Consider the following 72,089-nt stretch of genomic DNA (forward strand, 5'->3'; position numbering starts at 1 on the left):
CACTTTTTGATGCATTCATTGGTTGATTCTTGTATGTGCTCTGACGGGGGATCGAACCCACAATCTTGGTGTATCAGGACAATGCTCCAACAAACTGAGCTACCTGGCCAGAGCCTATCTATAAAGAATTTTAAATACTGGCAAGGATTCTGTATTCAGAGGCTGAATCATAAACTTAACATATTTCTTATTGAGTTTCTGTTATATACTCGTACTGGACACACTCTTGGCACTGGGAAAAGACTGCAAACAAGACAACCAAGGCCTCTGATCTCGTAGAGCTGAAATTCTGGAGACAAGGAGACATACATATATGTTTATCCACACATAATACACACATACACCCCCCCCCACCCACACACACACACACCAGAAAAACAAAAGTGAGAACATGCTTATGTGGTCCAGGAGACTGATGGCTTTTACACAGGGTGGCACTCTAAAGCTGCTCAGAGAGTGATTTTAAGCTAAAATCTGAATGACAAGGAGTCTGGAATATGAAGATAAGAAAGAAAAGAAATAGCCATTTGAAAGGCCCTAAAGGGAGGAATACAAAACTTGGCAACTTCAAGAAACAGGAGAAAAACATCTTCAATGTGGCCTGAGGGTAAATGGCAAGGAGAAAAGTAGAATGAAATTGGCAAGGTCAACAGGGGTGATTATGTTCAGCCTTGTAAACAAGGAGAAAGGGATTGGGTTTTACACTAGTGCAAAGGGAAGCCATTGGGCAATTTTAATGGGGGAGGGGATAATTTTATCTTTGGAGAAAGACTGAAGAAGACAAAAGTGGAAGCAAAGGTTGTTATAGAAATCTGGGTGGTCGCCAATGTGGCTTGGGATGGTGAGACCATAGTATACACTGAGTGGCCAGATTATCATGATCTCTGAACGCATAATAATCTGGCCACTTAGTGTACTTCTCTTGAGTATATCATTTATTTGATATCAAAGATACTATAAATCGTGCACCTGATCAGTTTTCCCCTTTGCACTGGCTGATAGAAAGCTCAGGGCACATAGGTGGTTGATCTCCAGCAAAAGTCTAGAATACTTTTGGTACACATCTGAGATAAAAACATACTGAGTGGCCAGATTACTATGTGTTCAGAGATCTGGCCACTCAGTGTAAAGAAAGTGGATTTTGCCCTGGCCAGCGTGGCTCAGTTGGTTGGGCATTGTCCCATGGGAGGCTGCTGATTCGATTCCTGGTCAAGGGCACATGCTTGGGTTGTGGGCTCAATCCTCAGTGAGGGGCATGCAGGAGGCAGCTGATCAATGTTGTACTCTCACATTGATCTCTCTCTCCTTCTCCCTTCTTCTCTCTCTAAAATCAATAAATTATTTTTAATGGATTTTTATGCATGTTTTGGAGGTAAAGTGAACAGGACTTAATGATGGGTGAAGGAAAGAGAAACCAAGAATAATTTCTTTGCTTTTGGTCTTGGAAGATGTATAGAGAGAGTTAGAGTGAGCATATATGCATTCCAATTCTGCATAACTATGGTCCTGGATTCTGTCATCAGTTCAGTTTCATCTCCTGGTACTAAAAGGCACAAGTGTAAGATGCAATTCTGTCCCTACCAGAAAGAAAAAAGAAGAGGGTAAATAGCACAAATGTGAGGAGTGAGCACCTCTGCCAGCCAGGGAACAGGTAAATGGAAAGTATTTATCCGGTGTGGGGACATGGCCATGGGAAAGAGAAACAGATAGTATTCCTTGAAGACAGTTGGGGGCAAAGTTGCAATTGGGTTCACCTGGCATTTGAAAAAATAATCAATTTTGTTCATGTTCACATTTTCCCTTTTTTATTTCTCAGGCTTCTTCTTCATCTCCTTTTAAATTTTTATTTTTTTTTTTACTTTTTATACTTGTTAATTTTTGCTCTTTCTCATCATTATCACATCATAATCATCATTATTAAGCCAGTACACCTTTATGGTTGGAGTTACTTCTCAAACCTCCCTGGGGGAGATATGATTAGCCCCTTGAAAGCAGCCTTAGGCTTGGAGAAATGAAGCAGCCTGCCCAAGATTACAGGGTAGAAAGTGGGGGAGCCAAGTGTGAAAACAGGCTTGCCTGACTCTGTAGTCTGTAGTCTGTGTCCTCAACCTATTCTCACGTGCTCTTGGCTCCTTTCTCCTTCCTTCACACTCACTGCCTTCCTCCTCCTCCTCCCGCTCCTCCTCCTCCTCCTCCTCTACCTCTTCCTTTTTCTCCTACTCCTCTACCTCTTCCTCCTCTTCCCCTCCCTCCCTCCTCCTCCTCCTCCTCCTTCTCATTCTCCTCCTCCTCCTCCTCCTCCTCCTCCTCCTCTTATTCTTAGTCTTAGTCTTAGTCTTAGTCTTATTCTTAGTCTTAGTCTTAGTCTTAGTCTTAGTCTTATTCTTCCTCTTCTCTCCTCCACCTCCTTCTCTTTCTCCTTCCTCTTGTCATCCCCTGGCATTCTCCTGGCCTATTTACCTCCCTTCCTTCTGTCTCTTCTCCTTCCTTCTCCTTTAGTCAGACTGCCTTGCTTGGCCCCTCGCCCCTCTCTTGCTATTACTAATCTGAAATTTGATACGGTTACAAATAGAAAATACACATCATGAACTATTAGAGCGGAAAAAACTCCAGTGGGAGAGTCAAAACTTAAAAGCAGGTCCATGCAGCTTCTACTCCACAAAATCCTATAACATGTAAATACAAACCAAGGCAGGAACCATCTTTTTTTCATTGTCACCCACGTGGGTCCTGCCTCAGCTCTCACACCCAGAGCTGTGCCATTCGTGGAGACGACTAGCCCTGCCTGACCTCCAGTCAGCCACCCTGCACTTCGGGAAACTTTGTCACACACCCAACGAGGGTTGTAAGCGCTGAAAGGGTCATGTTCGCTTCCCTACATTGCCCATGTATAACTCAAAATGAAACACTGAGTCAAAAAGTAAGAATAATCCATGTTCAAAAAAAATATGATTATCCTATTATATTTCTACGCTTCCATATGTACAGCTCAACTTCATTCTTTTAAAAAAAAATGGTTGTGCCTCTGGTTTGCTATTGCTGCAAGCACAGGCTGAATCTGGCTATTGGGTAATTCAGCTGCATCATAAAGACAGCTGGGGAATGGCTAAGGGCAAGTTGGGAAATGAGCAGCAGTGTATAAATCTAACAAGGGATGATATAGGTAAGTAATAAACATATATCACACACTCTGAGCTAGACAAGGGATAAGCCATTTACATTTAGCTCTTACGACAAAAATTTTAACTAATTACTAATATTATTCCTATTCCACTGATGAGTCTCGGGGACAGGAAAGGTGGTTCCAGGAGTTGGATCCGGTTCTGTTCTCTCCACAGCTTGAGTGAGCTTTTAAGGCACGTCCCCTCTTATAAACATGTTATAAATGCTACTTGTTTACAACGGTTTTATACATTTAGGTAACTAGGGTATTATTGTCTTAACCTGTTTCTCTTTTTCTTAACAAACTTTCAGAAAGTCATTATGACAGAACTCCATGTTTAGTCAGCACTTCTGATAAACACTAGTAATAAATATAGTTGCTAGGAAACTAGCTACTCTAGATCTCCTTATGCTCTTGGTTTTCCATGGTTTTTAGTCCTCAAGTAACATGACACAGTTTAAGAAATTTAACTCAGAGTGATTTAGCTTTCAGGTGGCCGTAGGCTTCAAATGTATGCTTTATGATTTGCAACCCGTAAGTCATTGTATATGAGAAAAAGCTCCAGTAATTTGCTAAGCTGCCAAACAGAAATCCTTCAAGGACAGTGCAATATATGATCCCTGAATTTAGATTTCCATGTGAATTTGTTGTAGCCGTTGCTCAGGTAGACCAGAAAGTCAATGGCTGGTGACAAGAGTTCCTGCTATTTACCCAAACAGCATTCCTATCAGACACAGAAATTCAACCAGAAGGAAAAGGGTTTAAACTGCAATGAATGGAGGGTGGGAGGGAAGTTTGGAGAGAAGAAAGACTAGAAATATTATCTTTCTTTATTCATTTAGGGGAGAGTAAGACCCATAGGAAAGACACCCAAGGGCATTCTGGGGCCTATTTTATGTCTGTCCTCATAATAAAATCAAAGCTCTTCAAATAGTAACTAGGCAAGCTCGTTCCTTTTCTCTGCTAGACCACCCAAGCTCCAGAGAATACACCTGTTACTACGGAAGCAGTTCTTTGGGAATGCCTTATCGTATCTTATTTAAAGCAGTGAGCAGTGCAGTCAATATTTATTTATTAGTCCTTTCTCATAGCTTGAGGAACTGATATGTGTCTTTGTCTCCCTGAAATGGGAAGACATTCTGAGCATGCGATGAGGATTTATTTTATTTTATAATTTTAAAATTGATTTGAGAGAGGAAGGGAGAGGTAGAGAGAGAGGGAGGGAGGAACATTGGTGTGAGAGAGAAACATCAAACATCGATCGGTTGCCTCCCATATGCACCCAAACCAGGGACCGAACCCGCAACCTGGGACTATGCCTTGACCAGGAATCAAACTGGTGACCTTTCGGTGCACAGGACGATGCTCAACTGAGCACACCAGCCAGGGCAAGTGAGGATTTCTAATCACTGATAGTGTTTGGGAAACATACAACACTTGTCTGAGGGAGGTATAAAGACACCCAGACACTGATAAATCTTAGGTCTTACTCTATTGTTTTACTCACGAATAATGGTAATATACTTTAAGAGGTGATGTGCCATAGACATTTCTTAACATAATGTGAACAGATCATTCATGGTCACACTTTCAAAATTCTGTTGTATTTTAGATTTAATGTTAAATTGTGATATTTGTGTACTATCCTTACGTAAACAGTTCATCTAATTCAATTCCCTTGGAATTTTAATTCTATGTTTACTATTCAAATGAGTGATCTAGCACTTGAATCATATGCTCAATATTCATATTAGTGATTTAAAGATATGGTTTCTTAAACATTCACAGTATTCAGTAAAGACAAGTAAAAACAAACCTAGTGGAAAGAACATGCTAGAAAAAAAATGAAAAATGGTTTAAAACACATGTGCATAGAGAACAGTCTGTCTGAACAAAACATAGTTGGTTTGTGTAGAAAAAGACCAAAAAGCCCTCTCTTTTAACTTTAAAAAAAAATGTCTTCAATCAGGTAATCCTTTTCTAGTCTCCACACATTTTTGAGGTTTGCCTTATCACTTTGCATATCACATTCTATTTATAGAAAGACACACTAGGGACCTTGACCAAGGACTTGCAGACTTTTGCTCACGCACAATCACTCACGGTTGGTGCCCCCCTGCCCCTGGGTAATCTCAGAACACTGGCGGGTGTGCAATACAGCCCACAGGAAAATCAACCATCTCAAACGTGCACTGGGAACATGTGGAGGGGGAAGCTCAGTTACACTGAACAGAATATGGCACCTTCTATACTCCTGTGATGGAGTATGTGTTCCTTGTGGCGGGACGGTGCCGAAAACAAAACAGCCTTTGAGACCTCTCACACTGGCTTGGGGGCTTTGGCAGTCAGAGCTAACGTCTAAAAGAGAAATCTCAGCAACCATGGATTTCTTTAATCACGGAATTAAAACTAGCAGAAATAGCAAAGCTCCAAATAACATAGTTTCGGCTCAAAAATTACAGACTTTATGGTGTCTATGTTATCATTCTTTTAAGGTGGAGGACCACTTTGATTCTCTGACAAGAGACATCTTTGAAAAGTCATGATTTTTTAAAAAAGTGACAATAACATGAAACCAAAGCACAATAGTCAGCAAGTATCTATCAAATGCTTTCCTTCTATGGCTGTAAGCTAGAAACACCGCACAGAAGAGGAAGGATTCATTTATTTTTCCATTTCCTAGAATTTCCAGTTACAATTGTGATTTGAGCTCAAGCATGAAACATCACTTTTTTTTTTCAGGTGAATTTTCTATTTTATAAAACACATTTAACACCTTCCACAAGCGGTTATAATTTGCCTTGTCCGTTTTATCTTTTCACACCTATGTTTATTCATTTGTATTCATTTTTTATTGTTCACACATTTTTTCATTGCTCATTGAACAAATTTCCCAATGTCTGACCTCACGTCCTCACATATAGCAGGGCTTCAAACATTTGTCGGTTGACTAATTGACTTCTGATACCACCCTACAAATCACCCAGAATGCCTAGGAAAGATATGTCATTGTCGCTCTTATCCAAGGAGAATTGCCAGGAGACAGGTAGCATCCTCCTGCTAGTTTTCCATGTCTCTCCATGGATTTGTTCATCTTGCCTCCATTTTCTAGATGGGAGCCTCAAGCTCATCACCAAATGGCTGAACCCGGAAATCCAAATGCCAAAAATCCCTGCAAGTGAAGCCATGAAAAGCTCTCATCCCTCTGGGTTGGGGGAGGAGGGGGGACAAGAAACCTAGGGCTTATCTCCTGAGTCTACCCAGACAGACAACTGTAACATAACTACCATTTACAGAAAAGAAAGAGAGGAATCTAGCACCATGGCAAGAACTCAAAGAAATACCTACAATTATCCTCATCGACAGCATACTCCTTAATTCTACATAACAGCCGTGCTGCAAAACTCCATGAACGGAATATAGCACCTTTTATAATCACATGACGAAGTCTGTGTTCCTGATGGAGGCATGGTTCCAAAAACAAAGCAGGCTTTGAAGACCTCTCAAAAGTTATTTCAGGCTGGCCTGGGAGCTGTTCCTTCTCCCATCACAAAATTAATGGCTAATAGACCCATTCATTGCTCATGTCCAAAACCTAGGAATTATCACTGACTGCTTTCCCGCAACATCTAACCCAGGGTTTCTCAGCCTTGGCCCTACTGGCGCTTGGGGCTGGATAAATCATGCTGTGGGCCCGTCCTCTTCGCTGTAGGATGGTTAGCAGCATCCCTGGCCTCCACAAGCTGGTAGCACATCCCAGTCATGACAACAAAAAAATGTCCCTGGACATTTTCAAATATCCCGAGGGGGGGAGAGAGGGAGGAAGGGGGGGTGACAATCACTCCTAGTTGAGAACAAATGACTCTAACAGCAAGTCCTGAAAGCTGAAATTCCAAAATCTATCCTAAATCGAAATGTCTCTTCCAAAACCCCCATCCACCTGCCCCAGACCGAAGTCCTAGCACTCACGTGGACCACTGCAATAGCTCCTCACTGTGCCCCTTCAGTCCACTTCCGGCTCTAGAGTCAACACCATCTTTGACAAGCCTCAGTCAGATTATATCATTTCTCTTCTTCAAACCTTCCAATCAATGGTTTTTCACTCCACTGGGCGCTGCTCACCGTTCAGCCCCCGGCGCTCTCCCCTGTTCACGGTTCTCTAGTTTCTCTGGCTTGGATGCTATTTTTCACACATGCCAGGTTTTCCCACTTCAGGATATTTATACACACTCTCCGTGGAATGCAGACTCTTTTGTAGTATTCAAGGTTTGTTCAAATATCATTTCTCAGCAGGTTCTTCCTGGACCATCCCTATGTAAATAACTCCCCTCTCCCCCAAATACTATATGCCATTCCACCTGCATTAATTTTTATTGTAGGTACATCCATCATCTCTATTTAAACTTACATTACTTTTCATTTTTTACTTGTTTTATCTAATATAATGTCAGCTCCATCACTGAGAGCCCTTGTCCATCATATTTACAGCTATAAGACCCCTGGCCCAGAGATAACTCACTTGGGATATAGTAGGTACTTAATAAATATTTGTTGAATGAATAAATGACTGAATAATGTGTTTTCTGTTTGAAGGTGAGCATATTGTTTTTATATATCTTTTTATTGATTTCAGAGAGGAAGAGAGAGGGAGAGATAGAAACATCAATGATGAGAATCATTGATTGGCTGCCTCCTGCACACCCCCTACTGGGGATCGAGCCCACAACCCGTGCATGTGCCCTGATCTGAGACATAAAAGCTATAGTTTCCACATTGTTAAAGCAAAGCGGGAAAGTGTGATGATTCCAAATGTTAAAAAAAAAAATTGTCAGAGAGTATGGAATCGTTTTGAGAGCAATTTGGAGTTTTAATGCATTAACAGAGGGACAGAGGGGGCCCTGTTTCTGCTTAATAGTATTGATTATGTATATTGTGAAGTCATAAGCAAGGTCCAGCCTTAGGAATCAAAGGGTTCTAGGTTTGAATCTAGATTCTGTCATCTGCTGGATGTGTGATCTTGGGCAAGTTACTTAATCTCTCTAAGCCTCAATTCCTATACCTTGTTAAACCCATCTCTAAATGAAGATAATAATCCAAATTGCTTCACTCAGTTGCTTTGAGAATTAATTTCTTTGGAAATCAAAGTTCTGTAGCTTTCAAAAAATTAATGCAAAATGCTCAGCACAATGGCCACATGGTAAGTGTTCAATAAGGTATTGTTTTCATTAATATTGTCCAAACCAACTATTATTATAGGAATTTATGTCAATATAGCTGTCTATATTCTGAGGAAAATCTTTTAAATGAGAACATGAAATTATATTTAATTTTCCTGTAAGTTGAACTCAAGCACCATTTTTCTGTCATGATGCTGAAATTTCCATATTTGAAACTTGTAAGGAACCATATTCTTAGCCATTTTCAATCTTTTCTGGGCTCTAGCTAAGGCATTTGGAAATGAAGTTTGACTTGATCATCTTAGATAATTGCTAGAAAATCACTATAGAGATAGATATTAGGTTCTCTTTTGCTACAAGCTTAACATTGAAATTGACCCACACTCTGCTCAAACTTCAATGCCTCCTTGGATAAAAAAGCGTATTGCCAAGCAAGCAAAGTCAAGGCTCAAATTTATATCACATGGTAAAGTCAAGAAATATATCTTTTGATATATATATTACTTTACTGTTGCCCTAATTTTTGTCATGTTATTTATATAATTTGAATTTTTATGTAATATAAAAGGACATAATATTTTGTTTATATAAAAGAGCACAGGATTTAAAAGGCTAAGAAAACTGATCTGAGCCTATGAATGTGGTACTAATTCAACATAACCTGTATCTGTTTATTATAAGCTCAGCTTCTTCTGATGTTGCTGTATGTAGTTATTTGCCTGTCATCTTTCAAAGTTGAAAGTACAAACATCAGAATGAGTATTCTATATCAGAAAAAACAGTCTCCCTACATTCCATATTTTTATATACTAAGATCAGATTTGACCTTAGTCCAATATAGTTCCCAACCATATCTAAAACACCTGGAAAATATTTAAAATATATATATATGTTTAATCCTTTAAGAATTTTTCTTAAATGATTCTCTGTGTTTCTCTCTCTCTCTCTCTCTCTCTCTCTCTCTCTCTCTTCTCTCTCTCTCTCTCTTGCCTAGGCCATCTCTATATAAAATATATTGCTGTTATATTTCTCAAATCATATTTTCCAAGTCAAATCCATTAGTTAATAGAGATTTCTACTCACCTCAGGGGACAATTCCATTAGGCTCTGTTTTTCTGGTTATGACCTAGAATGTACAAGTCTGAGTATAACGTAAAATGTAAATGTTTGTTAGTCATTCCTGTTTTGTAACCAGTTCTTGCTATACTAGAATTTTCCACGACTTCTTGAATTATTGATATGTGTAATCCATCACACAGAAAGCTGTAGAATTCTATGTGTTACATTTTGGAGCTCTTTTTACAATATAATGGATGTTTGTGTTTTGCCAATGGTGAGTCCTTCAACAAGGTAATTACTACAAATCTACTGCACTATTATTAGCATCAAGGGACATATTCATCCAACACATCAACACTTGTAGAAGTCATGCATTTGTTAGTGTAGCAAAACTAGGAACAACAGAATGGAAATTTCTATGTATAGGTGAGAGCCCAGGAAAACCTACTGGGAACACACAGACCACTTTGGATAACTATTCAAGGGCCTTTTTTAAAATTACATTTATAGGGGTGACACTGGTTAATAGGATTCAAGGGCATTTTTTATTTTAAAAAAGTTATTCAAAGCCAAACTACATATAGATTGTAGGAAAAGACTTTCAGATAATAATTCAAGAGCAGAATTTCAGATGCTATCTAAATTAAGCAAAGATTACATGTATATTTTAAATCATTTCATATGCATTTAGGAAAAACCCAAGATATTTATAATCCTTAAAAATTATTTTCTCATGTATTACTCACAAGGTCATCCTTTGATGAGCAGCAACAAAGCAAGATTACAGTGCTCTTTGAATTTTAGTTTGCAAAGGAAAATTGTCACTTTCAGAAAAGAGATTAGATCCCTCCAGCAGCTTCTACAGGGACATAATTAATGGTACAAAGACCCAGGCAAATTACTCCCCCAGGCCATTACTGAGTTTTATATGCGTCCACAAAGGTTTATCTTATTGGTAGTAGTTACTACATCATAGTTTAGCTAATCCCCAATTTGTCTTTAACTCTGTTCATCTGTTAATAAATCCTTGCCATCTCACCATCAACACACATGTGCGTGCACACACACACACACACACACACACACACACACACACACACACTAGTTAACTCCTGGGTACCTAGTTATAGAACACAACGATGGCTAACCAGGTTCCCCAATTATGGCTCAATTTCATATCTCCCCATCAAATTGTGTCCTTTTGTAGCCCTACTCTTTCATGATACTATGGATTAATCAATTAATTGAATCAACTAATTGATTACTTTGCCAAGCAACCATAACTTCTAGTATTCAACCTTATAAAATAAATATTACTATTCTCACTTTGTAATTTAGAAAATTGAGACTTCGAAAAGTGGCATTCAAACCTAGGTCTGCCAACTAAAAAATATCATATACTTTTAATTATACCATTCTTTCCACAGTATGTTTTAGGATAGTAACAGGTGTTTTGTTCAAATAAATCAGGGGAATTAATAGTCTTTTGCACTGTAGGAATTCCCAGAGCTAATGAGTTTTACAAATAATAGAGTAATATTTATGTTATTTATCAAATGTATTAATATGTAGTCACCCTTTCTCCCTACTCAGATCATCATATAGAACTAGCATTTTTTAATGCACTTTGGGAAAAATTGCACCATGTGTTTTCTCTAGTCATTAATTTGTTGCACTAAAGATCCTATACATTTTGCAAACTTGTATTCTTCTCCAACTCAGCAAAATGTTCTTCTGCTATTGATCATCTTTGTCTTATCCTCTTAGTATCTGCACGTTTTGAGAATTCTTATGATACATCTATCTTTTCTCTCATCTTTTTCATTACATTCATATTTTTGGCCTCGTTTATGGATTCCTTAAGTTCGTCACCTATCTTGTTAACTCAGTTTTGGGGAGTATCTAACTTGCTATTTACTACTCAATTTTTATTTTATTTTTATTGTGGTAAAATACACATAATATAAAATTCACCATTTTAAGTGTATAATTCTGTGGCATTAACTACATTCCGATTGTTGTGCAACCATCACCATCACCATTTATTTCCAAAACTTTTTCATCTTCCCAGACTGAAACTCTATACCTGTTAAACATTAATTCTCCATTCCCCTCTCTTACTAGCCCCTGGAAGCCACCATTTCACTTTATGTCTCTGAGCTTGAGTACTCTTAGACCTCATAAAACTAGAATCAGAGCATTTGTCCTTTGGTGACTGGTTATTTTACTTAGCATAATGTTTTCAAGGTTCATCCATCTTTTTTTTTTATTGAGGTATTATGTGTGTACATATCTTACCATTGCCCCCCTACCCCACTCCCATATATGCCCTCACCCCCCAGAGTTTTGCGTCCATTGGTTATGCTTATATGCATGCATACAAGTCCTTTGATTGATCTCTTATCTTTCCCACCTCTCCCTAACCTTCCTGCTGTAATTTGACAGACTGTTTGAGGCTTTACTGCCTCTGTATCTATCTTTTTGTTCAAGTTTATAATGTTCTTTATTATCCATAAATGAGTGAGATCATGTGGTATTTTTCTTTCATTGACTGGCTTATTTCACTTAACATAATGTTCTCCAATTCCATCCAGGTTGCTGCAAATGGTAAGAATTCCTTCTTTTTTATGGCAGCATAATATTCCATTGTGTAGATGTACCATAGTTTTCTGATCCAGTCATCTGCTGATGGGCACCTAGGCTGTTTCCAGATCTTAGCTATTGTAAATTGTGCTGCTATGAACATAGGGGTGCATATATCCTTTCTTATTGGTGTTCCCAGTTTCTTAGGATATATTCCTAGGAGTGGGATTACTGGGTCAAATGGGAGACACATGAAAACATGCTCAACGTCACTAATTATCCGAGAGATGCAAATCAAAACAACAATGCGGTACCATCTCACACCTGTCAGAATGACTATCATCAACAAATCAACAAACGACAAGTGTTGGCGAGGATGCGGAGAAAAAGGAACCCTTGTGCACTGCTGGTGGGAATGCAGACTGGTGCAGCCACTGTGGAGAACAGTATGGAGTTTCCTCAAAAAACTGAAAATGGAACTCCCATTTGACCCAAGGTTCATCCATCTTATAGTATGTGTCAGCATTTCTTCCCTTCTTAAGGCTGAGTAATATTCCATTGGATGTGTATACCATGTTTTGTTTATCATTGATCCATCAATGATACTTGGGTTGCTTTCCTTTTGGCTATTGTGAATAATGCTGCTGTGAACATGAATATGCAAATATCTGTTCAAGTCCCTTCTTTCAATTTGGGGGGTATATACCCACAAGTGGAATAGCTGAATCATGTGGTAATTCCAAGTTTAATTTTTTGAGAAACTTCCATGCTGTTTTTCACATCAGCTGCAACATTTTACATTCTCATCAATAGTGCACAAGAATTCCAATTTCTCCACATCCTCACCAACATTTGTTATTTTATTTTATTTCTGTTTGCTTGCTTGCAACAGCCCCCTTAACCAGTGGCTATTACAAATACTGATTGTGGGATTTGGGAAATTACTATGGTTCATGTTGTCACCATCTACCATTAAAATGGACATTTAAATACTGGTTATGTTAACCCATGAGGGAGCATATTGGTTCACCATATGTTCGTGGGTACCTAGGAGAGTATGTGATACATGCTGGGTGCTTAGTAAACATAGATTATATAGTAAGAGATCAGATTAGTTTCAAGGAGAAAGCCTGGAATGGAAAGATAAGTTTGTATTTTGTCCATTGGTTAAGTGGAGTCATTATAAATTTAGAAAAAGTAAATGAGGTGAAAAGTGGATATTTGTTTGGGGAAATAATTTTTCTGAAGATGAGTCCAAATAGGAAATGGTAGGACCAGTCATGAGTCCATGAGAGATTAGAGTAAAACCAACCCAAGAGGATTTGATAAAAGAAAAGAAGTAAAAGGTGACTCTAAGTTTAGCATCTGGGGCAATTGTCAAGCAACAGTGCCATTGACAGACACAGACAATAATGTGGCAAAGGCCTGGGGCAAAGGGGAGGGTGGGGAGAGGCTAGAAGGGGTAAATGCAGGGGGGGGGGGGGAACACATGTAATACTTTCAATAATAAAGAATTTTTAAAAAGATCCTTTAAAGTTAATTAGCTCCCTTGATCTATCTATTCTATTTCTGCTGATGTCCTTTCTCATGGTTATATTTTGGATGAGAATGTGCTCCTCTTTGTGCTCAAAAATGATCAGGCTCTTTTGACTCCATCCCTGATCCGTCTTATAAAATTATAGCTCCTATAGGAACCTTCTCAAGTTTGTTTTCCTGCCCATTGTTTCCTGAACCAGCATCTCCAATAAAACACCCTCTTTGGATCAGCCATGCCCACAATATAATTAAATGATTTCTTCAGTACTTATCCCTTTTTTCTTTATGTCCTAAGAATGTCTTCATAAATACTGTTTGTGAAGCTGTGAACTCCCACAGAAAATAAGACCACTCTCTTAGTATGCTCTTGAAAAGCCTCAAACCTGATATTGTAGACAAAACCATGTTTAACAGGCTGTGCCCCTTACTGATTAAATTACATGCCTCAGAATAGATTTGTGAACTCCCTGATTTATCTGAAAATCATCAATGGCACATGTAAACTATAGAATTCAGCACACAGTTTTGAGTGGAAGTATCTGCTTACAACTCAACATTTTCAGCAAAATAATATCAAAATTTGACTATGTGTAATTTTCTTATGTCCATTTTAATGGTACATAGAAACAACATGAACCACAGAAAACATCCAAATCCCATTTTAGGCAAGGAAAGAAAAAAGTTGGTCTTTCCTATCACCTTGGATCAGAGTTATAAACAAAATTATACATTCAAGTTTCATTTCATTTCATAGTCTCTGAGCTCTTCTCACCAGCTAACTATCAGTTAGCACATAGCATGAGCCAGACACTCTGTTAAGCTCTTTATACGTGTATGTACTCTTATATTGAATTATACTATCATATTTAACTTTTGGAAGTGTTTTTATTTATTTATTATTTTCAGTTTACAGATAAGAAAACTGAGGTTTAGTGAGGAAAATGACTTACTCAAAGTAAATCCCTAAGAAGTGGCAGAGTCACTTACTTTAAGCTCCAAAAATGTAACTAGATAGCAAAATGGAATGTGGCATAATCCTCTGAATATTTGGTTCCTGGAACATTGACCGCTGATGCTGAACATCTAATAGTTTTCTTAGTTCAGCTAGAAATGAGATGACAGACGAGGAAGGAAGGTGAGAAACATACAAATGCAAAAGTATAGAAAGAAGACAAGCCCTGGCCAGTGTCACTCAGTTGGCTGAGCTTCATCCCGGGCACCGAAAGGTCCCCAGTTTGATTCCCAGTCAGGACACATACCCAGGTTGTGGGTTAGATTCCCAGTCGGGTGTGTGTGTGGGGGGGTTGGGCAGCCGATCAATGTTTCTTTCACACATCAATGTTTCTCTCTCTCCTTCTCCTTTCCTCTCTCTCTAAAATCAATTAAAAACCAAAAAAAACAAGAAGACAAGCCTGGAATCAGAGGTCCAAGCCTTGTTCAGACCTGACTGCTTGGCCAGCACTGAGTCAGGAGGGATGGCAGAGCTGTCCACCCAGAAGACTGTGCCCTCTTGTCCACAGAGCACAGAACCTGTGCAATCGGCAGTTTCATATCAAATGTTTTATTTGATCCTCCAACCGCCTTCAGGGGTTGACATATCTGTGGATATTATTCTTACCTGATATAGTGCTGGCGGCCACTGAAAATGGATAGCTGGCTGAATCCCAATTAGACACGAGAACACTGATTTGGCCAAGACCTCACAGCTAGCAATAACCACACTCTATCTAAAACGCCAAATGGCTTCCTAGCGTCATGCCAGCTCACTTCTAGTGACAGTGACTCCCCGCTTCATAAGCAGAGACTTCCACTAAGTGGGTTGACCTTGTTTTATATTAAGCCCAGGATCCCCATTCGTCAGACAGTTGTGTAAATGGAGGCCCGGAAGGGTTAACTGTCCTTCCCAGTATCACATTCTGCCTAGAAGCAGAGCCACATCTGGTAGAATAAGAAAGAAAGCACAATGTCTTCAAAGTCTAACAGCCCTAGGTTTATACTCCAGTCTTTCCACAGAAACCTGGACCAGCTATTTAACCTAACCATCTGCTTTGTCATCTGTAAGTAATAATAGTACTTTCTTTATAGGTTTATTTTAAGAAGTAAAGGTAATTGCAAATATTACGGAGTATTGCTTGTGTGCCTTGCCACAAGCCGGTAAGGTGAAAAGAGCGCTGTTTTTCTACCAGAGAAGAGCGAGAGGCAGAGCTAGGTTAATTAGCTTGCCCAACATTCCACTATAGTCATAGTAAGTGAGGAGTGGAGATTCAACCCCAGACTATATGGCTCAAAAGATCATATTACTGTCACCTACTGTAAAGTACTTAGCAGAGGAACTGGACTTATTAAACACTCAACTCAGAGCTCCTTCTATTACACCGTGGTTTGCCCAAGGAATGGCATTCCATAATGTTGTGCAAAGTGTCTCAGCCGGATTGCTCAGTCCCTAGTTAACGACAACGTGCTGCAGAAAATCCGTTTTCCTCGGAGGCAACAGACAAGGATAGAAAGAGCCTTCATTCATTCTTTCTCTGTCCAAAACACTAAAATCTCAGGAACCTTAGAGTAGATGAGCTCTCCAGAGTATAAATAAAAAATTATTAGAAAGCAAATTGTATGTGATGGCAATAATCCAAGTACTAAACTATTTATAGCCTAAAAACAGAAAAGCACTTGTGGAAAGAGAACTTAAAGAGAAAAGTTCCAGAACAGTCCAGTAAATAGAATTGTGTGTGGTTTCTGACAATAATTTCTAAAATATCTTGAAGTAGCCTGGCTGGTGTTGCTCAGTGGTTGATCCCCAGTCAGGGTATACTTTACAATTTAAAGTATCAATTTACTTCTCTGCAATACCTAATGCTTATTTGAAAATTATTTATTTCTAGTTTGGCCCTAGCCAGTTTGGCTCAGTGAATAGAGCGTCAGCCTGCAAACTGAAGGGTCCTGGGTTCCATTCTGGTTAAGGGCACATACCTTGATTGTGGACTCGATCCCCTTGGTTGGGGCCTGTGTGGGAGGCAACCAATTGATGTGTCTCTCTCACATCAATGTTTCCCTCCCCCTCCCTTTCACTCTCTCTAAAAATCAATGGAAAAATATCCTCAGGTGAGAATTAACAACATCATCAAATAAATAAATAAATAAATACATACATACATACATACATATAATAAATAAATAAAATTTGTAGTCGCCCAGCTGGTGTGGCTCAGTGGTTGATCCCCAGTCAGGGCATACTTTATAATTTAAAGTATACATTTACTTTTCTGCAATATCCAATACTTATTTGAAAATTATTTATTTCTAGTTTGGATGATAATAGAAACAAAACCATAGATGGGTTTTATTAGAAAACTAGAAAAGAGTATCCCAAATGGAGACTCCAAGAAAATTCGTATATAATTAAGTGGCTCCTGTGATAAATGGCTGATCAAGCTACCCTTCATCTTTCAAGATTAATTTTGTTTTCAAATTTTATGAGCACATGAAATTGTCCCCACCTCGCTGGAAGAATCATAGTCTAAGTTATGGGTTAGCTTGTTAAAACAGGAGTATATTCAGGTTAGAGTAATTGTTTGTGTATAACTCAATGCAATTGATAAATCTAAAAACAGAGCATGACACTATTTTTAGCTTTATTGTTCAGGGCAAAAATCACACAAAAGGCTTATAGATAGTCGTAAAACAAAACGACTAATTACTAACTAATTTATATCTTGTTTTCCTTCAGGAACAAATAGTAGGCACCTTTTCATTTCTTCTACATTATCTGTTCAACCTAATTTCTACCCTCGCTGAAATCTTATTTCTTTTCTTTGATAGCATAATTGTTTCCATGGCAACAATCAAAGATGTGAGAATATTTTCTGCTGCAGGTGAAAATAATCATAACATATTGATAAGCCATCTTAAGATACCATTTTCATGTAAATGACCTTATAATAGAAGGGAGAGAGAAGAGATATAGAAGCAAAGTGGCATTCAAAAAGCAGAAGTGCTTGGAATTAAATATTTTTCAGAGTTTTCAGTGATAAAGGGTCAAACTGAGAGTGAATGTCAGATAACCATACCTCTCGATTAGATATTGTAAATAACAAACAATTTCTTTAAAACTTACTGAGAAACAAAGGAAAAAGCTTCTTATTTCAGGAGGACAATCAACTGATTCAGTTTCTCTGTCCCTTTGGGGATGGATCAAACATATGGAGGTAAAAAATAAGAAATGATTCTGAAGCTTGTTATAGTACAAAAATGTGAGAATCTATAAACAGAGCCTTCTAGACAATGTTCACAAATTTAAATTTAAAGAATAAAATTTGGCCCTAGCTGGTTTGGCTCAGTGGATAGAGCATCGGCCTGAGGGCTGAAGGGTCCCTCCTTCCATTCCAGTCAGGGGCACATGACCAGGTTGTGGGCTCGATCCCCAGTGGAGGGCGTGCAGGAGGCAGCCAATCAATGATTCTCTCTCCTCAATGATGTTTCTCTCTCTCTCTCCCACCCCTTTCCTCTCTGAAATCAATAAAAATAATATATTTTTTAAAAAGAATGAAGTTTGGACACTGAAATGAAAGGGGTTATCACCTTAACACACACCAACTCTGTTTACCATCAACTCTTAAGTAACCATTGTCTCCTGAGGGACCAGCAACAGTTGGTACCAGCAAGCAAAATATGCTGGGGGGGGGGTGGAGGGGGGGGGATGAGTAAATGAGTAGTGAAACTAAAGGAAACTTTTATTGGGCAATTTATATAGAAGTGAACACAAGGCAAGTAAGATCCATCAGATATTTTTATAGCTAAAGTCTAGCAGACCTTTAAAGAATGTAATATATACTATTTCAGACCACAGGAAATATGAAAAATTTCCCCATTTTATATAAAGCAACCAAAAATTAAATATCAAATATTGATTGAAGTAGATCAATCTCATTCAGGAATGTCAATGCAAAAATTCTAACTAAAATATTAACAAATAGAATCCAACTACCTATCAACAAAAGTCCTGAACGAAGTAGGGCTTATTCTAGATGTGCAAAGAGAGGTTTGAATTGGAAAATTTATCATCATAATTTAGTGTTTCAGCAAGTTGAGGGAAAACAACTCATATGACCATATTAATAGATGTTGAAATGACATTTGACAATATTACCAGCCAATCTCAATAAAAATCTTTAAGTGCGATAGGAAAAGGTAACCATTTAAATATTTACTAAAACTAAAAGTCAGAAGTATTCTCAATGTCAAAATAAAAAGAAACCAATAAAACTCAGGAATTAAGCAGAGATCTTGGTATCGCTATATTCAATATTAGTTTGGAAAGTCTAGTGAAAACAATGAGATAAGAAAATTAAGTATTTGGTATAAGTATTAAAAATGAAGAGATAAAACTAACTATTTTATTGATTATATGATTTTGTACCTATAAGTCCTAGAGAACTTAAAAGAGAAAAACTATGAGTATTGATAAAAGAATTTATGGAATGGCTGGATACCAGGAAAGCAGACTAAAATCAATGGACTTTCTCTAATCTAGTAACATATACTTTTAGAAAAAAAAAAAGAGTAAACATTCCTTTTTAACCTAACAATATAAACTGAGTTGAATAAGATAGGCATAGAATCTATGCAATTTATCAATCTTTTTAAATTTTAATTATTTTATTTATTTATTTATTTATTTATTTATTTATTTATTTATTTATTTATTGTTTTATGGATTTCAGAGAGGAAGGGAGAGAGAGATAGAAACATCAATAGTGAGATAGAATCCTTGATCGGCTGCCTCCTGCTTGCCCCCTACTGGGGATCAAGCCCGCAACCCAGGTATGTGCCCTGACCAGGAATAGAACTCTTGACCTCCTGGTTCATAGGTCAATGCTCAACCACTGAGCCATGCCAGCTGGGCAATTTATGAATCTTAATCTTATTAATCTTTGACCAGGGTATAATTTAATTTGGGGGAGAAAAAATATTCACAAAATTACTCCCCAAACTGAATATTTATCCTTAAAAAAATTAATATAATAATCCTATCTCATGTCATATACAAAAGACAGGTAAAGTATTTTATATAAATATTATTTCAATGTTTTATTAGGACTTCTAGGGAAGACTGGACAGAAGCTAATAAAGAACTACTTTGTGGTAGATGATACTATAAATAAAGGCAGTAAGCAAATAATAGATTTAAAAAACATGTTTGTATTACAACTGACAGGTAAGGGTTTAAAAGCTATAATTATCTGAAGGAAGCTTTAAAAATTGACAAGAAACAGACAACAGCCTAAGAGAAAAATGAGCAACAGATATAAATAGGCAATTCACAGATGAACAGCTGCAAAAGGCCAACAAATATATATTTTTAAATTCACTAATGGGGAAATGGAAACTGTTAACAATAAACCATCTTAAACCTATCAGACTGGCAATAATTTTAAACAGTGGTCATACTGTCAGTGGGGATATGTGGAAAAGTCTTTTCTGCACTGCTGATGGAAATGTAAATGGATACAGCTCCTTGAGAAAGCAATCTGGCAACATTTATTAAGATTAAAAATACATAAACCTTTTGACCAAGCAATCTCTCCCCTGAGTATATGGCCCACAGCAATATAACCATCAGTAAATAAAAATATGTGAGCCCAGATGTTTACTGCACCATCCAAGTTGACAAAAATGTGTACGCAAAGAAAAACATTATATTAATCTACAGAACACAATATTCTTCAGATAATTCAGAGAATAATCCATGAAAACAACATTATTGTTTATATCTGCTAAGCTGGAGGGATTTCCAAAAGCAATAAGTGAGAAAAGATGCCCCTCTCCCAAAAATATGTGTATAGTATATAGTCTCACTGTTGTAGAGCAAACAGTGAAAATGATTTATGTGTGTATATATGTGCATATGTGTACATTATATGTATATGCTTACGTGTGAGATTTGGTTTGATAATCAGCAGGGACGTTACAGAACAATGCATAGAAGACTACATGAGTTAAGGGGGTTTTTACTTGCTAATATTTTGTCTGTTTGTTTGTTTTGGTTTGTTGTTAATCCTCACCTGAGGATATTTTTCCATTGATTTTCAGGGAGAGTGGAAGAGAGAGGGAAAGACAGAGAGAAACATCGATGTGAGAGAAACACATCAATTGGTTGCCTCCTGCATGAACCCCAACTAGGGCCCAGGTTGGGGAGGAGCCTGCAACCAAGGTACATGCCCTTGACCAGCATCGAACCCGGGACCCTTTGGTCTGAAGGCTGACACTCTATCCACTGAGGCAAACCGGCTAGGGCCTTGCTAATGTTTATGCTACTTCAAGTGTTTGGAGTAGGAGAAGCAAATATGGGGAGAAGGAAAAAAGCAGAGGGACCAAAAGAACAATCAAAAAAAGGAATATTATTCTGAAATGAAAACCTATGGTCATCTCATTTACATAAATTGATACGTTTGTGTGTACATGCATATTTTTCTAGCCTGTACCAGCAATGTATAGCTACATGTATTAAGTGTGCTTTTCTACACATACTAACTTATTTAACCTTCACAACAACCCCAAGAGATTCAAACTATCATTATCCTCATTTAACAAATGAGAAAACTAAGAGGTTGAATTACTTGCCCGAAGTTACAGGGCTGTTGAGCTCCAGGACTTGGATTTGAACTCGGGCAGTGAAACCCGAAAGCCTTGTTCTGCACCACTAGACACACTGGCTCCTAACCAGTTTGTGTCCAGGACGTATCATTAAGCCAAATACACACTTGCAATGTAAAGGGTATAATATGATTTTATTTCCGTGAAAAAAAGAAACTCCTAGAGGTATGTATATTTCTTTGAGCAAGAAGAAAGACGTAGAAGGCCAGTCTGCCGGCGAATTTATTATTTCTGGTAGGTGAGAATGGATATAAAGACAACAGTGAGACAATTGTGATGTATATTTATCACAATTGGTCTGAGTCTCTTAAATGGTATAAAAAAAATTATGAATCACTGAGATACGTTTCCTCATTTAGGACTCTTGGATATTTAAGTAGCATTTGTTCAGTGGGAATTTCAGGCATGAAAAGCTTTATGAAGAAGGTGCCTAGGTAAGATTTTGAGAAGTCAGAAGAATACCATGAGAGAAGCTGAGGGCAGAACACACCACAAGTCATCTCCTAGATGTCCTTTGTTTTGGGTCCCCGGGCTAGCACAAGCATTTTTGTATGAAAGCAGTGTTAATCAGCCTCAAGTGGCCTAGGTGTGCATGGCCTTCAATGCCAGGATTAGAAGCGCATTGTTCTTTGAGCAAGTGGACTGGGCACCTGCGACAATGGGCCTCTTAACATTGTGAACTAACGCTGTGAGAAGCTGACACGAGTGCCGTGCTGATACCTGCCACGGCCCTAACCTTGGCTCCAGCTTGCAAACACTGGCCCCATCCAGAGATGGCTTTGCTCTGTGCGGTTTGTCCTCTGACCCAAAGGACCCCACAGGGTGTCAGGGTGGGAATGTGTCTGCAGAAGCACTCTCTTCAGCAGGTCCCTATACCTGCCTTAGGAAGCTCATGCCATCACTACTTTGCCGGAAGTGAAATAAATGCCCCCATCCACCAGGGGCCACATCCCGTTTCTCCTGCCCGCTCTGGGCAGCTGCATAAGAAACTCCCCAGAGCTGATGTGCAGCTGGCCCTTCCTCTCACCTGTGTCCTAACAACAAGAACATCAAAGGCAGCAGGAGTGGGTGTAGTGGATGGGAGTCAAAGCCAAACAAATAAAACAGGACATCATATAAAATTTAGAGTCAGCTCTCTGGGAACAAGCATCACATCGCTGCAACAGATCAGCAACTCCTGTCACCTAAATTCTCTCGCCTAGAAAGCAGGGCCTTGCAAACTAAAAACTACTTGTTAGGGTTGTGACTGTTTTAAACCACTCCCATTAGTAAAGTAGATGTTGAGACAAATCTAGGAATCCGGTGCTTATTAAAATACATTTGCTGCCCTAGCTGGTTTGGCTCAGTGGATAGAGCGTCGACCTGCGGACTCAAGGGTCCTGGGTTCGGTTCCAGTCAAGAGCATATGCCCGGGTTGCGGGCTCGATCCCCAGTGGGGGGCATGCAGGAGGCAGCCAATCGATGATTCTCTTTCATCATTGATGTTTCTATCTCTCTCTCCCTCTCCCTTCCTCTCTGAAATCAATAAAAATATACTTTAAAAAAATAAAATACATTTGCTGCTTGATGGACTTTAGCTGTATTGCATACCCTTAGATGCCAACTCTGTAACATGACCAGGCTCACTGACTAGAGCCTCCACTATTGACTGTAACTGCTGTGGAGTCATTTAATCTAAAATATTGTCATCTCTCCATTCTCAAAATGCTTCCCTGTAACTGAATTCAAACTACGAAATAATATTAAAGTGACATATTTATGGCCAGGGGACAGATATTAAAAGGTGATTCATTAAAGGTTCAGTGAACTGACTCGTTCAGCTATGCACAACTGGCTAACACAGCAGTGATTCTCTTTGTCAAATAGGGGACATAGGAAGATGTCTTTATAATAGAGGGCTGGCTGGAGTCCAAAGAGCCCATGTATTTCCAAGAATACATGGGGGAGGGGGGGATACAACAACAAAAATACAAACTGAGCCTTAAAGAAAGTTCATATAATACAAGATTGATCGTTTGAAAGGAATATATGCAGCTATTTCACAGTAGCAATAGCTCCATTAAAGGGAAGGCTCCCTCCCTTCAGTTTAAAAATCTGTAGGCTGTGGAAAGCCATGTGTAAACAACCATATTATTCATACATGAATATAGTATGACTGAGCTCTTTCTCTTCATTCCTAGGGATTCTTGTGTGTTCCTGGGACTCTACCCCATTGACAAAGCCACTTCCAGACTTCCGGGCTCCGGGAAGAAACAAGGATGAAGAAGTAAGTCACTGATTTTGGAGTTTCAAAAACCAAAGTCCTTATGTAAACATAAATTGGAAAAATAGTAATGTATAAAATCCAAGATTTTTTCTTTTCTATTTTAGAGAACATAAAGGTTACCTGGGCTGGAAAAGGAGAGAAAAATCAGACAGAGGAAGAGAGATTAGATGCTCCTAAGTCCTTGTGAAGGGGCCTGTACCCTGACTGACCCTAGGCCAGCTCTAGCAGGGGGAGGATGCATCTCCCCAAGCAGGTTTGGGATTCCAGCAAAGCCTGGGACCTGGAACTTGCTTCAGAAGACCCCAGTAAGGCAGCACATTTCTTTAAAATGCACTGTGCCCCGCTCAGCACGGTGGTGCTAGAGAAGCAATGACTGCATATGGTATCTGGCCAAAAGGGGACCAAACAGCATCAGAGAATCCCCTGTGGACCCAGAATGCACAAGGGAACAGCCACATTCCTGGTGTCTCCTGAGAGGGGCTCAGAAACTGCCAAGCCGACTTGCAGAGACCTGATGTTTAGGACAAGGAAAATACAACCTGTGAGGACTCAGTGATGAGAGATGACACGGCAAATGCTACCAAGGCAGATGTCATGACAAGGACATGAACCACGGAAAGCTCCGCAACCTAGAAGCAAACCCGGGATTTGGGAAAACACTGAATTGACTGAAAAGACCCTGAAACAATGAAAGAAACCCCAAATTGATCATGATTAAACTTCTATCAGGTAAAATAGGGAACTTGAAACCAAAGTCAAGTTTGCTTACTAGAAAAATCAAATTATATTCCTTAAACATTCAGCTTTATAGACTAAGACTCATAAGCACTTCCCATGACTATCTTAAGCATAACTTTTTCACTGTCCAAAGATAAATGACAATTTCTGTAAATTTTAAAAGTATGTCCTTAATAGCCAATAACCAACTATCACCAATCACAGAATGTATATATCAATGAAAATATACATTCTGTGATTTTAAAAAAAATTAGATCATTTAAAAATCATTGAAATGATTAAATCAAATCTTGTCATCACTATCAAAACGTGTTTGCTTACAGAAGATTAGAGTTAGGCAGATCAGGAGACTTATAAAATGAAATTAAGAAGTGATGTCCCATGTATGACATTTTATTTGAGGATTCTTTAATCCCAATTATTTCTTTGAGTGAAAATGGTAGGAACACAGAATAAAGTAGAAAGCAAACTTTCTGGAATTCACACGACCAAATGAGTACATCTTGCAATTATCACACTGGAAAGCCACTACAATCTAAGGGTACTAATATTGAAAATATTTTTGGAATTCTCTTTTGGAAGTTGGCTTCTGAGATGTTAGTGTTGTCACTAGGTTTTAGCCAATTTATAAGCTATTCAAGAAAGAGAGCTAAATGCCTTTGTCGTTCGGAGTTATCTTTCATTATTAATATTTCAAAGCTAGATACACTTATTCAATAAATTTGATCCCAAACATTATTAATGGTGTTCACAGCACAAAACTATCCTTAAAGAATATCCTTACAGCCTGGCCAGTTTGGCTCAGTGGTTACAGCAGCGGCCCAAGGACCGAAGGGTCGCTGATTCCTCAAGGGCGTGCACCTAGGTTGCAAGCTCAATCCCCAGCCCCGGTTGGGGTGCAAATGGGAAGCAACCAGTCAATGTGTCTATGATGATGCCTGTTGAACAAAATCCTCCTGCTACATCCAGTTTTTTATAATAGTAGAATAAAGATGAAAGGGCTTGTTTTTATCAGATACTTAGGACATAGAAGATTATACTCCAGAGAGCAATAGGTCTTTCTTAGATTGCTTTTTTCATGCTGAAAGAGAACAGAATTCCACAAGTGCTTCTCAGACCTGGCCAGTTTCATCTCTCACTTTCAGTGGCCCCTAACTCTCTCTCTAACTCGATCTCACATTCTCTCTCTCTCTCTATTTCTCTCTCTCCATCCCTCCCTTGAATTTCTCATCTCGCATCTCTTATTTCTATCTCTATCTCTAAATCTATTTCTATCTCTATGTCTCTTTGATTTTGCTCTTGACTCCTCCAGTCCATTGGTCATCTAGCTGCCAGAGGGGTCTTTTGAAACTGCAAATGTGATCACATCCCTTCCTTGCATAAAACTTTTCAAAAAGTTTCTATCGCATTTAGAATAAAAGATCAAGTCCTTAGCATGACCACATGGTCCTGAATGATTGGCCCTGCATATTTTTCCTACCTCATTTTGACCTCTCTCCCTTCTACCCACTATCTTCAAGCCACACAAGACTGAGTTCTTCCATCCCCCAGCTGTGCACCTACCGGTGATGGGCAACCTTTTGAGCTTGGTGTGTCAAACTTCGCCAAAAAACTGAGCATAACTCGGGTAGTGTGTCACTTTGAGGAAAAAACATTATTTCGCAAATGTTTCATCCTCGGCATGCGGCCACCTCAGCGGCCGCGTGTCATCAGAAATGGCTACGCGTGTCAGTGCTGACACGCGTGTCAGTGCTGACACGCGTGTCATAGGTTCGCCATCACTGAATACTCTCCCCATTGTCTTCACTAGCTGTTTCCTACTTATCCCTCAATTTCATAAAGAGGCCTTCCATGAATCTCCAGTTAACTTATTTCTTATCATTATGAATTCATGGATTGAAACATTTGAAGAATTTCAGTTTATTGCAATTATTATCCTACTCAAATTTTCCCAATTTCATCTAATAGTACCCTTTTAAGTTTGACGAACCAATGGCATAGCCTTATTAGTCAGAAGCGCTTCTTCACTATATGATATGATAAGATGCTCCAGGTTCATCTCCTCATCAATTTTTAGAAATTTTCCAAAGCAATTTTTAGAAATTTCACAAAGCACAAAGTGCTTTGTTTTTTAAAGAAGAACTTAGGAGCCACCCCGTTCTAGAAGAGAGCCCGAGTTCATTGATGGTGAGCGTTCACCACTTGGTCTAGGCCATTGTTCTAGCCCTTTCGATCTTACCACGAGCCCCTTGCTCTTGACAGCTACTGGACTGGGCAAAACCCCTCCCAGTTCACACAAAGGATTACTGCGGGAAGTTAAACCTTGTAAAGTGAATAATTCCAGAATGTAAAATCCAGGAGTCCAATATACAGAAGACAACCCAGAGACTTGCAGCCCAACAAAACAGAGAATTCACACCCGGGAAACCAGAGATAAGAGGAAAATTGGAAAGAAACTTTAAATTAGTTCTTTTTAAAATGAACAAGGAGAGGTTTAGTAACTTACCTAAGTTAACCCAGCTGGCCAGGTCAAACCAGGCAATCTAACTGCAGAGTCCACTTTCACAACCATTGTATTATGCGATACTGACTTCTCACATTGTTCCTGAACTAAAAAGACTGACATCCACCATACCAGTCTTCCTTGCTCTAATCTCAGAGTTTAGACTCTCTTCCTTAAGCTGATATTCTTATATTTGGCATCACAATACCATCAAAGCAACCTACAATTGTACCATCAAGAGAACAGGAAGATAAATACAGGTTTCCCCTAACTCTGGGAAATCCATCTCTCTGTGGAACATACCTATTATACTGCTCAGGACAGGCATGGAGACACTAAACCTACTCTCATTAGTTTGTGGAAAAATTACCATATGGACTCCTTGTATAAACACAACCTTACGACGGGAAGGTGGGGATGAGAGGTGATCTGGATGGATGTAATTTCGTGACTTACATCATACATAGATTATCATGTTAAGCAATTTCCTGAGATAGTCTCATTGAATTTTATGAATTACGTGTTCCACTTGCTTTTATTTATTACACATGCTTTAGATTACCCCCCAGTGGTTCGGCATTGTGGCAAATCTGATCACTCATTTCTCTCTATTAAAATAACATTTGTTAACATCTTTACATTCTGAGAGTCAAAAAGGAGAATTTTTGACATTTTATGAAGTCAGCATTATCCAGACACAAAAGCAATTATAAGGCAATATAAGAAAAAAGAAACTGCAGCTGAACACCTCTCATGTACATATATGTAAAAATCCTCAACAATTATTGGCAAATTTAATCACACACACACACACACACACACACAAAACACACACACACACACAAAACACACACACACCACCCTCAGAACCAAGTGGGATTAATCCTGGAAATGTAAGGCAGTTTAACATTCAAAATTTATTTTTAAAGTACCATTGATAGTAGATCAAGAAAATGAAATACTTAGTATAAATCTGTTAAGCTGATTCAAAATTATTTGTATGAAAAGGCAAAGGACATAGAAAACAACTCTGAGAGAGAAGAACAAATTTAGAGGACTCACACTCCCTGATGTCAGACTTACTGTATAGCTATCCTAATCAAGATAATATGGCATTAGTGAAAGCATACACACATAAATTAATGAGGCAAAATAGAGAATTTAGAAATAGATTTGAAAATATATAGTCAACTTATTTTGAATACAAGTGCAAAGAAAATTTTATGAATAAAATAATATTTTCAACAAATGGTGCTGAAACAATTGGGCATTCATATGCAAAAAAATGTACTTCAACCCATGCCTTATGAAAAAATTAACTCAAAGTAGATAATGGACCCAAATGTAAAACATAAAATTATAAATATTCTGAAAAATAACAAAAGAAATGCTCATGAGTTTGGGATAAGAAAAGAATTTTTAGATACAACACTAAGAACTTGGTCCATATGAGAAAAAAACTAGATCAATTATACCTTATAAGAACTAAAACCTGTTTCTCTATAAAAGGTGGTTAAGCCCTAGCTGGTTTGACTCAGTGGACAGAACATCAGCTTATGGACTGAAGGGTCCCAGCTTCAATTATGGTCAAGGGCACACGCCCATGTTTCAGGCTTGATCCCCTGTAGGGGGCATACAGGAAGCAGCCAATCAATGATTCTCTCTCATTATTGATGTTTCTATCTCTCTCTCCCTCTCCCTTCCTCTCTGAAATCAAATATATATATATATTATATTATATTAAAGATGGTTAAGAAAATGAAAGAAGAACTACAGTAAAAATATCTTTAAATCACAAATTCAACTAAGGGCTTATATCCATAATTTAAAAAGAATTCTCAACACCAATAATACAAAAATAAATTTCCAGTAAATTGACAAATTATTTGAACAGATATTCCACCAAATAAGATATTTAGATTGAAAATTAGCACATGAAAAGATAACATTTAAAACACAGTGAGATCTCTTTATACACGTTCTAGAATAGCTAAGAATTTTTTTTTAATCTAACAATTCCAAGTGCTGACAAGGAGGCAGAGTAACTAGAACTCTCATATATTGCTGTTAGGAATGCAAAATGGTAAAGTCACTCTGGAAAACTGTGACCGTTTCTTATAAATTTAAATGTACACTTACCCCAGGATCTGGAATCCTACTTGTAGGTATTGATTTACCCTATAACAATGAAAACTTACACCCACACAAAAACCTATGTTTAAAATATATTATGCTTAAAGTATGTCATTATTCATAATGACCCCAAACTGGAAACAGCCTCAATGTTCTTCATTGGTGAATAAATCAACAAACTCTGGTACAGTAAAATTCTGTCCAGCAATAAAAAGAAATAGACTACTGATAGACATGACATCATGGATGAATCACAAATGCATTCCACTAAGGGAAAGAAAACAGACTCAAAAGGTTGCAAATTATAATTTCACTAATATGACATTTTAAGAAAAGGCAAAACTATAGAGATAGAAAACAGGTAAGTGGTCCAAGGGGTTAAGAATGGGGTAGGTTTTGACTACAAAGGGGCAGCAAGATGGAATATTTTTGGGCTGAAGGAGCTGTTCTGTATGTTGATTGTGGTGGTGGTTACAAGACTCTATATATATGGAAATTCACAGAACTAAGCATACAAAAATTAGTGAATTTTACTTTATATATTTAAAAAATAATATATATATATACATATACATATACACACACACACACAATATATAACAAAAGTTTGTGTTCTGTGAGCAGACTATCTTACCCTGAAGGAGTGAGAATCCTGCATACCTTTTTCCAAAATAAAATAAACCTTTAAAATATGAGAAAAAAAAGCAAGAACTTGGAAAGGGTCAAACCACTCAGAACTCTAATATCTCAAGATATTAAAAGTTATGGGTTGCTTTTCCATGTGACTGTTCAATTCATCTTGACCTCTGACCTTGAGTTCCAAAAGAATAAAAACAGCATAATGGAAACAAAACACTTCAGCATCATACTATTTAATGACCTGTAATCACAGCTCTATTAGCTCAGCTGCACTTAGCCTAACCTTAGAAGCATTTTCTCTCACAGGAGAAAAAAATAAGGCTAATACAGTCTTAGCAATGTTCATGAACAAGATCTTCTCTAAGTTTTATTCTATTCAAATCAAAATGCACCTAAGTCCTCTATTCTGTGATTTCCCCTTTAAGCCTACTTTTTCATGAAATGCCACCAACCAAAAGTAGTATACAGAACATGCAGCAATCTTAAGGTTTTCAATGAAAAAAAAATTAGGAACTAAGCTTTAAAAAATTGCACAAATAAAGCTACTGATATTGGGGGGGAAATCAACATATTTCATTTTAAAGTCACCTAGGGGATAAGTTGTACGAGATATGTGGACCCTGTTACTATACAGTTTTCTGTTCCTCTTGTACCTGTAAATTGTGGTTCCTGCTAGCTAAAGTCTTCAGTCACACTAAGAAAGACTTCTGATTATTACACTGAAATCAACAAACACAGCCATGCCCTAAGTTTTAAAATCTATGCTTATAAGATCTAGTTTATTAGCCTTTGAAGAGACATGGAGCAGAAGTTTATCTGATATTGTCACTTGGTTAATTTGTCATATAATGTGACATAATATAATAGTGTAGAATATTATGTGTATACTAGAGGCCCGGTGCACAAAATTTGTGCATGGGAGGGGAACCCCTCAGCCCAGCCTGCACCCTCTCACAAACTGGGACCGCTGGCTCCTAACTGTTCACCTGCCTACCTGATCGCCCCTCACTGCCCCCCCATGCTGGCCTGGTCACCGGCCTGGTCGCCTCTCACTGCACCCATGCTGGCCTGGTCGCCCCTCACTGCCCCCCTCTGCAGGCCTTGTCGCTCCACACAGCCTGCTGTTCAGTCATTTGGTCATCCCTCACTAACCTCCTGCCAGCCTGGTCACCCCACACAGACTGCTTTATGGTCATTACTGTGAGGGCATTGTGACCAATTAGCATATTACCCTTTTATTAGTAAAGATCTAATCTAATAATAGACAAATATGCAAATTGACCGCACCTTAGCAACACCTAAGCCACGCCCATCAGCCAAGCCACGCCCACCAACCAATCAGGACAAGTATGCAAATTACCCCAACAAAGATGGCGGCTAATTTGCATATCAAGACAGCATCAAAAGAAGCCAAGAGCTGCAGAAGGGAGTAAAGCTTCGAAGAAGCAAGCAAGCCAGGGGGGGGGCTTTAGGGGGAGGGGAGGAGAAGGGATGAGCGAAGTCAGGGCCGGGGGCGAAGGGAAACGCAGGCGGGCTGGAGGAGAAGGCGGGGCGGGCGACAAGGGAGGAGCGGAGGCGGGGCCGGCGGCAAAGGGAAATGCAGGCGGGCTGGCCCAGAAGGCGGGGCAGGTGACAAGGGCAGGGCGGAGGCGGGGCCGGGGGCGAAGGGAAACGCAGGCAGGCTGGAGGAGAAGGTGAGGCGGGTGACAAGGGAGGAACGGAGGTGGGGTAGAGTGCAGCAGGAAATCCTATTGCAGGATTTTTCCTGCAATGGGAACGCTAGTATAAAATAAAAGGATAATATGCAAATCGACCGAATGACAGACCAACCGGTTGCTATGATACACACTGACCACCAGGGTTCATAATCCACTTTCTCCTTAGACAATTCTGCGTAAACTCTGGGTTTATTGTTCATATAGTGCAGCAAATGAAGTAAATGCAGTATCCCTCTCTACTTCAAGGGTGACAAAAAATAATATGTGGAAATGTTTTGAAAAGAAAAATGACACTCTATACATGCAAAATAATATTTCCGTCAATAGGCACTACTGACACTCTCCCTAATACATAGCAACTTTCCATATAGTAAATCTAACAGCTAGACTGTTATTTCCTGTCTGTGATGTGAAGCATTGCTGAAGCCAGTGTAAGCAGTAGTATAAGAATGGTGATTCTGCCAAATGCTTTGCACTTCTATCAAATGGACACAATAAATTAAATCATCAAAAACTCCACCCTCATGAATCTTTGACTTCTGCAGTCACCATAGAAAGATGTCATAGGAAATATTTTGAAGACGAATATTTTCAGTCCTTAAACTCTCAAAAATCCATTCATTTCTGCTGAGAATGACTTTACTGATTACAGAGGGTTTCTTAAGATGATTAGACACAAGATGAAAGGGGAAATTAATAAGTGATAGCCACTCCAGCATTTCCACTGCCTTAATCATCAAGGATTGCAGAACAGTCAATCAAATTCATGTCATCACCTATCACATCTAAAATATCTTTAAGGAAACTTCATTATTTCCAATTCATGCATTCTGATTGCCTTACATATTCTTCTACTGCATGTGAGGTAGCTTTGTTTTATGATTTTCTTATATTAGGAGCCCACTAGGTGAAGAATAAATATTTCTATTGAGTTACATATTTGGATAGTGTCCAGCACAATCTAAGAATATAGCTTATTTTAAACAGCTAGAATCACTAAAACCACAAAGTTAGAAAGGTCATGTAGATTAGCCATCATATCGGACACTTGCGACAGATGATCTCATTTGATTTTTACAATAATTCTAAGACAGAAAAATTATTAACCCCATTTCATATATGAGGAACCAGACACTTAGAGTTTAAGTAATTTGCTCAAGGTCACACATTTTAGAATTGGGGGACCTGGAATTCCAATGCTCATTTGTTTAACTCAAAATATAGGGTGTCTCCCAAAAATGTATACATATACTTTGAATAATTATAAAGGCAATGTTTATTAAAATACATTTCATTTTCAAAACTGAGCTATCAGCTGTGGAAGTGTGTATATATATGTTTGGGGGACCCCCTGTATTTGCTTTTTCCTCTGTGATGAACCTCCTCATCTCCCAGTGGCAGGAAGCTTATTCCTCTTGACACAACAAATCTTTGGACAGTTCTGACCGATCTTGCTAATGTCAAACAACTAACTAGAAAAAAATTTACAAGATGTCATAAAAATTCATGCTATCATTTGTCATCAGTAACCACATCCTGAACCTGGTGGGGGGTCTAGGCCTACATTTTTCCTTTGAAGATAGTCCTCAAAATCTTAATCATTCTATCATGCATTACTTACTTGGCTTTCATATTGTAATCACATGCCTTCCCTTTCCTTAAAAAGAGAAAGCCTTAAGACGTAGCTGATGTTGCATCATTTCTTGATTGAGGTCCCAGAGTTCTGCACAATAAATCCAGATGATTTTAGCTTGAAAACGTGTTCATGCAGACAATATCAACAGACCTTCTAATTTGGAAAAGAACTTCCAAGTGATTCCTGTAGAATATCTTAGTCTAGGTAGAACGACCTAGATAAATTACCTATAAAATATACCTCTAAGAAGGAGACTAAACTGAACTTTTAAGGGATAATTTAAGCCTATCCATATGTTATATATGACTATCCAAAAGTATTTTACCTTGGTGATAACTGTTGCTTAGTTACAGCTTCTGTCTGTTCCTACCCAAAGGATCCCACTACCCTTCTAATAAGATGAAATAAAACCACGTGTACAGCACTCTTGTTTTGTACTTGTAGTAGCATAAAGACATGTGTCCACTTAACAAATATCTATAGCAAAAAATTAGAGTATTATAACAGTGTTATCTGATACCATAGGAAATAGAGATGGCATCACTGGTGAATTTACCTTACCTCTCCAGCTCTCTCCCACTCAATACCTTTCTCCATATTTTCTGCTTCTCTCCAGAAATTCTTGGCTTGCCTCCAAGAGTCTCTTCATAAACACACTTCATAGTTTATTTTCATGCCTCTAAAAAAAATGAGCTCTCCCATTTCAGGGTTTGGCCAATGTCTTAGCTTACTCATCAATCTTCAGCAGAGGGGGCTCCAAAATTGCTAATTCCAAGTCCCAATGCCACACACTACTGCCTGAAAATACGTGCTAAATAGAAATAAGCTGATATTTTATATACTGAATCATTCCCAAAACTTTATGATATCTCTTCAAATAAACAATAAGTTTAACAAACCCTTCTTTTTTTATTTCAAAATAAAAGTAACCTAGAATAGAAATCATTTAGAATTTGATATAATGTAAACACATTATTATACAGCTCTGTGTTAAACAGAATTCCATCATACTCATAGATAAGTTTGCAAAGTAAAATCCTGATATGAAATGATTACTGTACAATCAGGATATTTGTCCTGTTACCCAACACCAGCATATATTCAATAATCAAAAACTATCTGTTAAGAATGCCAGGCACATATATTCAATAATCAAAAACTATCTGTTAAGAATGCCAGGGACTTAGCTATAGTTAATATTTGCATAGGGTCATGCTGTTGATTAGCTTGATTCACAACAATATTCCTATGAACTGACAAGTCTTATATAGAGACATCTAAACAATTTTCAAAAAAATGACTTACCAAATAAATATGGAAATGTAAAAATGAAAAAGGTCTTAGTTCCCAAGTTTTAGTTTAAACTCTCATAACTTTTCTTCCCCACTTCCAAGCCATCTCTAACCTACTATACAAATAAGATTCATCAAGGAAATAGTTAATATTCTCTCTAAATAAATTACAAATAATGTGTCTATATATAATGTCTCTTTCTCTCCCTCTCCTTTATATGAAAAAATGATTACAGAAATAAGAATAATATGAAACCAAAGTATACATAGTTTAAATATCCAGAATAAAAATGTAATGGAATTTATAGATACTTAGGATGATCAATTTCCCATTGCCAGAGTAATACACCACACAATTAAAGGTTGCTATATCATGCCTATTGTATAAAATGTGCCCACATTTACATGCAATTTCTTGCAGATTGCAAGGTAATGGAAAAAATCTCCGTAACTAACCCTCTGTTGGAACCACCCAATGAGTTTAATTATAGACTTGCCTATAATGAAGACTCCCTGAGACAAGTGCTTGCTTGGAAATCTACTCCGCATACTCCAGACGTTGTGAAAACAAACCCAATACTTGATTATTGCTAAGATACTCACAGTAGAAGTTCCTTTTTGCTCGTGGGTTCATCATTTGGGGATGTTTTCATCAGGAGTCATCATGCTTTTGATCTTTAATGCCGTTCTTCCTCCAAGGTTTCTTGTCCGTAATTTCCAAAACAGAGTCACTTGTACTAACAAGCCATCGTCCCATACTGTTTCCTTGTTGTGTGTGAGTGTTACCCTATAGATCAATTTCCTGTCCAAAAACACTTAAAACTGAACACACGCTGCTGTGCGCGAGTGAAATATGCTACTCAAACGCTCTGCTTCTGCAGTTGGGTTCCTGAAAAATTCCCTGACTGAAAAGAGGAACTATATCCCAGTGATTCCAGGGAACTTACAAGAGAGAAGTTTCTTCCTTAGGAATGCGCAGATCAAAACTGCCTCCGTCATTTTTCTCACTGGCTTGCGGGTCCAGTACTAGGACCCACGAAGCGCCCATGTACTGTGTGCAGCCCAAAGACCCTCCCAATTGCCAGAGTAACAATATCCCAACTACATTTTAAAAACGGGCTTAGTATGCTTTGAAGTACATAATGTTTTCCATTCCTGAAAGGACAAAGAGATCTACATTGTCAAAGTTTATTTTTAAGCTCATGTGCTTGCTAAGTGCAGTGGCGAGCAGGCTTTCCGTGCCTGTGGTACCATCGCTGGAACCTATTAATGCAAACAGATGAATCGCTGGCTTGGTTCCACATAGGCTTTTATTCATCCCCCCCTTTTTTTTAATCTTATCTAAATTGCATTGATTATCATTTTTAAAATCAAGAATGCTATCAGTTTTTCTAAGCTTGCTTGTTTTAATTTGATCAGTACAGAGCAATGTAAGAAAGGCAAATAAGAGGAAGTTTTCAAGTAGCTTTCGCTGACATAAGAGTTAGTAATTAGAGGTAGATTCTGTTTCTGGATAAAGTTTGAGGGATATTTGGAGACAGGAAAAATGGCAATAAGTTTTGGATAAAATAGACAAAGATAAAGGATGAAAGAGAGTGAGAAAGAGAAGAGAGGAAATAAGAAGAGAGAGATGTCTTAACTATTAACACTAATGCTTCACATTATTTTCTTATTGTTGGGGAAGCAAATTCTCTGGTTTGTATAACCCCCTACCGATCTGCTCAACCCACCAAAATTAGCCCACATGTCATCTGATACCAGACCAAGACTCATGGAAACACATTATTGCTCTATTAAAGCCATAACAAAATACAACTGAGCAGTGAGCATAGGGTGGCCCTGAGGTAATACAATCCGTGTTATAGAATTTCTAGCCCCAATTTTAAACATCTGTTTTTGATAGGATAATAAATGTGATAATGTACATTAAATGCCAGCATTAAAGTAAGATAATCCTTCCGTCTAATTAAAACAATGCATGCTTTTCAAATCACATAAGAGAGAGAGATTAGGAGGATAGACACTTGTATTGGTGCATCTACCAAAATGACCCTCCCAGGCACAAACACACACGTACACACACACAGGAATAGCATAGAAACTACCAGTTGCCTTCCTAGAAATAAAGTGGGTTTTTCACTGAGCCCTTCCTGTGCTCCCTTTTCTGGACATCCCTTTGCACAATTGCACTACTTCGTCAGAGATTTGAGATGAAAGGAAATGGAAGGGGAATGTGAAAAATAATAATACTAATTGGACCAGACAGAGATGGGAGCCCCTGACCTTTGCTTCATTAGTACCATCTCATGCTGTAATCTGATGAAGTACCCAGCCACTGGCGACTTGAAAAGTAAATTAAATTGGATGGTCCCTATCCTGTTTTCACTTCATGGGGAATTAGAGTTTCTGTATTTCAAGCCCAAATATTACCATATTATTAGATGTCAAGTAAATTGGTGCTATAAATGGTGCTAGAGTCCAGAAGTTGAGATCCCTCTAAATTGGCAACCTAGAATTAGACCATTTGATTTTTTAAAAAAGAAAATAAAGAACTAACCCATGAGCATTTGATGACCTTTTATATTTGCTTATGAGAAGGCTGACAGGGTGACCTGGAGGATGGGAAGTGTGTGGAAGCTGCTGAGACAAAAGTCATGTTGGGAATGACAAATGGCTAATGAGTATGATGAGGTTGAGAGATAAGGATGAGGCTCATGTTGATTGAGCGTTCATGTGTTTCAGAAAGGGAACTTTGTACAATGGTCTATTGTACAAACAAATTCCACTTACCGAACATCTACTATGCCCCAGGTACTGTGCTAAGAACACAATTTTGTATGTCAAGTGCAATAATATAAATATGTACAAAGTAGAAAGGTAGCAAAGATAAGGGAATCGTTCGTTATGTTTAGCAAGATTTAAGTTGATGTCTAAGCTGAATTTGGGATAGAAATTGGAATTTGCCAAGCAGACAATAGGCGGTAAGATGTTCCAAGCAGTAGAATTAGCTTATGCAATAGTGAGATGAGAGAAATGGAAAAATTATTCTCAAAAGTATACATTATAGGATTTTAAAATTCTAGTGACATTTTGGAAAGAGCAAGATAATCCCAGTCCAGGTTTGTCCATCTTACTCAACCATGTGAACCACCTAAAGGGAGAAACTAAGTCTTGTATATCTTAGGATCACGTCTATGCCTGGCACATAAAAAACTGACTGATTAATAAATTGCGTTGCCACTCCACCCTCCAGGGAAAAATGATATGAGTACATCTTGCTCCAATGGTAATCTATATTCTGCTTTCTCCCAGCAAGGAGCTTGCTCAAAGTATGTTTGAACATCAGGAATATTGAAAATGTATTCACTCCCTTGTTTCCTGCTGATGTTCAAAGCTTCATGAGTCAGGTGAATGGTATTTGAAGGAGCTGGCACAAAATAAAAACCCCAAGTGCTCTTTCTTGGTTTGAGCCAAACCCAAACCTTTTGAAAGGCGTGAAAACATGCAGCCACATTGGTTTGGTTTTCCTTTCCTGGGCTGCTCTTCTTCTTGGTGCTGGCCAGCACCACACAGAAGTCTTGCGACATGAGCCATTTCCACGGAATTTTTAATTCTGCCAAAAACAAGAGGGATTGGAAATTTCGTGAGAATGGTTATTCTTAGGAGATTTCCATCCCAGATTCCTAACTTGTGTGGCTCGTATAAGCATCTAAGATGCACTGCCAAACCTTCTGAGGTCCCCAATGCACTCACATGTCTGCATGGAGACCTCAAAGTAACAGTGAATGCAATGGTTTGTTGGGAAATACTTTCGAATGCCAGCCCAAGATCCCCCTACCTATGTGGAAATGGCTTTGGAATGCCATGATAAAACAAACATTGGGTTTAAATGTACCCAGAATATGTTCAATTTTTAGATGAGATGTGTTTACATTCTCCCAAATAAAAATAACCTACTCCAAAGCAGCCCTTCAATTATTGTCTATTCCTTTCCTTCTGAGCAACTTTAAAATACAGTAAGAATATTTCCTTGGTATGTTGCTAAGTATATAACAGCTCAAGCTCTTCCTATAGGCTTAATTCTCTTATAGACTTCCTATGAGAAGACTAGATCATAAATTCACCCCAAACCGGGACCCTATTTCAGCCATTGCTATGTAACCCACCTCCTCCAAACTCAGTGGCTTAAAACAATAGCCATTTATTATTGGTGACTATTTTATGGGTCAGCATGACAATCCTGGTCTCCTCTGGGCTCATCAGCTGCGTATGGGTGAGTGACTGTTGATCTTGGCTGGGCTCTTTGACCTGTTTTGGGGTCAGCTGCCTGCAGGCTGGTATAGGATAGCCTAGATAAGACATCTGAGCTCTTCTCCTTGAGTTCTCACTTGTACATGTCTTTCATATCCCTCCAACAGACTAGCCCAAGTGTGGTCTTCAGCCATCTAGCGTACATTTTTCAAGGCAATCAGAGGCAAGAGAGGAAGTGGACATGTATAAGTGCATTTTAAAGCCTCTGTTTAGGTCTAATTGTTAAGGTCATTTTGGCCAAAGCAAGAGACAAAGCAAGCCCAGAGTCCATGTTAGGAGGGCATCTACTACCAAAAGATGTGAATACAGAGAAGCATGGAAAATCGGGCGCTTTCATACACTCTATTTACCACAGGTACAGAATATTATATCTGAAGCCAAGCAAGCCACATATCTGGAGTCCCTGTTTCCTCCCACCATTCCCAGACTTCAGTTCCAGAAGCATACATTACATGAGGTAAGACCTGGCTTCCCCAAAGGTGTCAAGGGGACCGGGTGATAGAACTTTTTAAGTGCAGGGGCAGTCAACTTCCATGAGGCTAAACTTTGACCAACAACAGAAAGCAGAAAATGGAAGAGAACTGCAAATAAATGTCAACTCACTTAGTTCCTTAATGCACTGTTTAGATGCAGGATTTTGCCATGCTGGCCGTCCAAACAATGCTACAAGTGGTACAACACTGATGGAGTGGCTATGTCTCTTTGTGGCCCTTGGTGAAGCTATGGTCAGCATGGTAACTTGCTTCCCACTGTTCTCTGCACACTTCCCTTTCCCTCCACTCTAATTACCCTGGAATTCTCTTCCGATAAAGCATTAGCACTAAAGCCTGTGTCAAGGTCAATTTTCAAGGAAATTCAGGTGAGACATCTGTTTATGTATATACGTTGTATTTATTTATGTATGTGTATATATATATTATATGTGTATATATATACACTTATACATATATCATTTTGTTCTATGTAGAGATAAATATTGTTACATAATTATATAAAGATGTATGTGTTATGTAATTATATAGAGATGTCACCACTTATGGTGATATGATGAAATAAAATATCAATTTAAAGACTTTATAAACCCAAGTTTTTGTTTTTTTATGTTTTTTTTGTTGTTATTTTTTGCTAGTGAAAAAAGGAATTAATAAGTTAACTTACAGGAACTAATAAATATGAACTTTGTCAAACAGCCATAGACTTTGATCCTTTAGGAGTGTAGGGTTTCAGACTCTTAAAATTAGATATAAATGAGATGAGTACCTTGAAGTTTTTTATCTTAAAATATTTTAGCTTAAAATAATTTTTCTATTAAATTTAGTGGGGCTTGAAACCAAAACTTTGCTTTTGTGTTTCTGCTAATAACAAACAAATGCTTGTTGATAAGAGAGCAGGGATTGTAGAAAGAAATGTGCACGTGAGAGAAGATGCTATTGTCATGGGGTGAGTTGAAGCTCACAGCCAGGTGAGGCTGAGAGGATTTGAGTACAGGCATCAGAGACATCAAATACCACTTGAGTAGCTAAAAAGCAGAGCCAATTTTCTCTTTAGGACTATTCTATCTAACATAACACACAAGTTAAATTGTAGTATTGCTGGAGCAGTTGCCCACAGTCATCTTATTGAGCGTAACCTTAAATCCAATGCTATACCTTTGTGAAGCCCAAAGACCCAGCCTTGCTTTCTGCAGATTCCTAGTAATTTACATCTTTAAGCATCTGTTTCTTGGCCTCCTGTCTAGAGTCGCAAAGTCCAACCTCTACATCAATTTCCATTGAAGCACTGTGTGAGTTCAGTAGCTTTAAGGCTTAAGAGATTGTGAGAAGGGACATCTCACGCTGCCTCACAGCTTGTCATCTTGCCCACTCCACTACATACACTCCCTCTCGTTATCCTATGCCTTCGAGCCTGCTCACAAATGCACTGCATTTTCTCTCACACACGAGATCCATTCATACTTAGATCTTAGAAGTTCAGCTTTTCCTAACAAAGTTGGGTGTCTGCCTACAAGTTCTCATAGAAGTCACTGAATTTTTTTCTTCATATTATGAAACAGGACATAAAATTTTTTCTATGAGATTCAATAAAACTATTTTTGAGTGGAAAAAATGTGATTGTTAACACTTTATTTTTCCTAAACTATCACTTGCACAAAATATAATACCCCTGATGGACTAATTCAATTTTCCCTTTTAAATGTTTGCATAACTGAAAGCATCTCTCTCCTTTAAAGTTATTAGATTTATATTTTTTCTTATTCTCATGATTTTTATTAATGTATATCTCTTCCTACTAGTCTATAAACTCCAAGAGTATAGCAATTAAGTTTAATCTCATCTGACACTGAAGTAGATGATTTAATATATTTGTTCAGTGAATGAATGAATGAATGAATGAAACTGTATATGTAAATGTATTAATTGCATATATAGAGAAAGTGAATTACAGAGAAAAACAGAAACAAAACCCAAGGCCAAGAAAAGTGAAGTGTGTTATCCAAGGTCACACAGCTAATTGATAGCAGAGTGATTTTAGCAAGATTGCCATGCATACTCTCAGCTCACTTGTTTTCTTGTTGATAGACAGCAAATTAGTTTGCACTTTACATTAAAAAATGGGCCCAGCCAGCATGGTTCAGTGGTTGAGCATCGACCTATAAACCAGGAGGTCATGGTTCGACTCCTGGTCACGGCACAGGCCCAAGTTGTCAGGGCTCGATCCCCAGTGTGGGGCATGCAGGAGGCAGCCGATCGATGATTCTCTCTCATCATTGATGTTTCTATCTCTATCTCCCACTCCCTTCCTCTCTAACATAAAAAATAAAAATAAAAAAATAAATTTAAAGGCACAGTAGGCCAATGCTCCATTTTTTTAATCACTATTTTAAAATGACCCCTTTAGCCCTAGCTGGTTTGGCTCAGTGGATAGAGCGTCGGCCTACTGACTGAAGGGTCTGGGTTCGATTCCAGTCAAGGGCATATGCCCGGGGTTGTGGGCTCCATTCCTAGTAGGGAGTGTGCAGGAGGCAGCCGATCAATGAGTCTCTCTCATCATTGATGTTTCTATCTCTCTCTCTTCCTCTCCCTTCCTCTTTGAAATCAATAAAAATATATTTTAAAAATAAATAAAATGCCTCTGTTATTTCCACTGGACTTTTAGTGAATTAGCAGGGGGTCATTCCTCGCATGCACGGAAAGCCAAGGAGAGCGGAGTGTCCGCTTCTCAGGAACACACGGGGGAAATGGTGCGGACGGACAAGCACTCACAGGGGCTTGTAAAGAAAAGGAAGCAGGTGTCAGTCCCGTCTGGACTTCAAAGAGCCCCAGAAATTTACATAAAAATCAACAGCAGGGAAAGAAACTCTGACTTTATTTCAACCCATCTTAAAAGAAGTCAGATTAGAATATAAATTCCCACTTGTAATATGAGGCTGGATATGTTTTGGGGTTGTTTTTTTCCTAGCCTACATTCCTAGGTAGAGCTTCCAGGCTGGTTGACTCAGGAGCGCAGTAGGGAAAGCCGATGGCTCCAGGGCCCATGTAAAACCTGCTACTGCAGACCAAGTTTGGGGAGAGGAGAGGGAAATCCTACATTCTCATCGGAGGGCCTGGAATCCAAACCTATGTCACTACCCAAGTACTATGCCATTTAAAAAAAAAAAAATAGAGACTGCAACTAGGAAGTCCCTCTGACATTGTTCGCCCTTAACGTATTTCCCGGAGACTTTTATGTATGTGCCCGCCAACACTCACAAAATGCAATAAAGCTTCCCTATGCCACACAAAGCAGGAGCGGGGGGGGATCATGCTTCTCTACAGGGTAGAGAGATTACATTCGATTGAATGTGTTAATGTTATTCCCTGAGAAGTTGTTTCCACATTTTAAATGGCAAGTCTTCTTCCCAACGATAACCCTCAACAGAGCCCTTATAGCATACACTCCAAATTAGCGTGGCTAAGGCCAAAGGCAGTTGCTATGAATAGACTTGCAAGTAATCTCTAGCAAGTGATCCCCACCTGTGATTCCATCCTTTCCACACACACCATTTAGAGCTTAGTGCATTGCTTGCATACTCAGAGGGATACCATAAATAATTTCTCACTGGGAAAGATCATTTTGAAAAGGTTTATCATGATAAAAAAAAAAAATCCTATCAGAGCAAACCTCTCTCTGCTGCTGCAGAGAATAGGATAATTTCTCTCATGCCTTCATTTTTCTTTCTTTTATACTACACCCTGGGTCCTGAAGCCAATGGTATTTTTTTTTTAATCTATAATGGCCCTGCTTTGTAACTTGTTCCATATGTTTGACATGCTTCGTAAAATAATTCCACATTAGTTTCCCCAGACTAGGGTTTGGATCGTGACATCTGTTTTTTCCTATGTTTTCATGATTTATTTTGGTGTCCGTGTGAACTTGCTGTATAATAGTAAAAGGAATTTGCTTAGATTCCCTTTTCCTGGAATGTCTCCTGGTGCCTTGCAAACCCATCAGACCTCCTATCCACAGAAGATCTGACACAGCCACTATGAAGCCCAGCTCTGCCAATTTCTAGTATACCAGCTCACACAAGTCCTTCCAGCTCTCTGGACCTCAATGTCCACATCTGTAAAATGGGGATGATAACAATAATAACTATTCATAGGCTTTGGAGAAGATTTAAATAAGTTACCACGTTGATCAGTACCTGGCACATAGTAAGTGTTGGTTGCTTTAGTTATCAAAGCCAAGGCACAAAGAAAGGTCTTGAAGACCTATGATCCTCTTCCTCTAGCACGCCTTTGCTGACCTTCATATATTCACTCCCTCAACAAATGAGTATTAAGTACCAAAAGATAAAATCAACACGGAGTGCAGCCATCATGGAGATGGAAGCTCAAGGAAGTCAGGAATACTAATCCTATCTTTATTAAAATCTTGATATGTTATTTATCACAGATTTTTGCTTTAATATTGACTTTTTTTAAATATTACATTAAGCCCGGCTGGTGTGATTCACTGCTTGAGCATCAACCCATGAACCAGGAGGTCGTGGTTCGATTCCAGGTTGGGGCCCATGCCCAGGTTGTGGCTCGGTCCTCAGCAACTGGAATAATGGGGTTACTATCAGCTGAAATAGTAAAGACTAAAGAAGTAGGTCTGGGAGGGAATATACAGGAACTCGGTTTGGACATATTAATTTTAAGATGTTAATAATCAACAAGATTGATATTGGGATACACACAGGTATGAACTTTAGAATTCAGGGTCCCAGTTAGGTATCGAGACAGGAATTTGGGAGTCATAGCATATAAATGATATTTAAAGCCATGGTACCCAATAAAATCATGTAGAAACGTGTAAAGATAGAATAGGGAAGAGTTTAGTTATCAGGTATATGAGAGAGTTTAATGGAGGAGACTGAGTTGGAGAAAATCAAGAGTGTGGTGATGTGGAGTCAAATAAAGAAAGTATTTTGAGGAGGCACATGTGATAAACCATCAGATGCTGCTGGTAGGTCAAATAAGATGAGAAGTAAACATCGCTGTTTGGATTTAGCAAAGTGAAGTGACCTTGGCAAGAGTAGTTTTAGTAGAGCGGTATCAGTAAAAGCCTAATTTAGTGAGTTCAGAAGAAAATCAAAGGAGAATTTTTAGAGAATTATTTTTAGATGCTGTAAAGTGTTTAGACTGTAAAAGGAAGGTGAGGAATGGGGCCATGACTAAAAGGGAATTTAAGAGAGGGCTTTTAAATTTTTGTTTTGTATTCTAAGATGGGGGAAATATTTACCTTTTGTACACGGTACAGAAGACGAAGGATATGACAAATAAGAAGGTGTAGTCACTTATTTGTCGCATATTTTAAGTCTGGTCTGATGATGATGATGATGATGTGTGTGTGTGTGTGTGTGTGTGTGTGTGTGTGTGTGTGTGTGTTGTGGTTGAAATGAGAAAAAAATGGCCTATGAGAGGCAAGGAAGACAACACCCCCCATTCACACCAAGCCAGTAATCCAAGGAATGTGATTGGAAAACAGCCTCCACTTTGAAGGAAAGCCATGTCCTCCATACAGCCTGATTTGGTTCCAGTCCTGGTTCTCAAACCTTAGCCTGCACCTCAATCACCTGGAGGACTTGTTAAGATGCAAATGTCCGAGCCCCAGGACTTTCTGATTCAGCCAATGAGAGGGGTGGGGTCTGAGAACTTGCATTTCTCTCGGGTCCTAGAGACTAACTGGCTATGCTCCTCCTGGGAGACCATCCACTCAGTGCAACACAGTGAAAGTCATGTTCCCAAAAAAGGCTCTTTAAGCCCGTGGCCTTTAAATTTTGAAATCAACTAAAGCCTGGCCCATGTAAAATTAACTCTAATTTTCACTGTTTTTAAAAACAATGTTTAAAAATTCATCACTAAACATAATTCTATTTTTCCTCATTACATTACACTATTTATAAGAATGTTCATTTCAAATAATGTAGATATAATAGTAATTTCTTTGTTGAGAGAAGAAACTGATGCCTTCTTCATCATAGTTCTAGTAATTTTCAGTCCTTAGTTGTTTTACCTATTCCTTTGACTCTATTTCATTTATTGCAGACATTTCACTTGAAGCCTATTTATTTACTCATTAATTTATTCAACAGATATTTACTGAGCACCTGCTAAGTATCAGGCACCATTGCAGCACGTGGGATACACCAATGAACACTCTGGTCTTTGGAAAGCTACATTCCAGTTCAAGTAGAAAGAAACCATGAACAAATAAATAAGCACACAGTAGTTCAGGTGGCGGTAATTTCTACAAAGGTCAAGATAAAGTAAGGAAGGGAGGTAGGGATGCATTGAGAAATGGGATGGGTAGTCAAGGCAGTCTAACCAAGAAGGTGATATTGCAGCAAGAACATGAGGAGATAGGGAAGTGAGATACCCAGGAGTAGGGTATTCCAGACAGGAAATAAAGGGGCTTTAAGACAGGAACATACCTAGCATGAGCAAAGAAAAGCAAGGAGTCCACTGGAATGTGTGGACAGGGGAGGGGGTAAGTTGTAGATGAGATCAGAGAAGCAATGTGGCAGATTGGGGCAAAGGACGCTGTAAAGTGTTTAAGCCACTGATACAGATCTGGCTTTTGTCTGTGTGAACTGGGAAGCCAGTGGCAGGTTTTGAGCAGCAGAGAGACATGTTCTGGCTTGCTTTTGAAAAGGGTCCCTCTTGCAGTTGTCTTGCAATGAATGCATAAATAAGTGGAACAACAAATCGATGTTGCTCTCTCTCCCTTCCTCTCTCTAAAATCAATCAATAAATTTAAAAAAAAAGGTACCAGGAGCAACAACAGAAACAGGGTGACCCCAAAGAGGAGGCGTTGAGATCATCCAGGCAGGATATGATAGAGGCTTGGAGGGTAATGCGCGGTGCAGATGTTCAGAAACAGTCAGATCCTGGAGCTCTTTTGAAGGCAGAGCCAACAAAATTTGCTGAGGGATTAGATGTGAGTATGGAAGAAAGAGTCAAGGGTGACTGCAAATTTTACTGCCTTGCTGAGCGGAGCTGCCCCTGACTGAAAGGCAGTATTCTGGTGTGAAAATATTAATGTTGGATTAATCTGTATTGAGATGGCATTAAAAGCTATGGAATATTCACCCAGGGAATAGTATGGAGTATAGATCGCTGAGCCTGTGTGCTCCAACCCTTCAGAGTTTGGAATGATAAGAAGGAGCCAGCAGAGGGGACTAAGGAGTGGCCAGGAGCTCGAGGGGAACCAGGAGAGCATGTGCTCTCAAGCCAAGTATAAAAATCTCCCGGGAGGAGGGTGTAATAGGCCTCCTGTACTATTGGACCATGAGCTTTGTAGGTATATTGCATATTTTTTTCTGGGATACATAGTAAAACACACCATGACACAATGACTAAGGTCCAAAAAATGCAATCACATAAAACACAGAACCACATTACTGCATGCTAAATAAAAAATAAGCAATATCAATTAGTATGTACTTTCACAAAATGAGCATGTCCATTTCCATGGTTCCCAGAAATGCATGTATTCTCAAAGACAAACTGACATGCCTACACATCATTCAAAATTGTCTCCCCCAAACATCTGTGGGGATATTAAAGGGCACAAAAAAGAAATATTAAAACACACACACACATGCACATACACTCACATACACACACAAGCAGGCACACACACCCATAAATACACACACACGTGCACAAGCGCATTCTTTCTCATTCTGCTGCCAGATCAAGGTATCAGTGGAGTTTTCCAGATTCCTGCAGTCTTTTACATGAAATCTACCTTTGCTGCTTTTTGGATAATTATTTGTCAGCGATGTGTTGCATCAGCCAGTTTTTGAGCCAGGCCATATTCAACGTTCAAATACAGAAGGAGTTGACCAACTTGTGGGCAGAGCTTGTCTTTCCTCGGTGGTCCTCAGGTCAGGCATCGCGCAATCACAGGAAGCATCACCTTCATCTCCAGGGCGTCTGCAGCCGAGCAGCACCCGCTTCCACTGTCCTCCCACTGCTGACCGTGCCGTGCCCCTGATGGTTTGTATTTGTCACCACTCATTTTTTCTAACAGCTCTAATTAGCCCGAGTAAGAATTCTGGCTTCTCCTCTCTGTGCATTCACAGAGAGAATTGAAAGCAGGGCCCCCTGGGCTGCACAATTTAGTTACTTATAGTGAGGCCATGGATCAGCAGCAGAAAAGGAAAGAAGCAAATTTGTTTCCTAAGCACATAGCAGGTGGACGTGCTGGGGCCTGGAGGCTGGGCCGTTCCTGCTCAGTATTAAAAACTGGGAACAAATGAATTTTGTCTTAGTTTTTAAGTTTTATTATTATTATTTTTTCAATTACAGTTTACATTCAATATTATTTTACTAGAGGCCCGATGCACGAAGATTCGTGCAAGAATAGGCCTTCCTTCCCCTGGCTGCCAGCACCGGCTTCCCTCTAGCACCCGGGACCCGGGCTGCTTCACTCCAGCCGCTGCTGCCACCCACTGGGGGCATGCTCTGAGCTGTGCTGCAGCAGCCACTCAGAGCACACCCCCACCCCTGGTGTGTGTCTGCTGGTGTGGGGGCGGCACACAGTACCCCCATCCCCCCATCCCCACATCCTCCCCTCCCAGCCCATCTGCACATGCAGCCTCCTAGCTAATTTACATATTACCTGTATGTGTGTGTGTGTGTATATATATATATATATATATATATATATATATATATATATATACTAGTAGCCCGTTTGCACGAAGATTCGTGCAATAGACCTTCATTCACCTGGCTGCCTGCACCAGTTTTCTGCCGGCACCGGGGACCCAGGCCTTGGCTGTGGCCACTGCCTTCTGCCTTCTTTCAGGGTCGGGGCTTGGCCCCGGGCAGTGGCCTTGGGCTTGGCCGCACCCAACATCCCTGCTAAAGATCGCAGGAGCCGACCCCCAGTGGTTTCCTGCGATCCGTGCAGGCTCCCCGCTGGTGCCCAAGGCCGGGAAAGCCTCCGCCCGAGGCTTTCCTGGCCTTGGGCTCGGCCGCACCCAGCGTCCCTGCAACGGTTTCCTGGTGGGTGTGGTTGGTGGGCGTGGCTTGGTTAGTGGGCGTGGCTTGGGCGTAGCGAAGGTGCGGTCAATGTGCATATTTGTCTATTATAAGGTAAGATATATATATATATATATTAGTTTCAGGTGGATAGTCTAGTAGTGAGACAATCGTATACTTTACAAAGTGTTCCCCCCAATATTTCCAGTCCCCACCTGGCCCCATACATAGTTATTACAATATTATTGACTATATTCCATATGCTGTACTTTACATCTCCATGGCTATTTTGTAACTACCAATTTATACTACTTAATCCCTTCACCTTTTTCCCCATCCCACCTACCTCCTTCCCCATCAGTCTGTTCTCTGTATCTATGAGTCTGTGTCTGTTTTGTTTGCTCATTTATATTGTTCTTTAGATTCCACATATAAGTGAAATTACATAGTATTTGTCTTTCTCTCACTGACTTATTTCACTTAGCATGATACTCTCTAGGTCCATCCATGCAATTGCAAATGGTGCCTTAAGTTTTTAAGTGACAGTTACAGAAAGAATCAGGCTCAAGTTATCTCTTTTTTTTTAATATATTTTTAGTGATTTTTTTACAGAGAAGAAGGGAGAGGGATAGAGAGTTAGAAACATCGATGAGAGAGAAACATTGATCAGCTGCCTCCTGCACACCTCCTACTGGGGATGTGCCCACAACCAATGTACATGCCCTTGACTGGAATCGAACCTGGGACCCTTCAGTCCGCAGGCTGACACTCTATCCACTGAGCCAAACCGGTCAGGGCCCAAGTTATCTCTTTACCGGACAGACCACTTGTGTCATGTAATGTCTCTGTATCAGTTTATCTGTATCATTTGAAAAGACCTATTAGCTAAATATAATTATCCCCACTCTACAGATAAGAAAGTTAACATTTTAGGATATAAAAAGAGCTTTGTACCTTTAAAAGTACTTTACAAATTTGTTATTAATGTTACTCTTTACCTAAAAGCACCGAAAAGATCTCTTGCCCTCCCCCTTTGCTCTTCAACTCTGTGAATTAGGAACTTACAGACTGATGATTACACAAAAGGACATTTACCGTCCCAACTGGGGACAAAGATGTCACAACCCTGGTCAGGGAAAAAATAATTTCCTGGGGAAGACTAGTCAATGCTCTCGTTTCGGTGGAAGGATGATTAGAGAATTGAACTTTCCGTTGTTGAATCTGCAAACCTTCTGCTGGTTTCCTCACAGTAAAGCAGCTGAAAGGTGTTTGAAGGAACGGACAGTAGGACACTCCGGACAGGGACTGCCAGATTCAGACAGCAGAGAGTCCTTGCGCTGTGCCCAGTGACTGTGCTCAGAAGGCAAAAGGGAATTCTCAGAGAATGGGACCCTATGACTAGAGTCTCAAACGTGAGTATCTAACAAGCCCCTGGGAGGCTTGCTGGAAACATGGGTTGCTATGTGCCACCCCTGGAGTTCCTGATTCAGCAGACCTGGGGTGGGGCCTGAGAGTTTGCATTTCTAACAAATTCCCGGCTGACCCTGATGCCGCAGGTCTCTCTGTACTTGTCTGTGTCCTAATCTCCTCTTACAAGGACACTGGTCATGTTGTCCTTGTAAGTGACCTAATGACCTAAATTTAACTAAATGATCCCTTTAAAGACCCTTGATTAGAACAGTCACAATCCGAGGTTCTGGGGGTCAGGACTTCAACATATGAATGTGGGGGTTGGGAAGGGACACAATCCTATCTAATAAAAGAATAATATGCAAATTGACCATCACTCCATCACACAAGATGGATGCCCCCATGTGGACACAAGATGGCCACCACAAGATGGCCAGCAGGGGAGGGCAGTTGGGAGGGACCAGGTCTGCAAGGGAGGGCAGTTGTGGGCGATCAGGCCAGCAGGGGAGGGCAGTTGCAGGGGACCAGGCCTGCAGGGGAGGGCAGTTAGGGGTGACCAGGCCTGCAGGGGAGGGCAGTTAGGGGCAATCAGGCTGGCAGGGGAGCGGTTAGGCATCAATCAGGCTGGCAGCGGAGTGGTTAGGGGGTGATCAGCTGGCAGGCAGAAGCGGTTAGGGGCAATCAGGAAGGCAAGCAGGCAAGCAGTTGGAAGCCAGCAGTCCTGGATTGTGAGAGGGATCCCAGATTGGAGAGGGTGCAGGCTGGGCTGAGGGAGACACACCCCCGTGCACGAATTTCGTGCACCGGACCTCTAGTTTAGTCATAACAGCCAGTAAACTGAGGGTGATGAGCAAACTCTGCTCACCAGTGACACTGAAATTGCAGCAAGCCAGGAACCAGAAAGCAGACCCCAGACCTTTGCAGACCCCTTATACACCACTAGAGGCCCGGTGCATGAAAATTCATGCACTGAAGGGGGGGTCCCTCAGTCCCTCAGCCCGGCCTGCCCCCTCTCACAGTCTGGGAGCCCTCAGGGGTGGGAGGTGACCCGGCAATCAGGAAGGTGACGCCCCCATCACACCTCTGCTGCTGCCACTGCTGGCAGTGCAAGCCTCAGCCGGCCCTGGTTACCTGAGCCTTGGGCAGCCCTGGGTGGCTGGGGGACTGAAGGGACTGGGGGACTCTGGAGGCAGGCACGCGGAGCAGCCAGACCGGCCTGGGGGAGGGCCTGGTCGTGCCTCACACCTGCCGCCCTGGTGGGGCTGAGGAGACTGGGCACTGCCATCTTGTGGCTGTGGGCACCGCCATCTTTGAGGGTATGACGGTCAATTAGCATATTCCCTCCTTATTGGCTGTGGGTGCCATCATCTTTGTGAGGGTGTGACAGTCAATTAGCATATTCCCTCTTTATTAGATAGGATTATATGGAGTGTGTCCAAAGCTGTGTGCGAGGTGGCATGGGGGAATATTCTAGAGGACTTTGTGAGACTGGGGGAGGATGACACAGGCTTCAGAGATGAAGGCTACAGTCACTGAAGTATATATTTGCAGAACCTATTCACTTAACCTCCTTTTAATAGATTAAAGCCCAAATACTTTTTAAATGGGGAGCAAGTGTCAGCTAGTGGGTTTCTGGGGCAGGGGGCGGTATTTAATTAGAATGAGTCAGCAAACCTTCTTGAAATTAAACTCATAAGCTTCTGCACAGGGCTACAGCACTCACGCTGCCCAAGCAGGGTTTCTCAGCCTCAGCACTAACGATATTCTGAGCAGAAGAATTCCTTGTTGCTTATGTGAGTGGGGGAGGGGAAGGGCTGTCTTGTGCATTGTAAGATACTGAGCAGCATCCTTTACCTCTAGCCACTAGATGCCAGTAGCACCTGCCCGCAGCCATGACAACCAAAAAATGTTTTTGGACATTGTTAAAGGCCCCCTGAGGGAAGGGAATACAAAAGAAAACAAAGTTGTTCCAGTTAGGAACAATTGCTTAATTTGGGCGGCTGTAGCAAAAACTACCATACACTGGCTGGGTTAAATAACAAACATTCATTTCTGGGTTTCTGACGCTGGGAAGTCCACGATCGAGGTTCCACCAGATTCAGTGTCTGGTGAGGCATCACTTCCTGGTTCATAGCCCATCTTTCTGCTGTGTCCTCACCGGGTGGGAGGGAGTAAGAGAGCTCTCTGAGCTTGACAGTGGCACTAATCCCATTCAGGAGGGCTCCAGCCTCATGACCTAATCCCCTCCCACAGGCTCCACCCCCTAATACCATCACCTGGGAGATTGGGTTTCAACATGTGAATGTGGTGGGGCATAAACATTCAGTGCACAGCTGGTCCCGTTTCATAGATTCCAGGCACATTATCCCATTCTCACAACAATTTTGTGAAACAGAAGTCCCCACTTACTGATTCAGAATCACGGACTCATTGATATTGGAGCACTTTCACACACCTAAAACGTGCCTCTCTGATTCTCGGGTCTCTACCCTTTTTAGAAGGCTGTCTCCACGTACTAGAAGATAAGGTCAATCAAATTTCTGTGACTGACAGTGACTCAAATTTCAGGAATTGGGATAATGAAAATATCTCAGGGCTCAGGCCAGGAGAACAGTTCACGTAGCAGGGAAAGTGAGGCCCACCTTCCCATCCAGCCACGCGTGCAAACGGCAGCATCGGCGTCCCGGGGGCTCAGTCTTCTTGCTGCAGCCTGACAGACATCTGTCAGGAGGAGCTTAAACTGCCAGGGTATGGAAAACACACCGGCCCTCTGCGATTCATCAGGCTGAGATCAGCTTGTCAGTCTGTCAGTTACGGTCATGACGGTGCCACCCTGATTGGGGCTCTTTCATCATGAAATACGTGGTGTTAGCAGGGAAACCCCTTGAGGAATCAAAGTCCCATGGCTTCGTAGGTCTTTTTTTGTGTGTGTGTTGTGTGTGTGTGTGTTTCTTCAATATCAGAGGTAATTCATTGCTTCAGAGGAAGTAAAAGGATAGACTATCTGTCTAAAGAATACTCAAAGAAATGGGCTGAAAGCCTGTTTGGCTGAGCAAAAGGGGCCCTCCTTTATTGATACGTGTCATAACTTTCATGGAACACCGAAAATGTGCCAGTCTTGGGCCGGGCACAGGACACAGCCCAGCCCTCCTGGTTCTCACTGGCACGCTGCAGTGAGGTGCTGCATCAATTAACTCTAAGGCAAGGGTCTCAGGGCTTTAATACCAGAAGAAAGGCGAAGAAGCCATATTAGGAACAAAGAGAACAGGGAATACAAATTCAGGGATGCCTTGCTTAATTAAATTGTGATATGAGCTATTCAATGTGCTAGCAATTCAAAATAAAAGAAGCTGACTGGAATGAAACTATAATCCCATTTGAGTCTTCTCCCTACAATCAATTCTTTAGCTTCCATTGCTTCCGTGTTACTCCATCCAGACAACCCTTTAACTCACCACCCAAAATCTGCAGTTTGTCTTGTTTGCAAACTGTTAACCTATCCCAAATAATTCTTTGGCCTACTTCTTGTCTTTATTCTTTTGTGTTTACCAAATGCCCTCACTTTCTTCCTGGTTTTCGTTTTCCTCGTAACCATCCAATGTCCCCCTCCTCTAGAAAATTCTCTGCTTTCCTCTCAGTAGCTTTTCGGGGATGAGTCTGCATTCTTTTTAGCAAAGAGACACTGAGAACTAAACAGAGCCAGACATATTATTTCGGATTCTGCTACTCTGACCTAACTGTGGCTGCCACAGCCACTCAGGTGAGGTTTCAACAAGGACTTGCTTTCAAGCCCTGTGTGTGCAGAATCTAAATGAAAGAGAATTGCTAGGGTTGATCTGTTTTGCCCTTTCAATGTAAAATGGCAACTTCACTTGGAAGCTGCAGTGCACAGGGCACCACAATTGATTTTGGGTGTAAACTAATTATAAAGGAAACAGATTAGGACTGAGCAAGTTGAATCAGTCAGTGAAGTTTATTTTGCCACAAATAAAGGGCAGGATAAAATTGGAGCAAATAAAGCCGAGTGCTTAGATGCTGGTGTTTTATGAGGGGAAGAGAAACATATGATCCCTATTTATGAATTAGCTTTTTATATTTCAAATAAGCCAACCTGATGCTTTGAGGTAACAGTGCTATGGTCAGATCATCTCTTACGAGTATTTCTCCCAGCTTTTTGGGCAAAGTGAGAGCAATGGGAGAACGGAAGTGTCCCTTCCCAAGCCCCAGCCGGTCCAGCATGTGTCCTGTGCACAGATTAAGTTGGGCTGAGTAATTCAAGTGCTCAACACACCTGATAAGAGGTTGGAAGAAGTACAAGAAAATAGTCCATTTCCTTCATTTATTTTCCATCCCATTTTTTCCCCTCTCCTCTTGTGGGTAACAAAGCAGAGTGCCCCTCAGTCATTTTCACCTATCCTATAGTAATAAGTAAACTCCAAAAAAGAATTATCAAAAGAAGTACATCATGCCAGCTGGTGTCGCTCAGTAGTTGAGCATTGACCCATGAACCAGGAGGTCATGATTTGATTCTTGGTCAGGGCACATGCCCAGTTTTTGGACTTGATCCCCAGTAGGGGGGCAGCAGGAGGCAGCCGATGGATGATTCGCTCTCATCGTTGCTGTTTCTATCTCTCTCTCCCTCTGCCTTCCTCTCTGAAATAAATAAATTTTTTAAATAAATACTTCCTTCCAATACACACATCATCTGCTTTAACAAACTGGCAAGATATTTGCCCGACATGATTCTTAGGGCTTTACCTACATCTCTGTACTTTGTGCTCTTATAATCCGTATGAAAAAAAAACATTTTACAGAATACGAAACTAAGGCTCAGAGAACATAATTAACTACCCCAAAGTCAGATGCATCCTTACTAAGTTCAAAGTATCCCGAGCCTTCCTCCTGGCATGCACGTGTGCAAATCTGTACTGCCTCTCTCTTCTTGGACCTGCATATACATTCCTTCTGGAATGCCACTCATGCTTATTTCCATTCACCTGGTCTTCGAATTTCCTCAAAGTCTCAGCTCAACTACCATCTCTTTCACAAGCTTAGTCCAGCCTTTCTAATAATCCATTGCTCCTCTTAAATCCTCAGGGGCTTCTTTCCTTGGCATTTAACAAATGCAACCTTCTGTCGTTCATCTGTTCTGCAGTAGAGGGTAGAAGCCAACATAAGCTATTTATCCACTGAATATTTAGACAGTTTTAGGCTATAATACTTTATGCCAAGATGCATGATGATAGAAACAGAAATATTTCATCAACCACTCTATGCCCAAGGGCTAGCAGGGTAACTAACACATTGTAGATATCAATATATTCTTATCAAATAAATACATAGGAAGAGGGACATTGAGGTTGAGAAAGCATGAAAGCTATATGCCTACAAAGGCAAAGAAGTATCTTGTGAAAGTAATTTATTTTCAACAAGGCCATCCAGGCCCATTAGGTCAGTATGGGAGAGAAGTCCCACCTGAAGTATGCTTTTCCATTGTTCCCAGCTGTCAATCACCAGAACTTAACCAAAATACCTGGGACTTAGAGTTTATAAAGTAAACAAATAGAAGTGTTGCTATATTAAGATCTCTGTAAGGCACAGAACACACAAAGTGCTGTATCTTTTTAACCCAGGTAATAGGCCAAAGCAACAAGTGGGCACAGAGGCATTTTCTGCCCTAACCGGTTTGGCTCAGTGGATAGAGCATCCGCCTGCGGACTGAAGGGTCCCAGGTTCGATTCTGGTCAAGGGCATGTACCTTGGTTGTGGGCATATCCCCAGTAGGGAGTGTGCAAGGAGGCAGCTGATCAATGTTTCTCTCTCATCGATGTTCTAACTCTTCATCCCTTTCCCTTCCTCTCTGTAAAAAATCAATAAAATACATTTTTTTTTTAAAGAAGGCATTTTTCCTCTCTTGAGCAGGGCAGTCACTCAGGAGGCGGATCTCCATGTAATAAGGGAGAAAACCAGGGAAGCCTGGTTCAGAAGTTGGGCTGAGCTACACGTGGAAAGAAGATGGGAGGACAACACTGCAGATGAGTGCCGGCAAGGGACATCCCTGAAGAACCAAAAGCAGGAAAGAGAGCATGGCAGCCTCTCAGGGTAGCCAAGGGACCTGCCCAGTGATGCACAATGAGAACCCAAGGACTCCACCTAACAGACCAGAAACTTGTGTCCTTAGCACAAGTCAGACTCCCTCGGAGCTTCCTGAACTAGTTGGGAGGGAGGGTGGGGGAGATAAGAGATCAACCGAAGGACTTGTGTGCATGCATATAAGCATAACCAATGGACACAAAACTCTGGGGGGTGAGGGCATGTTTGGGAGTGGGGTGGGGGGGCAATGGTAAGATATATACACGTATAATACCTTAATAAAAAAATGAAAGAAAAAAAAAGAAATTTCAGGAGGGAATGATAGGCCAAAATATACATAGCAGGTAAGCCAGAGAAATATTGCTAGTTTGGTATTTGTTTTTACTATTACTGCTAACTTTGGGGGGCTATTTTGCATTGCCTGAGCACACTTTTGTTGTACCAATATGTGCCCTAGCTTATTTACAAAATCGCAATCTCCTAGATGTTGAGAAATATATTATACTCATCTTGGCATCCCTGAGTTTTGGCAAGATTTTCTCCATTAGATTCTACTGAATAAACACTTGACACAAAGGTGATAATGGCAATAGGAATCTTAAAGAGATCACCAAAAGACACCTTAGTTTTCTTACAGAGAGTTATCGTTGCTGAATTTTCAAGTATTTTGTTTCTGCACCAAAATGTTCAAATAATAATATATTCATTCTAGCAATCAATCAAGGACTGCCCCAAAAAGTCTCTTGTATTTTTAAGAGTCTTCAGTGCATATTCTGTTGCCTCAGAGAATGACACTTGGAGGAATCCAGGGTCAAGCAAACTTGCCAAAATCCACATGAACACAATCCCCTTAGACATCACAAAACAAAGTAGAGAGCTCAACCTTTTCCAAAAGAAAACAGATAAAACATGAAAACAAACTGGCCACCGCAGGGGCCCATTAGTCCCTCCGTAGAATCTCAGATGCACCTAAAGCAACAAGAGCACATTGGATTCTGAGTTGCCAGGAAACAAACTCTTTTTCCCCCCTACACTCTAATGCCTTTTCACCACACTGAGAAAGCTGGAATCGTGATATTCAGCCCCGAATGGGAGAAGATGACTCTTAATGACCCTCTTTTCCTAGAAGTTGAGGAAGTGGTGTTCTAACCTAGACTATCATAAAAATAGTTGGGCATTTTTTGAGTCAGAGTGTAGATGATAGTGGAAAGTAAAATATTGGTTAGCCCTTAATTCTGTGGATCTTAAGTCATTAAACTCACCAGATCAGCTTCTGCTGCAAATGTTAGAAACTTAACATAACCTTGCATGGCAAAAGGAGGGATCTGGGAGCCAAGAAATCAGTTGCCAACAGCTCTCGGCTATGGTTGGACTTAGAGACAACTGGGGTGGGACCTACAGAAGTACCAGAATGCTCTCCAACCTCTCAAGTCAGCTTCTCTTGAGTTCCAACTTCCTTCTTTCAAAACTGGCTTTGTTTAGAGGGTCAAAGCATGACCATTTACTCATCTTCACTTCATATCTCAGCTTCACTCATCACTGAAAGAGATCACTGTTCTTCCTTTAGTCAAATTAGAAAAGATCCTGCAATGGATTGGCTTAGCTTGGGTTCCATGCCCACCTCCATGCCCAGAAGGTGGGTTACTATGATGCAAAACTTCCACCAGGATCACATAATATAAGAGATTGGATACATTTCCAAAATGAAGGGGAATATTATTCCAGAAGTAAGGAGGACAGTTGGGCAGATATTAATAATGGTCTACTATACCATCATATTCTAAAACTCTGACTCAAAAAAAGGAATTTGATTCATTTAATATTACTTTTATACTGAAATTCTATCTGAAGAATTTGATTCATTTAATATTACTTTAATACTGAAATTCTATCAGATAGAATTTTAGTATTCTTGCCATAAATAACACCTGTGCATAAGCAGAGCATGGACTGTCTGAAGCAGGAAAAGTCTAGATGCTGTTATAATATTCCAGACAAAAGAAGATAAGGGTCTGAACTAAGGCAGTAATAATAGGGATGGAGGAGTCAGGCTAAATATTTGTGAGATAGAATTTGGTTTCTGCTTGGATATGGACGTGAAGGAAGAGGTCAGAATTAAAACCATTTTAATGTGAACAAGAATCTGGGCAATTGCTTCAAGATTGTTGTAACAGAAGTTTTTCTTGTGCATACAGGGATGATTGATAGTGTAAGCTGCACAAACCCACATAATCAGCATCCCTTGTCAATGCCAATTTTTTTTTTACCCTGGAGTTCCCAACACCTGCACTAAGATAGACTTGGCTCAGGGACTTTATGAACTGCCACAGTACTTGTCAATTTTATAACTTACATAATTATTCCCTTTTATGTGTCTTAAATGTCAAGGTTCCTGACGTAACAGCAGATTAGCAAATTGGGTAACTTTTATTGAATTTATAAAGTCCCAAGTATTTAGGAAACCCTTTAACACCAGCAACTTCTACACAATAAAATGATTAATTGTTGGAATCACCTCTAAAAAGGATAGCTCTAAGAAGGTACAACTATTTTTACTGAAGTTGGAAAATAATACACAAGCAGGAGCTGGAGTATGATTCCACTTCAGCCCCCCCACAGAAGTGACCCTTCCCAGCTTAGGCTGGGAGCTCAGTGGCTAAATTGCTCTAAGGGTGAGTTTCAAAAGGAACAACTGGACAAGCAAACTCAAACACTTCATATATCCACGAATAAGACTGAAGGATTAGGAAGTAGATGTTGTCAGCCTGAATCAGAGCTCCACCTACACATCAGTCTAGATAGAGAATGCTGTGGGCTGGGGAAGAGAGACATGAGAGACAGAATAGATACAAACCATGAAAGTTAACCATTAATGAGTCAGATGGGGTGGCTGTGTCTTAACCCCTTGCTTCAAGTTTAGTCTCCATGAGGAGCCAAAAATACCTTAGTCCTCCAATTAAGTCGTTGGATTCAAAGATGGGAGAACATGGGCCTCAATTTTCAGGGAAAGTCCTTGGTAGCAGTAGGTTGTGCCAGTGTGGTGTGGCCGCCGCAGATTACAAAGGAAGAGGGCTAGGGACAACCCAGGAGTCCTTCAGCCCAAAGGTGGTTGGTCTCCAGACTGGAGGTAGCAGTTGGCTGAAAGACAACGTGTTGGGGGTTACAGAAAAATTACATCAGGGGGCTAATGCAGAAACCACAAAGTGTCTGTCTAGTAGGGGTTCAGCTGAGAATGTTAAAATGTGACAGGTACAGGTGTGGTAGAGAAGAGCCAGAGAGTCCAATGAATGGACAACAGCAGGCCACCCAGATGAATCCAAGTCATGAAATAAACATCTCTCCACCATTTGCATAACAGCCTTCTGAGCATAGCATTAAAAGGGTGTCGTTGAATAACCTCAAACCTGAAATGACAGACAATAGACTTGAACATGACTGAGTTTTCCTGGTAATGACTAAATTAAAAATTTGCATCAGAAACAATGGGGACTAGAGATAGAGATAAAGTTTAAATAGACAAGTGAAGGAATTTACACACATTTGCTCCCCTGAGTAAAAGGAACTTTGAAATTTGTACAAAAGTGTATAACAGAGGACAAGGACAGAAGCTCTCATATAAGCAGACCTAGATTTGAAGCCAGTTCTGCCAATTATCAGCTCCATGGCCATGAGCATGAAGCTTATGCGCTCCAAATCTCAGTTTCCTCATTGCACATCCTCATCTGGCTTAGACTTCTGATGTTTACTTGTTTACCAGAATTAATTCCTTGCCCATATATCTGACTAGTCCTAGCAAACATATCCCATCTGTGTTCCTGAGCCCTTTTCCTATTCTACATCTGGTTCACCCAACATCCTTATTTCCAATTTCAGGCTCTAATTTCCAGTCCTTTTCTAGGCTTTTCTAACACATAGCCTGTCCTCACAACAATGACCCAGGCAGGAAAGTTCAGCCAAATCCTGTATCTACAAATCTAGCTTCTGACATCATTGTTGGAGTAACCTTCCTGGAGGAGATGGACTTTCAATGCAGTTGATTCTGCTCTGACTCTGACTGTAGAATCACAAAGATTTTAGGAAGATGGAATCAAGAAATTTAGTGATCAAAAAAAAAGAAAAAAGAAATTTAGTGATCAGATTAGATGGTGCTTGTAAAGCATTTGGTGTTAAAAACGTTAGATGTCAAAGCTGTTAATAGAACCCTTGTATGTACAATGAGTTCCCAGAAAATAAGATAATAAGGATGGAAAAAATTCTTATGAGTGAGGAACATTAGCACTATCAGAAGGTACAAGCTGAAGCACAGAGAACCAAGGCACAAGCAACACATGCGGAAGCCAGCTGCGCCTTCGAGTTCTCATCACCTTCGGATCTATCACATTCATCCTAGTAGTCATTCTTTACGCCAACTTTCCCAGGATCGCTCAGCATGGAAATCATGTTATTGAACAGAAACCGACACCCTACTGATTTCCCTCTATCCATTTCAAAAAACGCTAGGATAGTTAAAGTCCTCTGCATTCACCTTCCTAAATTGTTCTCCCTTCCCCACAGGGTGAATTAGCATCATTAATTCTCTATTTTTCATTGACAAGAATTTTTATATTCTTTAATGCCATGAGCACATATTCCTAAAATATAGGTATATACTTTTGTTTTATAAGTATTTCAACTACGTATATTTATTTGTCTATATCCTTACTTCTTACACAAAGCATATGGAGTGGCTTATAATGAAACCAGGAACCACAAAAGCAATAGTAAAATATAAATGAGAATTTTAAAATTAGTAACAGAAAGAATACAAAGCAAACTAGCAAATTAAGACTTGGGATAAGAAGAATATAAGCATTATTTATAATGAAATAAAATAAAACTGAATTTCTATTTTATTTATAATGTAGACATCAGGCTATTCAGATTTTAGTTTAAATCATGAAGGGTTTACTGTAAAATACATTGATGTGAAATGCCCCATGCTTTCTCATAGAATGATGGCAATATCTTCTGTCCCCCATTTCCCTCTAGAATGGCCCATCATGGGTCCTCATTTTAGAAGGAGAGGTGTGGTCATTGTGAGAGAATATAGTCAGGGTAGACGGCAGGGCTACTAATAACAAGAATAAATGCTGAACACTTACTATGAATCAGGCACTGTACTGAGCTATATAAATACAAGAGGCCCGGTGCATGAAAATTCATGCACTGGAGCGGGCGTCCCTCAGCCCAGCCTGCCCCCTCTCACAGACCAGGAGCCCTCAGGGGCAGGAGGCAACCCAGCAATCAGGGGAAGGCAGTGCCCCATCACACCTCTGCTGCTGCCACTGCTGGCAGCGCAAGCCTCGGCTGTCCCTGGTTACCTGAGCCTTGGGCAGCCCTGGGCAGCTGGGGGGCTAAGAGGACTCCGGAGGCAGGCTGCGCACCTGTCGCCCTGGCAGGGCTGAGGGAACTGGGCGCCGTCATCTTGTGGCTGTGGGCACCACCATCTTTGAGGACGTGGCAGTCAATTAGCATATTCCCTCCTTATTGGCTGTGGGCACCGCCATCTTTGAGAGCAGGGCAATCAATTAGCATATCCCCTCCTTATTAGCTGTGGGTGCTGCCATCTTTGCAACAGCATGAGGGTCAATTAGCATATTTCCTCTTTATTAGCTATAGGATAATCTTTGATATAATTCTCACAATAACCCTTGGAACTACCTTGTTTTATAGAAGAGGAAACTGAGACTTAGGAAGGTGAGGCATTTGCCTGAAATTAAACACTTATTAAGTGGCCACCCTGGATTTCAAGATTTATTGGGTTGACTGATATCCATGTCTAAACGTTAAACTGCTATGCCAACCTGCCTAGAATCCTGAATTCACTCCTCCCCCACCTTAGTTAGGCACAGTCGTAGCTTCTACCTCAGCAATCAAACCCCTAGAATAAATATGATGAAATTTTATTAAAGTTTTTTAACACCAGACTTTCCCAACTTTGAATGGAACTAGACACCTTGTAAGAGATGACAATGTGCATTCAGGCTGTCCTGGACCAATTGATGCCAAAGCCTTGTCAACTGTTTCCCTCTGCCTCCCTCAGAGGCCTGAGACAAACTTCCCAGAGGAAAAAAAAAACAGAACCTCTTCTATGGTGTTAGGACCAATTATATTCAATTTAAGAAACTTTGTCCTGAAGATCTTGGTTGGCTTGGTTCCCAACCACCGTTAAAATCTAACCACTATGCCCCTATGAACAAAATGTTTCTTTTCAAAACTCTTGGGAGATTTTGCTTCTTTTGTTTAAAAAAGAGAGAGACTGAAAATATTAAGAACTTTTTACTAGAAAATATTTAACATTGAAAGTACCTCAAGAGGCACATCTAAAAAAAAACCAGAAATAGATATTTTACATTTGACATTCAGCTTATTTTACTGTGCTTAATTGATTCCATTATTCATGTTTTCCACACCCAAAATGTACTGATTTTTTCTTAGTGCTTATGCACTTCAAGAATGCCTAGTTATTAATCAAAGGATCTCTTCTTCACTCAGCCAAGCTATCCATGTTAAATTCTTTTCATCTTCCCCCATAAGTCAGTTCTTCCAGCTCCTTCATCATTTTCATTACTCATGTCCAAGCTCTTTCCAATTTATCAGAGATGCTCAAGATTTCCCACTGTTACAAATCCCACAGAAAGAGATTCTTCGCTTCCAAATCATGACATTATGATTCTCTAATTAAAGTAAATCGACATGAATATTTTTTGCTGTCTGCTGCTCAACTCAGATTTAATCTGCTACCTTTCAAGATGGTGGCTTTTCAGATTTGGCTTCTTTATTAAGAATCTGTTTCTGGTTCCTCATTGCCTACCTGAATTTGGGATGAGACCCTAACCAAAACAAGACTCTAGCTGGGTGTTTAAAAGCCAGAGAGGGCTAGAATCCTGAATTCACTTTGATTAAACTAATTCGCTGATTTTGATACTGACTTTCAGATCCCTGCCTTTAGATAAGTCTATGGACAAGTCACAAGACTGTGTGCAGGCTCCATTAAGTCAAGTATCTGTGTACAGTCATGTTCTCTGTCTCCAAACATTTCCAAGACACTCTAGGCTCAAATGGCTTTTACAGTATTTGAGGATTAATGGCAGAAGTGTTTTTATGTGAAAGGCTGGTAGAATCTCCTTGGCAAAATTTGGCTTGGGAATGTATGTAATTGCTGGTTAATCCTCCACTATTTTGACATTGGTTGTTAATGAACATACAGTTCTTGTCATTTTCTCCTTCCTTTCCTTCTTCCCTTGGCCTGATACATAGACATGTTATCTCTACAAAAGGATAGAGGTAAAACATGAAAAGTAGAAAAACAGGAAATAAAATTAGTCTTTATTGAATTTCTACTAAGTTTGTGTCCTATGCCAACAAATCAGTACTCCTCACTACCAGCTCTGGTCTTCAAATATTGGAGCCAGCTTTTCCTGTTCCTAGATGTAGCACACGGCATTTCAAAAAGCACACACATACACACAACTCCATAAGTGACCAAAATATACTTTGATGTCACCTGTAGATTATATTTACTAAAGTTAGTATTACACTTCTTGGCTATGGACAATAAAAAATGAGATATATAAATGAATCACCATGACCAAGATCAACCTATAGCAGAATAGATTACTAAGTACTAGTGCCCAGTGCACGGATTTGTGCACATTGAAAGGAAATGAATTAGAAGGTGGCTGGTGGGGCAGGACTGGGCAAGACAGGCCGGACACACCCTGGAGCCAACCTCCCGCAGTCCTCCCTGGCTGGCCGCACCTGGGGCGGCGCTGCGGCTCGAAGGGCACCTGCGGAGTGAGCAGGGTCCCTCCAGCAGGTGGGATCCCTCAGCCTGGCCTGCAGGGATCGAGCTGAAACCGGCTCTCCGACATCACCCAGAGGGTCCCAGATTGCAAGAGGGCAGTTCTCAGGTGACGCCCCCCGGAATCAGGCTTCCTCCTCTCTGGTTCCAGGGTGCATCACCCAAGAACCACTGCTGCCAAGTCAACGCAGCTCAGCAGCTCCTGCGTTGAGCGTCTGCCCCTGATGGTCAGTGCATGTCATAGCTACCGGTTGGATGGACAGTCGGACAGTCACTTAGCCTTTTATATATATAGATTATCTTTTAGGACCAGCCTAATAAAAGAATCACAGTGTATTAGGAATTTATGTTTTCCAGTGAGACTCTATATACAAATCTAATTACTACCAAATAAACTAAATCTTGAGTCAGACTTTTAGTGTCATTAATGAATTTGCCAATCCATTGGAAAGCATCTAAGAAAATATAAGACTTGTGATTATAATTTATGAATATTTTTAAAAATATTTATTGTTGAAAATATTACATATGTCCCCTTTTCCCCCCATTGACCTCTCTTATCTCACCCCCACCTCCCACCCCAGGCCTTCACAACCCTATTTTCTGTGTTCATGGGTTATGCATATATGCATAATTTATGAATAAGTTGACTCTCTTCTGAATCAGAAATGATAATGTACCAATGCACCTTGTCATCAATTACCTTTCTGTTACTTATATTTTAACTATAGATGACTATAAGTTATAAGCAAATCTTTGACATTTAAATCAGAAAGATATATAGTTTGAGGTATAATGAAGCTAAAATTTCTTATGAGATCTTGGGTATAATTAGCTCTTAATCTCTGATTAGAAGCTTCTGGATGTTTGCTACTGTGATCTTGAAATTAATTATCAAAGAGTCAGGATATACCTCTGGCAACCAATCTTCAAGTGCTAAAATGAAGCAGTGGCGACTATCATTTATTGGCTATTTATTTAACAAAACTTGGATCAACTGGAATTTTCTGATCAGAATCTCCTCGCTCATTCAAACATGGCAGGCAATAATAAATATAGTATTTTTTGGTAACTAAGGGTCTAGATGTGTTGAGAGTCAATATGAAAACATTTCACTGTTGACCGTAGTACAATAATATACATGTAATTGAGACCACTCTACACATCAGCCTCTGTGCATGCCATGAAATTCTCCCTGTTTATTTCAGCTGATGTGACAATCATGGCCCAACTTCTGTCATTTATCTTGTTCTGCAAAAGCACAGGAATGGAAAAATTCTAGTTAATTCACAGGTCTCATTCACTTTTTAACTAGACAGTGCTGCTGAGTTGTAGCTGTTCTATATATAATTCAGCACCATTTTCTTCTGCATGACACATACAGAAAACAGATGGTAGATCATCTCCAAGGATGATTAATTGTGGCAATCATTACAAACATGAAGAGAAGAAAACTTAATGCCTGTGACATGTCAAGTGATTTTTTTTATTTTTTTACTTATTGATTTAGAGAGAAAAAAAGAGAGGAAAACATCAATTTTTTGTTCCACTTATTGATGCATTCATTGGATGCTTCTTGTATGTGCCCTAACCAAACCCACAATATCAAGATGACACTGTAAATAACTGAGCTACATGGCCAGGACTCAAGTGGTTTCTAACCATCATTTTTTAAATCCTCAAAGTAATCCTGTGAGATAGAAAATATTATCCCCATTTCTGAGATGAGAAGACTGAGGCTTCGCAACATTCATTAATTCCAAGTCCACATTGCTTGGAATTGAAACCAGACCTGGGAGATTCCAAACGCCTGTGGTCTTCCCCTTTCGTAAAGTTGTCTCTTTTAGGGGAGCATCAATACAATTGGAAAGAGAAACAGAAAAGGCCTTGGTGGGAGCTAAATTAGAATCAGTATCAGCTTGTGAAAAAGTTTCAAGTGCCCAGTTAAAATTTATAATCCTGTATGGAAGCAGATCTGCTGATAAGGCAAGGGAATCTGGCTAAAGGGGAAGAAATACAGACTGTCCAGGAGGCACACGGAGAGAAAGAGGGTTAGAACAGTTCAAACTTACAGCCATAGAAATGGAGTCTCTCCTCCTTGAACAAGCCAACTAGCTGCCTTGGCCCTGAGTGGACATCCAAATAGTCAGAAGTGTCTGAACCAAGCTAGCAGGGGACTGAAAACCAGAAGTCCTTCTGAGGGCCCCTGGTGTTGGTGAGGGACGCCCAGCGAAGCCACCTCCACAAGCAAGTCCACAAGCTAGTCGAGTCGGGTCGCAGTCAATGGTAAACACCTTTGCAGCACGTTCACCTAGGGTACTAACTACAGCTCTCAAGGTTGGTACCAGATGCTGTGACAAGACTTCCCTTGAGGTTCTTTAACCACTTTGCCTTTATTAGTATTCCAGGCAGGAGATGAAGAACCTCATTCCCCAGCAGAATAGTTCTGACAGGAGATTGTCAGGGAAATGGAACAGCCTGAACAAGTGGTGGCAGGCAAACTGAAGGACTTAAAGGTGCACTGCGGTGACAAAGCTGTCTCAGAACCCTGGGAGGCAGCACTAACCACATCGAGCAGGTGGCAATGGTCACTGGGAACCAGCCCTTGTCAAGCAGAGGCTCCAGACCAACATCGCACAGTGGTACATCCTACAAACAGCTCGGGCCACACAGCGAAGCACAAGCAAACCCCCTTCTCCGAGATGCGCTATGTAACACTCGGGTCTCTCAACCCTTCCAACTCTAAGGAGGCAGGTTTTCTTCTTTCTACTAGTCTTTCTTTCTTTCTTTCTTTCTTTCTTTCTTTCTTTCTTTCTTTCTTTCTTTCTTTCTTTCTTTCTTTCTTCCTTCCTTCCTTCCTTCCTTCCTTCCTTCCTTCCTTCCTTCCTTTCTGTATAAAACATTATTTTTATTTTTCAAGTACAATTGATACACAATATTAATTTCAGGTGTACAACTCAGTGATCAGACATTTATATAACTTACCAAGTGATCACCCTGATAAATCTAGTCCCCACCTGACACCATAACACCATTGTTATTCCAATATTATTGACTATATTCCTTACGCTGTACTTTACATCCCCGTGACTGTTTTGTAACTACCAATTTGTACTTCTTAATTCCTTCACCTTTTTCATCTACCCCCCAACCCCCCATCTAGAAACTGTCAAAATGTTCTCTGCATCTATGAGTCTGTTTCTGTTCTGCTTGTACACAATGGAATACGACTCAGCCATAAAAAAAAAAAGAATGAAATCGTGCATCTGCAACAACATGGATGAACCTAGAGGGTATTGTGCTGAGTGAAATAAGTCAGAGAGAGAAAGACAAATGCCATATGATTTCACTTCTATGTGGAGTCTAAAAGACATAATAAAGGGAGGCAGGTTTTTAAAGATGCTATCAGCTCTCAACTTGCACCTGTACTCCCTCCTCCTTGGTGTATGTGCAGGTTTAGACTCTGCGCTTTGGCAAGGCCTCGGACAGCAGCAAATTATTCCTGTGAGATCGTGGGAGAGAAGATGGAAAAGGGGACTTCAGTGCATGCTGCTCTGAGCATTGCACACCCTTAGGATCAGAAGTGAAAACGGGGCAATCTTCAGTGATTGCATTTCCAGTGCTGCTGCCCAGGAGCAGGAAACAAAGACATAAGGTGGGGCTTTCTCTACTACCCTTTACCTCTTTGCACACAATATGCCACAATTGCCGAATCCTCACAGCTTCCAACCACACGGTAACATTTAGTCTAGTCCAGTGGTCGGCAAACTCATTAGTCAACAGAGCGGCAAACTGCAGCTCGAGCCGAGGTTTGCCGACCACTGTTCTAGGTTGCCCCACATTTCCCACACTGCCTTCTCTCGCACCCCTAAGAAGCAAACTGAGGCCTATGTAGGCCCTGTTCATCCAAATCTGAATCTTCTCCCCTTTTAGCCCCATTTCCGCAACTCCTATTTTTTAAAAAAGATTTATTTGGGTTCATTGACTAAAATTATAAGAAAATGCCAATAACAAAAAGAGCAATTTCCTGAAAATCTACATTAATTGCAATAGAGAAGAATCTAATACTTCTCCCTTTTACCCTATAATGTCTTTGGCCTATAGTTAATTTTTAATTATTTAGAATTAATTTTAGAATCAAAATCAATTCACTCCCCCATTGGGAGAACCCCTGAGTCAGTCTCTATGGAGAGGCTCTTGTAAACATGTTATTTGGTTTCCTGTCCTCAAAACAGCCCTGAGCAGCAGGTCTTATTACCATTCTCATAGGTAGGGAAACTGAGGCAAGGAGGGTACAAGCATTCATCTGATTGTCATACAGCTGGGGAGTAGGCAAGTGAGGGGAGAGAAATCAGAGCCTCCTGACACTAAGCCTGGGGCTCTAAATAGACAAATTATCCCTCATTTTTCTGTAAAACAAGTTGTTAAGGACATTTTAATAGCTTATTGTTCTTTGTAGTTTTAGGGAAGCTAGAAAGTCCTTAAAAGCAAAAATAAAAGTCAATTCTAGGGGATGGAAATCTTTGCCACCCACCAAAATCAAAGGTAAAGAACTACCACCCTAGCCGGTTTGGCTCAGTGGATAGAGCGTCAGCCTGTGGACTGAAGGGTCCCGGATTCAATTCCAGTCAAGGGCACGTACCTTGGTTGCAGGTTCCCCAGCCCTGGTCATGGTGCATGCAGGAGGCAACCAATCAATGTGTCTCTCTCACATAGATTTTTCTCTCTGTCTCTCCCTCTCCTTTCACTCTCTCTAAAAATCAATGGAAAAATAGCCTCAGGTGAGGATTAACAACAACAAAAACAACCAAAAAAAAAGGCAAAGAACTCCCTAATGTTAAATGGGAGGTGGCTTAGATGTGTTTCCAAAACAAATGACAAATGTAAGTCCATTTCTTGGCAAGATAAAATAGATACAATAATTTATATTTTTGAATTGAGAAAACCAGAGAGGTATTCTGCTGGAATTCGTAATAGCCACACCAGTCTTGTGGGACCGAGCCCTTAGCCTGCGGAATTCGATGCGATCTCCAGGTAGATAGCATCAGAATTGGGTTGACTTGTAAGACACGCAGTTGGTGTCGGAGACTTGTTTGTTGGATAGTTTGGGGAAACCTCCCTCCCTACACATGGGAATTGGGTGCAGAACTCCTTAACACATAAAGGAGTTGAGTATGTATTGGGGGTACAGTTCTCATGGACCTCTTGTTTATCTAGCACCTTGCAAGCTGCTTACCTGCCCTTCACTCTGGACTACATTTTAAGGATGTTTGTGTAGGAAACAGTTTGGTAAGATAGAAGTAGTGTCTCCCTCTGGAGTAAAAGGCAGGCATGCCCACTACCCACTATAAAAGATATGAATTTTCACCCAGTTGATGTGGCTCAATGGGTTGGAGTATCATCCTGTGTACCAGAAGGTCACAGGTTCAATTCCCAGTCAGGGCACGTACCTGGGTACAGGGTCAATCCACTCCTCGGGTAAGGATAAAAATAATAATAAAATAAAAAAATAGAATTGAGTTTTCTATGTTCAAGGTTCCCTCCTAAAATGTACCCATTGCACCTGCAGGTATTACCTGGCCCCCTCAGTATCACCCCATAGGAACTGAGGCTTGGAGAAATGGCACAAAAAATGCTGATGCTCCAGCCATTGCCATGGCTTTGAGAATTCCATGTCTTCCACAAGGCTCTATGAAATCATGGCAGGCTAACTTCAGAGCTTGCAAATAGGTAAAATCCAACCCTTCACAGTTTTTGAGAGTACTTTCTTCTAAGCAATATGTTGGTCAGTGGGGTTTTATAGTTTCAGATTTTGGCTTTTGTTTGGTATAGTCACCTTTACAACCCTAGAGAATAGTGCCAAAATTGAGGAAATCAAGCCGTCCCCTCCTAGAGTGATATTTGGTACAACGGGGGACAAAAATGCTAAAAAGTTTTCATCATTTATTGCACAAGTGTAGAGGGATATAATGGAAATCACATGCATTTGGTGTGCTCAGGTCTCAGTTCTGCCCCTTGCCGCCTTTCTGAGACTAAAAAGCCACCTAATTTCATTTACATTTGAATCCATCATCTACTAAACAGTTCACATGAGAGTGAAATGAGATGATAGCATTTGAATAATAGTAATACATTTTGCAACCAACTAACCTAAAACAGCCAACAGTGCCTATCCTTGGAAAACTTGCCTACTGAGGAAACAGTAAGACAAATTTTCAACATGAGTTTGCTCTTAACCTAAAACTTTTTATTGCTAGGTCACTGACAACCATTTGTCTATTTGTAACAACCTTAGTTTTATCTTTCTAAAAGCTTTGCCAAGCCAGGGAAAAAGCATTCGATATTTGAAAATATGACCCACTTCCCAATCTCAAGGTCTGATGACTTTCTTTCCCATAACCATAGAATCACATGTCCTATAATACTGGTAGTCAATACTTTTTTATAAAACTATAGCCATAAAGCCACTGTGGCTGTCTATATCCCCAGACAACCCTTAGAAGCACAGCTGCTGAAATGCTGAAAATGAAGCCATATGTCAATTCCTCAAAACATGTTGAATGCCCGTTTCTTAAAACGCAAGTAGCAGGTGAGGTTTCTGTTTCTGCTTTTAAATAGCAGTGAGGCATCCCTATTCCCAAATTGATGATGTCTAAGCACACAACAAAGCCAGATCTAAGCTGTCTTTTCATAGTTTTCAATCTTCAATGAATTCTGAGGAGAGAAAAAAAATCCTTCCCATTCTACTGTGTTACTTTTTTGGCACTTAATTTGAGATTATGATAGATCATCAAAAACCTGGTTAATTAAAGCATCAAGGTAAAGATAACCAAACACTTTGCAGTGGTGTTTCTTTGCTATATTGGAGACAGGAACAATCAATCCAAGAGGCCAAGGGACTTTGTCATGGGGAGCAAGCCTGGCCTGAACTTGCTAGAGCCAGGACTCAATGGCCACTGAGGTTGACCAAGGGGACTTTCAAGCTCACCCAAAGATCATTTCAACTATGGCATCTGATTATTCTTTCATGTGCCTCCATTTTATCCTCTAGATATTTTTTATCATACCTTTGTATCACTCTATGCCACCTACTAGTTCATCTGTTAGGCTCCTTAATTAAAATCAGGGACTATATTTATTTAACTACCCACTGTCAGTAATGAACATAGTTGCCTAATAAATGTTTTTGAATTTCAATTGAATTAATAAGTGAATAAAATATAATTACTAGTCTGGTACACTAGAGGCCAAAATACCAGCAGGGAATTTGCCATCCAGGAGGCCTTGGAATAGTTGGGACAGGAAACTCCGGTAATGAGGCAGTATTGTAGCAAGTGAGGTGAGTTGGATTTATACTTCAAAACTCCAATTAAAGTTCCTTTTTCCTTCATAAAGGGGAGTTGGTTCCAAAGCTGTTTAGGAGAAAAAAGCTGACACCTTTGCCTTCTTCCTTCCCTCTTATTACCTGGAGTACACAATAGAGCTTGGACTTTAAAATTGTGAACGGCTAGAAACCGCTAAAGGTGGCAGCACAGGTCACAGCGGAGCAGTTTCTGAGATCCATCTAGATGAGGAATAGAAGACTTGCTCCTCACGGATTCTGAGTGGGAGCAGACCATGGAGCTGTTCCATGCTAAGGAGGCTGCCTCAACTTCTTTTCTCACTTCTGACGTCCAGTGATCAGACCCTGTGTCTAGGGTGAGCTTCAGTGCTCTTCACTTACCCATGTGCCCAATTGCACCCATCTTTTCTGTCTACCTGCCTTGGTAGGTAGTTTTAAAAGGTATGTTATCATCTTCCACTTTATGTTTAACATTTTCAACTAGCAACTTCTCTCTCATGATCATCTGCAGTTCTAAGAGGTAAACTTGGCCAATATATTGTTCAACCAATACAAATAGCTTCCAACTTTATGGTTTACACACACTAGTCATTAATGATAGTTAACATCTTCACACCCCCACTGAACCAGAATTAGCATCTTTATAAACTGAATATAGAAGAGGGAGGGCTCTGATGAATTAAGAATTACTCCACAAATTCCTCTTTACCAAACAAAAGGATCCTATCTAATAAAAGAGTAATATGCAAATTAACCATCACTCTGCTACGCCCACCAGCCACGCCCACCAGCCAATCAGGAGCAAATATGCAAATAAACCCAACCAAGAAGGCTGAAGCCACAGAGAGAGCAGGAGGGAGGCTTGGGTTTCCCTGGCAATGGAGGAAGCCAAGCTTTCCACACACCCTGGCTGGCCCAGGCCTCCGCTTAAGGCTACAAAGTTTCAATTATAGAAGGTAAATAAATTCCAATAGAAATGGCTGCCGCCATGGAGCAAGCAGAAGGCTTGGCTCCACTCCAGGCTACAAAGTTTCAATTGTAGAAGATAAATAAATTCCAAATACCAGGGCCTCCGCTTGGGTTGCTGGGGGGCATGGCTGGCCTGCAAACCACCACAGGCCCCTCGCCCAGGCCGCCCCATGCCCCAAGTGAACCCCCACCCTGATCCAGGACATCCTTCAGGGCAAACCAGCTGGCCCCCACCCATGCACCAGGCCTCTATCCTATCTAATAAAAGAGTAATATGCAGATTAACCATCACTCCAACACACAAGATGGCTGCACCCATGAGGTCAAAGATCCTGCCCCCATGTGGACACAGATGGCCACCAGAAGATGGCAGGCAGGGGAGGGCAGTTGGGAGGGACCAGGCCTGCAAGGGAGGGCAGTTGGGGGCGATCAAGCCTGCAGGGGAGGGTAGTTAGGGGTGACCAGGCTGGCAGAGGAGGGAAGTTGGGGGCAAACAGGCTGGCAGGG

General features: G+C 40.3%; 2 long non-coding RNA genes across 2 annotated transcripts in view; one reads left to right on the forward strand and one right to left on the reverse strand.

Annotated features, from left to right (window-relative positions):
• Positions 1-8,208: 8,208 nt before the first annotated feature.
• Positions 8,209-23,604, forward strand: LOC129148032 (uncharacterized). Its single transcript, XR_008555221.1, has 3 exons — positions 8,209-8,360; positions 23,352-23,437; positions 23,542-23,604. It is a non-coding gene; the product is annotated as an uncharacterized LOC129148032 (long non-coding RNA).
• Positions 23,605-64,497: 40,893 nt separating this feature from the next.
• Positions 64,498-72,089, reverse strand: part of LOC129147913 (uncharacterized) — a 15,910-nt gene continuing 8,318 nt past the window's right edge. Inside the window, exons 2-3 of the long non-coding RNA XR_008555134.1 lie at positions 66,695-66,773; positions 64,498-64,522 (exon numbers count right to left, since the gene is read on the reverse strand). This is a non-coding gene — a long non-coding RNA (uncharacterized LOC129147913). The remainder of the gene's footprint in view (positions 64,523-66,694; positions 66,774-72,089) is intronic.

Source organism: Eptesicus fuscus, chromosome 22 (genome assembly GCF_027574615.1).
Source record: "Eptesicus fuscus isolate TK198812 chromosome 22, DD_ASM_mEF_20220401, whole genome shotgun sequence".
Taxonomy (NCBI): domain Eukaryota; kingdom Metazoa; phylum Chordata; class Mammalia; order Chiroptera; family Vespertilionidae; genus Eptesicus; species Eptesicus fuscus.